At 37.5% G+C, this 72,089-nt stretch overlaps 1 protein-coding gene across 2 annotated transcripts; it reads left to right on the top strand.

The window, feature by feature from the left end:
* The first annotated feature begins 51,976 nt into the window (after window positions 1-51,976).
* On the top strand, window positions 51,977-71,172 carry MMADHC (metabolism of cobalamin associated D). Of its 2 annotated transcripts, XM_036858070.1 has the most exons (8): window positions 52,004-52,121; window positions 52,630-52,689; window positions 56,070-56,214; window positions 61,435-61,652; window positions 64,227-64,332; window positions 64,936-65,066; window positions 69,636-69,722; window positions 70,646-71,170. In XM_036858070.1, the coding sequence occupies exons 2-8, from the start codon at window positions 52,681-52,683 to the stop codon at window positions 70,838-70,840; spliced, it is 891 nt and encodes a 296-aa protein (XP_036713965.1). In that variant the 5' UTR covers window positions 52,004-52,121; window positions 52,630-52,680; the 3' UTR covers window positions 70,841-71,170. The 2 variants fall into 2 exon arrangements, with proteins under 2 accessions (XP_036713964.1, XP_036713965.1); XM_036858069.1 differs by lacking the exons at window positions 52,630-52,689; window positions 56,070-56,214 and having other exon boundaries at window positions 51,977-52,121; window positions 70,646-71,172.
* The last annotated feature ends 917 nt before the right edge of the window (window positions 71,173-72,089 follow it).

Genomic DNA, 72,089 nt, shown 5'->3' with positions numbered 1-72,089 from the left:
GCTCAATATCAAAAAAACAAACACCCAATCCAAAAATGGGCAGAAGATCTAAATAGACATTTCTCCAGAGAAGATATACAGACTGCCAACAAACACATGAAAGGATGCTCAACATCACTAATCATCAGAAAAATGCAAATCAAAACTACAATGAGGTATCCCCTCACACCGGTCAGAATGGCCATCACCAAAAAATCTATAAACAATAAATGCTGGAAAGGGTGTGGAGAAAAGGGAACCCTCTTGCACTGTTGGTGGGAATGTAAATTGATACAGCCACTATGGAGAACATTATAGAGATTCCTTAAAAAACGAAAAATAGAACTACCATACGACACAGCAATCCCACTACTGGGCATGTATCCTGAGAAAACCATAATTCAAAATAGTCATGTACCACAATGTTCATTGCAGCACTATTTACAATAGCCAGGACATGGAAGCAAACTAAGTGTCCATCGACAGATGAACGGATAAAGAAGATATGGCACATATATACAACGGAATATTACTCAGCCATAAAAAGAAATGAAACTGAGTTATTTGTAGTGAGGTGGATGGACCTAGAGTCTGTCATACAGAGTGAAGTAAGTCAGAAAGAGAAAATCATATACCGTATGCTAACACATATATATGGAATCTAAAAAAAAAAAAAAAACACAATGGATATACATAGGAAGTAGAAAACAAATGCATTGAATTTCACTTCTAAAATATCCTGATACTACTATGCAAATTGTTTATTTACGTTTTCCAAATACTATGTTTTCTACCATTTCATTTATATAAAAAGGGGGAAATCTGCTATCCAGACTTGAAGATTTACTTTCACAATTTCATGGCCCAATTTTGGAATAATTAAGATAATTTACTACTTTGTGTGGCTACTATTTGCTCAAAGATTCTAACTCCTTTTAGTGGCATTTTAAAAGTTGTGTTTAATGCAATGGGACCCTGTTCTCTTGTATTTTTGCTACCATCTCTACTATCATGTCAACTGGTCATCTAATGATACTCGAACTGGGTTTTGCTTGAACCAATCACACTTGAGGGATGGAGCATAGGAAAGACTATTGCTCACTACCTAATGCTTATTCTTAGTAACGTTCACTAATATTCATACCTTCTCTCTAAACCTTGCTCCATTTTTCAACCAATAATTTATTTTGATAAAATATAGAAAACTGTCCCAGTGATTCATGTTACTCATTACTTTAATAAATTATTCAACACAGAAATAACAAAATCTCTATGAAGTATAATCCAAATTGTGCTAAACACATCAAAATTAATAAATAGTTCACCCTTGATTTTTATTGTTTTAATTCAATTGCTGCTTAATTAGAGAAATGCCATTATTCAGACTATAGATCCCTATCACTATAAAAATCCAAGAGACTTTACATAAAACTATTATTAACTTTAGACCCAGTGACTGCTTTCTTCAATCTAACAATAATGAAAACTAAATCAGTATCTCAATAAAATTGAAAGTCGGGTTGCCCAAGATACAAACTTCAATGGGGCTACCAATAAATATGCAAATGGTTTCCAAATTTTTCAGCATTTATTTAAATCCATTTAGAACCACTCTAATTTTACTTTGGTAGTTATTTGAGGGCAGATGATAGAAATTCAATTTAGTGAGATTATACATTCCAAAGAGAAGAAAATATATTAGCTTTGAGTTCCTTTTCTGCCTGAGACCATAAAGAGAAACAAATGATGCATGATCAAATCATTCAGTCATCATTATTTTGCACAGACCACCTTAAAATTGTTTGGACCATAGAACCCATGAGAACTTCAAGGAATTAGAGCCACAGAGAAGAAGAGGATCAAATACAGTAAGTTCACTTTCATACAGCTTGATTTATTAGCTCAGTCATATCAGAATGACTTTTGCCATTAAACTCAAAAAATTAATTTTGTTCAGTTCACCCCATAACTTTGTAATGTGAACAAAATTATAAAGTGTATCTTAATCACAAGTGATCCCAACAATAGTAGGTCACAATCACCATATTCATATATTTATTCATATGATTATAATCTAATCCTAACCAAATAATTAAGTTCTTTCTTTCTTGAAGTTCAGCAAATATTATGCAGAAGAACAAGAACCTGGGAAACTGGTGTGGAATATACTAAGTGAAGAGTAAATCATATACGGAAAAGTCAAATGTAGTCAGATACCTGTTTGGGGGCTATCTTATGATGAATACAGCAGGACCAGTCCCTGTAACACACTCAGAAGTGTGTTGTTCAGCTGTAACACCTTCTGCTGCACGCCAGGCAAAACCTAAACTTTTGAGCCTCCTACAATTTAACAGAAGTCAACTAGAAGCAGCTGTAACCTTCTAGGGCCTCTGGGACCAAGACAGAGGCAAAAATCAAACCAAGAAGATTTATCCAACCATGGTCTAGCTAAAATATTTACATGTTAACAACACACAAACAACCTGTAATTCTATAAGTAAGAATCTACCCAAGGAATGATCGCCCCCTCCAGAAGGCTTGGGTGTCATTGATTGAAAAAAAAAGCATAATTTCATTATTTCCCTTGTTTGGCTTTTGTTTGTTTTTCCTCTGTCATGGAGGCAGCAAAAACAAATTATTTGGGGGGGCCAGTTTGGCTTGCATAGCAGCTGCACCAGTAGGACACATCATGGTGCATGATGAGATTGCCAAATGCTCATTGTTTAAATGTGGCCCAATTTACTAGAGTCCAAGTTACAATTAGGTTTCTTTGAATTTTAAAAAGAAAAGAGTGAAGATACAAACTCTTAATACATTTAATTAAGACCAGCAGCCTTAACCTAACAGGTTTTTAGAGACACTCTTACTGTCACTCTAAATACAGGTTTCCTGCTGAGAGCATAATTACAGTTTTTGTTGCACTTCATACTGTCTACCTCCTAGAGAGCTTACACTGTTTGTTATTAAAAAAAGACGTTGTCATATCGTGTTCACCTCTGCATATAATGTCTCTTATTGTTGCTGCTTACCTTTTATCTACTCTTTTGGTGTAAAGAGGGTGGGGGGGGAAGGCTAATGAACTAGAGACTTAGTAAATTTTAACAAGTTGGAGTTAATAGGGTGTTTTGTCCCCTCTCCTTCCACCAAAAGGAGAGCTGTCTCCTCAATTCGATACACTTGCATTCTGAACCCATAGCTGCCTTTTCTTTATTAGACCTATAAACCAGGCTGGAATGAAAAGCAAACCCACAGAATCCTAACTACCTAAGCTAGGAGGGTGGGAAATTCCATTTCAAATTAAATAGCACAGTTTTAATCCATTAAACCTTTAGACTACATTTATATTCAACACTGAGGTGGTAGCCAAATCTTTTCCACTGATTGACAGCAAGTGCTTTGAACAGGTCTTGGGTAGCAAACTGCCTTTAGTTTCCAAAGAGATTCAATAAAACCGTAGTGCTTTTTTTTTAAAAAGAAGAACTTGACTTACAGGAGACATTTATTGGTGCTCTGATAACTACATATTTCCAGACATTTAAATAGAGTGGCAGCAAATGGATTTCTTCTTCCACATATTTACCATCCTCAGTATTAAAGTCACTATACAGTATTGGCAGTTTTTTAACCTGCTTTGCATGTCTCACCAGGCTGTGACACCTCATTATGTGTTGTAAACTGCTCTGACAAGTCTGCATCAAAAAAGACTGCTTTGCAAGGTGGGATTATTTTTCGCTATCATTTTTTAATCTGTTAAAGCTATAATCTATCTAAGAACTAAACACACAGTTGTTCACAAAACTCTGAGACTTAGAAAGAAAAAATCACAAATAAGAATATTGGACCAGACAGGATTTGTTAACATCACTTTCTCCAAGGTACATTCAGCTATAATAATTTATTTGGGAGAAATACAGTATTTCCAATGATGATCACATATAGTAAAATTTGAGTGTTTTTTAATATCCTGAAGCAAGAACTTGACTATGCTTTTCAACCAGCTATGTTTCCCCTCTATATGCCAGAAAGGTAAATTTCAACATTTTAGTGTATAAAATAATTTAGTGGAATGGTAATATAAATTATGAAAGACATAGAATGGAAAAATCAGGGAGTAGTTGAAAAAAGGGAATCGGTACACATTAATCTATACTGATAAAAAAAGAGTTCCAAGACACACTGATAAGTAAAAAAAGCAAACTGCAGAATAATATACTCAGTAAAATTTTAATAGCACTCAAACCCATGCTATTTACACATGTGCAGTTATATATATTGATACATATGTAAAAGAAGGTCTGGAAGGATACACATCATATTGATAACATTGGTTACCTCTGGTATAGAGAGTGAGATTAAGAGGCTACATTCATTTCCTATTGCCACTGTAACAAAGTACCACAAACATAATGGCTTTAAGAAAAAAGAAAAAGAAAAACGTGAATTTATTATCTTACAGTTCTAGAGGTCAGAAGTCCAAAATCAGTCTCACTGGACTAAAGTCAAGGTGTTGGAAGGGCTGGCTCCTTCCGGGGGCTCTGAGGGGAGAAACTATTTCCTTGCCTTTTTCAGCTTCTAGAGGCCACCTGCATTCCTGGGCTTGTGGCTCCGTCCTTGAATCAATCCAACCTCTTGCTTCTATCATCACATCTATTACTGACTTTGATCCTCCTGCCTCCCTCCCATAAGGACTCTTGTCATTACCTTGGGCGCATCTGGATAATCCAAGATTATCTCCCCATCCCAAAATCTTCAACCAAGTTCCTTTTACCATGAAAGGTGACTATCCATGGGCCCCAGGATCAGAACATGGACATCTCTGGGGAGGCTGTTACTCAGCCTACCACAGAGACCAAAAAGGACTTCGCTTTTTTGCATAGGGTTTAAATTGTACAATTAGAAAGCATTTATATATTAATTATATAATTTACATAATTTAAAATAAAAACAAGAAAGGTAATTTCATTTCTCACTTTTAAAAATGTTTGAGGTAGCTAGAAAAAGGTCACACCTCCTCCAGATACTTAGTTCTTCTCTTTTTATTTTTTCTTGCCCCTCCAAATTCCTATTCTTTCCCCTTCTACACTCTTATTTCCTGGTTCTGTACCTATATTACAAGATTCCATACCCATATTACAAGGTTCATAAACCTTGAAGGTTTCATATTCTCCCCTGAAAATCTTACCCAATCTGAATTGTGGCACATTTAGGCTAAGTATAACTACACATAGGATAAAGAATATGTCTTAATGCATTAAAACATGTTAATTGAGCCCCTACTGAAAGGAAATATGCAGAAAACTAGAGATACAGATATTAAAAGCCCCATCTCTTGGAGAGTTCACTATCTAGTGAAAAAGATAGATATGCAAACAAATACTCACAATATCATGAGGTAGCGTTACAGTAGTATGCACAATGGGCTATGGAAACCTGACAGAAATTAGTTCTCCTTGAAGTGCCAGGTGATGATGGGGGAGGAGGAGGTGGTTGGGGAAGAACTAGTAGAGGAGGGCCTATCTGATCTGGACCCTTCTGAATGTCTCCACATTTTCCACCATAAACTGGGTCATCAGCCCTCAGCTCTGCTGAAGGGTCACTCATCCTTATAACCCTGGTCAACGTGGCATGTCTGCTGATATTCAACTCACTTGCATTCCATATCGTTTCCACTCAGGGTCTCAGAAACTCAGCGTCTTAGAAACGCTTAACTCCAGCAGTCACTCTGTTTGTCCATGCTGCCCCACTGAGTGTAGTGGGTGATAGAGGAGCCTTCCAAGGAACTGAAAGCCAGATTCCAAATCAAGAGGGGGCAAAAGACCCCTTATATCCTTAGGCTTCCTCTTATTTACCTGGATGGTTCCAATGGTAGAGGAAAAAAATAAGAATTTGGACATCTGCCTTCCTCTACCTCTCTCTGTCTCACTCCTTCTCTCTCCTCGTCTTTCCAATGTAACCGCCTTCCCTATTGGGCAGCAAGGATTTTGGCCACGCTTTAATAGACTTTAATCTTCTCCAGACTTTCAGAGAAACTGTATCATATGTCTTCTTGTCTTGGTTCTTTATATGCTCAAATTTTAGAGAACTTCTAAGGCTGGCTTTCAGCCTAGTGCTTTGCTAAACACATCAAGTACCAGCTCCTTCCTGACCTGTCTGTGGTGTTGTTTCCTGTATCCTTCTGAGGCAGAAGGCTGTAAGGCAACATGATTTACTGGATGATGGATGACTCACGCAACCCATTCCAACTGCCTTCTAACAACATTAGGTGTTCAAAACCTAAAATCTACATTTCCCACACTCCCTTGTAGCTAGGGTTCTGGGTGAGATCTAGGTTCTGCCCATCGAATGCACTGGCACACACTTTGTTTCACACTGAGCTCTATGGGGAAGGAGGTTGAGTGCAAGGCTGGCAGGAACCGTGGCAAAGAAAGCATGTTCTGGAGCTGGCGGTTGTTGAAGTGGCTCTCTGATTTGGCCATTTGTTGATGCTAAATTACCAGAAGTGGTAAAGTTCTGAAGCAGACAGCCAGGCTGGTGAGAACTTCCTAACCAAGAAGGGACGCAGTTCGCTCAGCAGCCTGGGGCTTTAGAAATTATTCTTGGAAGCTGATTCACCCTTCCCAACAATTCTTTAAGCTATCTTCACACTTAAATGATTTGTCCTTACACTAGGTAGATTAGATTCTATTTTATGCAACTAAGAATCCTAACTAGTATGTGTGTGTGAATGGGGGAAGAGGGTTGAAATGTTTCCATTTAATATTGAAAAATATTGCCCCCCCATCATGTCTAATTTGAGCCTAATGGGAGCCCAACATGTATTGGGTGACTGATATTCCACTTCTGGATAAGGTTACAAATAAAAGATCATTCTTCAAGCATAGCATAATTTCAATTTTTCTGGCTTTTTCTTCTACCTGCCTCTATTCAACTTTTACAGAATTTGTACTTACAGTCTCCATGCAGGGCCTCCTCCCTTATCACCCTTAGCCTGTTTTTTGGGGAGGTAAGGGGAGGAAGGGGTTGGGGTTCTGAAGACCTTTATTAGGAGAGAGAGGTAGAAGGCCCTTCAGTCCTGTCCAATCTAGCCTTTATAGGAGACTTCTGTCCATTTGGCTCCTTGTGACTCTTCTGAATGACTTAGAACTTTATGGGATGAAGGGCTAAAGTGACTGGTATCCACAAACTTCCACCACTCAAAGCTGGAACTCACCTTAGAGATTATTCATTTCAAGCCCCTGTTTTGTTGGTAAAGATACTGATGTCCAAGGTTATAGAACCAATAAGTGGAGAACCCAGAAGAAAACTCATATTTGTAGGCTCTAAGCCCATTGTTATTTTTATCACACCAGCTAAAGACCTGGGTGAATGAATTTAAGAAACTAGTTCTAGCCAGTGGATTGAACTCTCTAGATCTCCATCCAGCCCACTTTACTCTTTTATAGATCCCACCTGATCCCTGTAAGCACTTCATTTTGTGAGCCTTGACTGAAAAGATTCCTACATAAAATATTTCAGTGAACAAAACTCCTTTGGTAAATCAAATCACTCATTCTCTATATTTAAATTTTGTAGTTTGATACTCCTAAAAGTAGAATCCACCTACGAAAGGGGCTTAAAACAATGTAGAAAGTGTGTAAAAATATTTTTAACATAATCTTTTACCATTATCTATTCCAGCTGATAGTTTAAAATGTACTGAGTTTGCTCTTACGGATAGATCATACATAACAAGGGCTCTCCAGAACTGAGAAGCTTTTCCTACTGAACCAGGAAGGTAATGCCCCCCACTGGTAAAGCCTGCCTTGTCTTCCACCTGGAATAGCATCACCAGTTTTGTCATCCCCAACGGCACTATTGTGACACATCTCATTAATTTTTACAGGGTCTTGACCCATAAGAATAAATGGTCTATGCTTCAATGTCTAAGTATGCACATAAAGAGAATAGGGATTAACTTAAGTGCTATATATGTAATCTTGGGTCCAAGAAAAAATATATATGCTGAAAAGATATAAATTTCTTGAGGTGGTTATTTATTAAGCTTCCAAGCAAATATAGTGTAGCATAAGACACTCCAAATCTTTTCAGAAGAAAAGTATAAAATACTACCAAGTATTACTGATTGTTTCTTAAACATAATGTCATTATTCTAGCCCCTTCATGCTAGTGTATTCCTAGTTTATTTTAACTGCACCTATCTGTGGATGCGAAGCTCAAAAAGAAAGCAGTTAAATAGTTCATAATCTTCTCCCCAGTGAGAAAATCAAATCCTAAAATATTCCAAAAGTTAGAATGCAATAAAGTTGGTTCTGTGGCCATAATTAAATAACTGTTCATGAGGGAAAAGTATAGCCAAACCACAATGACTCATATTAAAAACAGATACCAAAATTGAAAAAGAAAATACATATATATCCACAAATCAGATCCTAGCTCCAAAATATTAAGCATTTTTTCCAAATAACCTCTTTTAATGAACTCTAACAATTAAGCAAATCAATCTGCACTGCAGCACCTATACTCTTCTAGAATTTTATTTCTGGAAGTGAGTCAAGAGAAAAGTGAAACAATAAAAGTTAAAATTTATTGAGTTTTTGCTAAATGCTAAGTGCTTTATCTGAGATATCTAATTTCATCCTCATAAGAACTATTATCATAACCATTGCTGATGATGGAAAAAAGGCTTGGGATATTTAAGTGAACTCTCCAAGTCCATTCAGATAGTAAACTATGGACCCAGTCTTTCTTCTCCAGAGCCCAGGCTCAGAATCACTATCCTTGACTGCCACCTTTGGGAGCAGTTTCATTCTATAGGATTCTTCCAGGACAACAGCTATTTTAAGAAACATTCTGGCTTGGGGATTATAAGATTTATCAGAAAAGACCTAACAAAGTTTGAGTATTTTTGTATAGATAAACTTCCACTGGGTATGCAAAACTCTTACTGTTTGCCTTCACTGAAAAAGGCTGCAAGGGAGACTGTAGTTAGATCAGAATCCTTTCCTGAAATTCTCCTGTTTATTCCTAATACAGAGGTTCCCACCATAAAAAGTGATAAAAGTAGAACTTGGAATGGGAACATACGGTTGTGAGGCAGAATAGTTGGAGAGGATTCACGATGGATGCATATGCTGACTAGGCCCAGAAGGCTAAGGAAGATCAAGGATGTGAGAACTTAATACTCCACTCTCGTTTTTAAACAAACTTTAAGAGGCAATGGTGACTGCATCTTCAAAACAAAAGACTCAATAAATAAAGGAATAATGTTTGACACAGTGGAATTCTACACATGATGTTCTAAACTTTTGCTATTCAAAGTATGGTTCATAGACCAATTAACTGCATGGCATTTCAGAGTTTGCTAGATATGCAGAATCTGGGATCCCACCCCAGACCTACTAAACCAAAATCTATATTTTAACAAGATCCTGGGGTGATTTGTATGTACGTTAAAGTTTAAGAAACACAGCTGTAAACCACAAGTAGATCACCAAAACAATGAGGCTTATATGTTTTATATTTAGAAAAACACCAGTGTTTTAAGCTACTTTCGAGAAGATAAATATCATTCTGAAATGTCCTCGTTTATAAGATGGAGATGGTAATATTTGCTCCTCAGGACTGTTATGAGGGTTAAAATAAACATATATAAAACCTATACTTTCTAATCCCACAAGGGAAAAACTGTGTTTTTTTCATCTCTATATCCTTTGCCCTTAGCATAATTGTTCTATACATTTTCCATATTCAATAAAAATGTGTTAAATAAATTAATTAACACTTGGGTCAAGAGGCTTTCAGATACTATCAAGTACACTTTGAAATGGATGACTATGTGACCATGGGTTAGGTCTGTAGACAAAATATGCTGAAACAGGGGAGCACTTTTCAGATTAAAATGTGCATACTCATTTAGTTACAAGATCTTTTCACTGTTAAAGAATTAAGAATGGTAATACAATGGTGAAACTTAAGTTACAAAATGTATTTGTCATAGGAACTTAGATTTATCACTCATAATGACCTCACTAACCTTGTGTTAATTTAAATCAGTACCAAATGTACTGTGGAGATTCTGTTATTAGTTACAACACTAGTTTTCTATTGACAGACTCAAATTATGTAATGAGTTAATGAGTTCATCTAAAGATTGAAGTCCAAACATAGTTCAAAGCCTCATTCTTCCATACCCTCAAGAAGCATAGAGTCTAGTGAGGTTAGAGACGTACGTAATTAGCAGTTAGAATGAAGAAAATGTCTTAAGGCAGGATGTTCTAAAGAATGATGGCGGAAGCAACAAAGGAGCTGCCCCAGGCTGCTGAAAGGCTTCAGAGAGAAGAGGCCGAGCTAAGACCTGAAGGATGAGCAGTGTGACAGGGGGACTAATGGGGATACTGCACCACATGGAAGAGGAGAGAATGCAGCCTGTTCAGGGAGCCACCAACTAGCTCAGTATTTCCGGAGTGTAAAGAAGGACAGTAGCAGGAAGAAAACAGGGACAATATCATGATTGCCTTTCATGCCACACATGAATTTTACTTTTGAGTCATTAAAAGAATTTGAGCAGGGAAATTAATATGATCACACTTTCATTTGGGACTGGCCAATTTGGCAGAAGTGAGTCTGATGGATTCGGGGAGAGAAGAGGAATGGGCACACAGAATGAGACTAGAGATTGGCAGACAGGTACAGAAATTAACGCATTAGCTGATATGGTGGCTTGAACTGAGTCAGTGATAGTCAGAATGGAGAAAAGAGGATGAAACAAATTTAAGAGATATAATTAACTGATTTTGGACACTGACTGAATCTGATGGTTTTCTAACCGTCAAGAGAAGTGAATTCATTTTCAGTTTTAGCATGTATACTCAATGTCCTGTTACAAACAAATTTTGGAATATAAGGATGAGACTGATAGGTTTAGACTTAGGCATAAGGTTGGATATTGGTGCCATCCTCTAAGATAAGGAATATAGGATGAGGAGTGCCACTTATACAGTTGAGGGCATGTTGATCTTGAACTGCCGGTGGCTCATCTAATAGTGTCTGATTTCCTTTCAAACTGAGAGTCAGTTGTAATTGTGAGTCAAGTCCTAATCAAAGCAAACTAGGACTCTGCTGTCCAACATGAGCTCACCAAGAATAAACTGTTGTGGAAATCACAAGATCACGTATAATAATCATGGATAATAATGGTATAATCTCCCTCTGCCAGGTTTGTGCAAGACCAGGAAACAAAGCCTGGTCCAACCTGGGATTTCAAGGGATTGTGTGGGGCTGGCCCAGATCTATAGGTGTGTCATAGCACAGAATATATTTGTGTCTGAGTCCAGACATGGAAACCAGGGAAGAGATTAAAAATCAACACCAAAAGAAGCATAGATCAAGTAAGAGAAAAGCCCAAAAAATGAAACGGAATATTCTGAGTTTGGAGGCCAATTCTTTCATCTCTTGCCATTTGTGCTTTTTCAGTCTCTAACATTGGGGCCCTGATGCAATGATTCTCCAAATTGGCTACCCACTGGATAAACCTTGAGAGCTTTTCAAAAACACTGATCCTCAGCTCGGTGATCTGTGACCATCTAGAGGGGTGGGATAGGGAGGGTGGGAGGGAGATGCAAGAGGGAAGAGATATGGGGATATATGTATAGCTGATTCACTTTGTTATAAAGCAGAAACTAACACACCATTGTAAAGCAATTATACTCCAATAAAGATGTTAAAAAAAAAAATACTGATCCTGTCTTCACATTGAAAACTTACATTTAATTGGTCGCAAGTGGGAAAATACCACCCTAGTACAATACGACCCTAGTAGATTCTCAATCCTGGCTGCACGTTAGAACTTCTGGAGCTTCTGAAAAAGACCATGCCTAGGTCCCATTTCTCAGAGATTCTGATTAATTTCTGAGGTGAGGCCCTGACATGAGGTGTTTTTAAAAGCTCTCAGGTGATTCTAATATGAATCCAGAGTTCAAAACCACTGCCAGGGCTTCCCTGGTGGCGCAGTGGTTGAGAATCTGCCTGCTAATGCAGGGGACACGGGTTCGAGCCCTGGTCTGGGAAGATCCCACATGCCGCAGAGCAGCTAGGCCCGTGAGCCACAATTACTGAGCCTGCGCTTCTGGAGCCTGCGCTTCTGGAGCCTGTGCTGCACGGCAAGAGAGGCCGTGACAGTGAGAGGCCAGCGCACCGCGATGAAGAGTGGCCCCCGCTTGCCACAACTAGAGAAAGCCCTCGCACAGAAACGAAGACCCAACACAGCCATAAATAAAATAAATAAATAAATAAATAAATAAATAAAATTTAAAAAAAAAAAAAAAAAAAAAAAAACCACTGCCAATTCTCCAAAGCAAAGAGATTTTACATTTTCCCCACTTTTTTCAAAACAACTTTCCCCAAACCCACCCTTAACTATAACCACATCTTTTACCTAACTTAGACTATGAAAGTCTAATATAGTCTCCATCATCTTTTCTCTTCTTCTTCTCTTCCATCCCTTGGATTTTGATCAAGAAATGTCTATCATCTTAATCTCACCACCACCCTCATTTGGTTACTGAAGATAAAGATAATAGAACTATCTCCCCTTCTCCAGATCACAACCATGTGAAGTCTCTCTCACTTCAAAAATGAAAAATAAAACAACCTTCCCAAAACTTTGTTGACTCTTGAGACAACTCTCCATTGTTTTCCTTCCCTTCAAAGCCAAACTCTGATGATAAGGTCTCCGTAGGACCAGGATTGATGTAGTGATTCCTGATCATTTCTAACAACTAGAGAAGTGGGAGAATCTGAAGAGAAATATTCTGCTCCAGAAACTCTACTCAGGTCCCAGAATAAGAGCCCTCTAATTTGTACTAAGCAGAATCAGAGGTGGAAATCCAGCATTTTTTGTACAAAAGGAAGGACTTTCATGTATTACATAAGGACAAAGAATTAGTCTGAAAAGTATATAAATTTTTATAATATAAAACTATAAAAGATAGGAAAGCAAGTTTCAGGCATTTTCACACTACTAATACTGTATTATTTAGTAAAACTTTTGTTATAACTCTGATGCAAAATATGTGGTCCTAACAACACTGTAGGTCAACTATACTTCAATAAAAAAGACTTCCATGGTGGTCCAGTGGTTAAGACTTCCACTGCAGGGGGTGCGGGTTCGATACCTGCTCGGAGAACTAAGATCCCACATGACACAAGGCGTGGCCAAAATATATATATATATATATATATATATATATATATGTAGTCCATGCTTGTAAATTTGGTTCAACAGTAGCTAGACACAATTGAAAGAGTAAATAAGAATTATTATTGAATTATTGGTCATTGTATAATATGACTTTAGAATGAATTTACTGGTAATGAAAGTAATTACATGACACATTTCAGTAGTTTCTGGGGACAATAAAAATGACACTCTTACAAACAGCCAAATGGGTAAAAATGCCAATCATATTGGTTCAAAGTAAATAGGAGTAACTCCAAGGACTGGAGTAAGGATCTCACAAAAAAGTCTACTCATCTCTCCTGAAAGAGGTAGCAATATCTCTGCTTCACTAGACTTGAATACTAAATCAATTAACTTAAAAGAAGAAAGATACAAGACTGGGAATGTTTTAGTTACATACTCTGCCCCATCGCACGCTGGCACCCACGGAGATTTCAAGATCTTACCCCCTTTTCCACCACCATTGTCACCATCAACCTCAACACATGTATAGACAATTTCACATCCAGCAAGTAGAGCTCAAACATGTATCCAAGAGTACTGAGGAGCAAGTAAAAATCTCTGGGTGGAGAATGAAGAGAGTAAAAGTAACTCTTTATCTTTTATGTCCTCCTTGGAAACCTGAGTGGGAAAGCTAACAGAAACCCATAAGAAGAATAAAGAGAGTGGCTTAGTTGGCTCTACTTTAGTCTGAGGTAAGAATTCCTTGAGGATCCTGCATGGTCCAATCCAGTTTACCAGGATAAAGAAGCAGATAGACTTGGCTAAAACAGCAAGATTTGGGCATTTGCCTGGAGCAGATCTGAACATACTACCTTGAAATCAAATGATTCCAATGGTTATTTTCAAGATTTAGATATGTGAAGCCTTGTACATCTAAGTTCTCAAGTAACACCGTGACCTCTTGAAGGCCAACATACTTATTTGCTTATTAATCACTCAATAATCATTTGCTGAAATGAAACTTTTGGCCTTAGTTTGCTTGGTATGCCATAGTTAGTAAAACCTGATTTAAAAATTTGTGGAAGAATAAAAAAAAATGGCCTTTGAAAAAATCAACTATTGCATAAATGTAAGATATTCCTACTATTAACTGGAATATGAAACCATAACAGCCCTACTGTACATCCCACCAGGCCGTCTGCTTGTCAATTCACCAAGCTTCATTATGAAACTAACAGATGGGCAATGTAAAAAAACTGACATTGGAAGATCTTGGTCTTTCCCCTTTGGCATCCTGCCCTCAGGCCCACAGTGCGGCCCTTAAATCCATCTCCCCAAGAGACTACCAGAAATGCTTGTGTGGTCAAACTGATTCTGCCACTGGTATCATTCCATCCAAAGCTCATTAGCTTTACTTTTCCCTTTAGATTTGTGGGTTAGAGTTTTATTTGTTGCATAATAGAACACACTAGCAGCTTGTATTTTTCTTTATCCCTTGGCAATGAATCAGCAATGTATCCATTACAGTTTCTTTATAAAGATTAAGGGATGGTTCACTGTATGTCCTTAGACTTGGTTGTCATTCTAAACATTTATTAATTACTCTAATTATAATAACATACTAGCTAAGATAAAATAAAAATAAACTAATGCTTTAGCTTCAGCTCTAAAAATCTAGACCTGCACTATCCAATATGGTAGCCTCTAGACACATATGGCTATTGAGCACTTGAAATATGACTAGTCTGAACTTGAGATGTGCTGTAAGTGTAAAATGCACACCAGATTTCAGAGATTTAGTACAAAAGGAGAATTTTGAATCTCAATAATTTTTTTAATTGATTATGTGTTGAAATGGTAATATTTTTATTATATTGAGTAAAATAAAATATATTCTTAAAATTAATGCCAACTGTTTCCTTTTATTTTTTACTGTGGTGACTGGAAAATTTTAAATTATATATGTGGTTTACTTCTATTAGACAGCTTTGATCTAGATGCTCAAAGAGTCTTTCTAGAGATTTTCATTCTCAATGACCCTGAACTGTCTTGTTAATTTAATTAATTTGAATTCACTGTTTCTTACAGGCTTGTTTAAAATTGTTTATTACCTTACTCTAGAGTTGACAAGAATATAAAAGATATATAAAACTAATTAATGACCATTAATCCTGTTTAAATGGCACTGACCTTGACCTTCCAAGAGCTTGGGAAGTCCTTTATACACCTGCATTAATAGCTTTGTGTCATGCCAAGTGATACCAAGTGCTGAACCAGAAATATTCTAATGCCGTTCTTGCCTAGAGGTGACTTCCTCAACCTGGAGCTCCATTGAGCATAATAAACAGGAAGGACACATAATAGCCCATGCACTGATATATGTGTTGTGCAAATGTCACAGCGCTTTTTTTCCTAAACATCTTGAAATATAAGAAATTAGAAAAGTAGATTTGTTCCTAGTACTTGTGATTTATTCTCACTCAGCTTTCAATATGTATGTAATGTAATGTATGCATGATGTTTGACCACCTATTCAGACATCAGAGGTATTTTAAAAATGGGTGACCACTGTATTTGTGGCCTATAAAAATTTCTTTTTCTTTAGGAAACTAAGAGATATAATAAGAGATGAAAAGGTGTAGCATAAAAAAAAGTTCACCAATCACCACTTGGTGCCACTAGTTTCACCATTGAATAGAAAAGCAAGAATCATAAGAAAACAGCTCAACATAAGAAAATAGCAATGTCCTTCTGATCTAGAATGTATAGCAAGGGCTTTATTAAATATCACTGAGTCCAAAGGAAGTACAGGCCTAAGACGAGCCATTTGTGTGGAGGAAATAGGAGTCTGCAGAATACCAGAGAGCACGCAAGAGAGAGAGAGAGCTGATAAAGACACAAAAAAATAAGCTGTATTAAGAAAATTGTTCTGGATAATTTGCCTAACCTTCACTAAGGAAGTGTATTCTATAGCTGTGACAGGATGTTCAAAACGGGAGAAAATTTTTTCTCTCCAACACAACAGCTTCTAACAACAAGAAATTTAATAACAAGAAATCATTCAATGGATTTAATAATGCAAAGATAGTGAACGTAGAATTATGTAATCTTTAAAGATACCCATGTTAAAAAAATCTCACAAAGAAGGAAATGAAGAGATAACTAAAGACTGCTCATCATTTAGGTACAGAAACATTTAGTATTATTCTTAGTTCACTTTTAAGTTTCCCATTTTCCAGATAGACAAACCAAAGCACTGAATTTAGTCTACTTGCCAGAATTAAAAATAGCCTGTGAAAGTAAATTAATTTCCAATTGATTTTTTTAAACTAATTTCTCAGGCAATTCTTTCTCCCCACATCCTGACTGTAAAACTGCTCTTCTTAGTACAATATGAATGGCTTTTAAGAGACCTAACATGAAGGAAACAATCGAGAGTTCACTATGTAGATGGTCCTTGAAACATGTTCAACTTTTAAAACATTGTTCCACAAAATCACGCTAAACTCTTCCCCCAAACTGTGACTATTAAATAATAATGATACATCCTTTAAAACATTCTATAAAATGTATACAACCATATAGTTTTTAAAAAATCAAAAGGGATATATCATAGACATTTCCTTCTCAGTACTTTATTTTTTAATCTACATAGTTTGCTACTCTATGAATGTGCCATAGTTTCCTCAACCACCACCATATCAGTGGCTATTTATTTAGGTTATATATAATTTTTCATTATTACAAACAATAGTACAGTACTATCCCTTGGCTTATACTCTGCAACTTATATAAGGATTTCAGATGAAAAAATTCCTAGAGGTGGGATTTCTGAGCTGAACATTATTACATTTTGGGGGCTTTTTGCAGATATCGCAAAAATTACTTTCTAAACTACTTGGGCCAATTAACATTCCCACCAGAAATAAATGAGAGGGCCTGTTTCCCCATACCCTCACCAACACTGAGTATTAATAATTGTTTTAATCACACCTGACAGGAGAGGAAGAACACATCTCAATTTTGATTCCATTTGGATTTTTTTAACAAATCAAAGTTGAGAGCTTTTTTTTCTTTTTAAGTTTATCTTGTATTCTCCACCCTCCTGTTTAATTGGTCTTTCCTGCCATCTTTTCTTTTCCTTGCCATCTGTTAAAAAAGAGAATAATAATAGTAAAGTTCTCTGTCTTGAGACTTACAGGGTATATTTGAAAACATTCATCTGAGTCTAGGAATTGACAAATATAATTCAGTGCTGAATATACTATGAATTCCTGCATTTTTCTAACATCTTTGGTTTAGCCTTTCATCAAAGCAGAAATCAGTCTTATTCTATATAATGTTCCCTAGGAATAAGAAACATTTTAATTTGGTCTGTATTCAGCAAAAATTCAAAACTTTCAATATTATCCAATTTAAAATTTCAGCTCACTATTTATGTGATTTTCTCTTCAAACAGTTTCTGTCTTTCATGAACATAGACTCAAACCCAAAGAGAGATTAGTTTCATAAATTTATACTTCAAAGGGAAACAAACAAAAAACAAGAGAAGTGCTTCAAGATTGCCATGGAAATTGACATTCCTACCATGCATCTTAAGGACAACATGTGAGAGCTTTAGTAAAGCCTTTGAAGTTTTAAAATGCATCAAATTAAAAACCACATCCATTTAAAAAAAAACGCTTCTGACATTAATTCTGTCAACATCTCCCGGGGGGAAGAAGATGGTTTTTTTTAAGATATAAACACAGTTGGGGATAAAGATATTTTCTTTATAGAGACTATCTAAAAATCTCATTGTTGGATATTAATGTTAAGATAAAAGTAAAAGCAGATTTGTGCCAGCAGACATAACAGGAGAGTGAGCTACAAAGAGAAAATTTTCAGATTGCAAGAAACTGTAGTGCTTACAGAGTATCAAGTCTTGAGGATTTGAAGGCAACTTTAAAAGATAGCTAGTTCAACCACTTATCCATCTAATGCTTAAATCTCCACGGGAGATTGGTCAAATGTTCATTCACTCAATGTTTAAATACATGCAATGATAGAGAATGCATTACCTGCTAGCCCAGCCCATCTAACCTCTGGGCAGATTAGTAAGTCCTTCTTGGTATGTCCTGCTGAAATTTGTTTTCTTATACTTAATGTTTAATGATCCCACTTACACAATGGCAGTACACGGGAACTCTTGGTTGGCTAATTCTACATCCGTTCCCAACGCCCTCTTCCTTTCACCTTCTACCATACAGGTGAAAAAACTAAATACTCACTTTTTCTGGTCTCCATTGCAGCTAAAGGTTGCCACCGGAACTCAGTTATAGCTAATGAGACATAAGAAAAGTTTACATGGGAGTTCTGGAAATGCTTTTTTCATCCATTCCCTCTTCTTTCTGCCCTGAGCATAAACTTGGTAAGCCACAATTGCTAGTTGCAACCAGGAATCACAGACACTGGCCCTCACATTCCTGTACCACTGAACACTAGCAGCCACCGACCTTCAATCCTGACGGATTTTAACTCAGGGTTTCTGATGCCTGCACCTGAAGATAACCCTATTTAGCACACATACCATATGATCACACTGAAAGGTCAAATACTTACTCCACTTGATAACACCCTGTATATTAACAGAGAGAAAATATTTTAATTAATTGGTTCAGCCAAACAGATTGGATATACTCTCACTCAATTGTCAACAATCTAGAATGTAGTATAATATTACAATAATTTAAAACTATTAGTTAGAGTACAGCCAAAAGTAAGAGAACTTGGTAAATGGAAGTTAGGGACCTTTGAATTCTGACGGAAGACCACTGTAAGCAACTGATTCATTGTTCTTGGTCAATTCCTTCTCTTTTCTATCTTCTCTTTCTATTCCTACCTTATCTCACCTCCAAGTTCACATTAAATTAAGATTTCTAAACCCTGGAAAAGCCTGATAGAATAATCCAATTTGTTTTTTCTTTTTTTTTTTTTCAAGTCTATCAGGAATGTCAGTTTTCTGCAAATTACTTGCAGCCATAGCTTAATCTCAAAAAGGAGCACTGAATTTCAGCTTTCCCAGGATCACCAAATTTGAGCCTCAAGTTGCAATGTGATTTAGAGATACTGATCTGCTATAATCTTTTTAAACTAACAGCAAAACGTCCCAGAAGAAATATGTCTAAAACTTTGACCCATTTTTCTAGCTTTACTTAATGTATATTACCAGTAATGTTATAAAATAATTAATGTAAGTAGTCTCTTACAGGAATTAAAAAATCTTAACTTCTCCCATAATTCACATCCAACCCAATCCTTTTTAAGAAAGACTATAATTGTATTATTATAAAATGTTGATTTTTATCAATTCCATTTCTGGATCAGTCACAGGACTGATCATATATCTCCCATCAACTTCAAAGAAAACTTCTAAGGATGATAGTACAGCAGTTACGAGAATAAGCTTCAGTAAAAGTAAGACCTTACTTTTGAATTTGGATTTTGCCCCTTATGAACTGATTGATGTGGGGCAAATTACTTAACCCCACTTATACTCATCGTCAGTAAAAAGAGAATAATTAAACCTACCTCATTGGTTTACTATGGAGATAACTTTAAGATATGTGTGTGTGTGTGTGTCTGTGGGTATGTACGCCACATGTATATGTGGTTTAGCATCATCACCAGCACATTAAGTGTTCAATAAATGCTTTGCTATTATCATTCCTAAAATAATTATTGGTACCCTTTGGTATCCCTTTGGTATCCCTTAGGGTTTGATTTTCCTAAATTCTTTCTTTTGATTTTCTGGAATGATTCAAAATCATGGAATATCTAGCATGGGTATAAATTATTTTCTTATTTATATAACTTCATATAGTTTTTAAATATATATATTTAAAAACGATACAGTTTTTAAATCTCTGAACCACTGCCCATCCTTCTGTAGAAATAGAACTTATGTGGTTTGGAGAGAGATTTTAAAAAGACAGAAATGGTAAAGAGGTAGAGATAGAGCCCCCTAACATTAGAGGGATGCCTAAGTTTGTGTTTTCCCAGGAAAATACCCTGAAACAAGGATTTGAGTGCAAATAGCTTTTTTGGGAAATACTGGGAATAATGTTATGAAAGTAAGGAAAAGAAACAAAGAAGGATGCCTTATCAACCCAATTAAGTGAGCTAATCTCACTCAGGAGACTCTGGGAGGCAGTGCAAAACATGCACCTTCAAATTATGGCAACCAAGGGGCAAAGGAGCTAAGGTATTTACACCCCAACTCCTGAGGCCATTAGCTGAGGACTGCGCCAGGGATTGTTCATTCCCTGGCGCTTTTGGCCTACTGATCATGGATCACAGGTGTGGCAGTTTTCTGTAGTGCTGGGGAAAAAGAAATCAGACACTGAGATGCAAATACTGGGAGATGGAAGCCAGAAGGAGCCCAGTGAATGATCAGAAGGACAGGAGGAAGGGGGCACTGACGGTGTGTGCTTCAGGGCACCAAGCACCAAATCAAACCAGAGGAACGAGAGCTAACACCAAGTCACGTCTTACAACAGGATAAATACCAGGAGTAAAAATATTACACCAAAGGAATCTGAGGAGAAGCAGCAAAAGGCTGACATTTTTGTGGGATGGAAATGCTGGCAACCCAAAAGAAAGCTGGAATTTTGGCTTTGTGGGCGTGGTACACATCTCAGTCCAAACAATTTCATTTTGGTGCATTCCTAGTAAGAAACTCATGGTGCTATACGTCCTTTTCGTGGCTCTATGGGCACACCTGGGCCTCTGGGTACATGTTTTTTTTATCTGTCTGGCTATTGTATAGAGCATATGGTACTTCCCAAGGCACTTCCAGCCATACTTTTCAGAGCCTCTGAAAGGGGAATCCATTTTGGAACTCCCCCTGAGACCTGATCTTTCCTCTCTGAGGGAAATTCAGATATCTGTAGCCTCCAGAAGTCCTCTGGTGAAACTTGGCTCACTGGCATAGCATTTCCTGCATTTTCCTGGTCTGCTGCACAGAATCTGTTGAGTGCTGTCCTGCTCTGCAGTGGAGATACTGAGAGAAGCCTGGGGCCATGGGGGCTGAGGCCCAGAGTCTAGGTGGAAGCAGACCTAAAATTGTGGGAAAGCCTGCAACACCTTCCCTCTCCTTTCCTGACTTCTTCAGCAAACATGTATTAAGCACCTACTTTCCTCTCACATCCCTGGCAGAGTTACAGTGACAAGCAAGCCAAGAGCTGAAACCCCTCTTATAAGTTCTGTCAATTAGCCCATCTGTGCTAAGGAGGTTCAAGTCATAGATTAGATTCTCACAGTTAGATTGTCACTTATTTTCCAGTGTCTGAATGCCATAATCTATCTCTACCCCATCCCTGCTCCATTCCTGACCAGCTTATCATGGGAGTTGGGGGGTGAAGGGGGAAGCTCAGTCAAATCCATCTCTGACACAAGAGATGATGTGTACTACTGGCAGCAAACATCAGTGGGGTCCTTCTCAGACACAAGGAATGTTATCATCAGAGGGGCTTGTGAAACACTTGCAAAGAGCTATTCAGTAGTTTCTGTTGGGCTTCTTGGAGATATGATTACACTTAGGGAATTTTAAGAACTTTTTAGACTTTTTCATGTAAGAATTATGATTTGCTTTATACAGAGAAACTTTTCCGTAGTAGTCATGATAATTATTCTACTGATCTTCTATTTTTAATAAAGCCCTGTGGATTTGACATATCGGAATAAAGATATCTCTGAAGGGGGCAATTCTCACTTTAGAAAAAATGACTTGCTGATCAATGTGGAGTTATCCTTACAGATTAGTGTAAAAAAGAAACATGTTTAAAAGCCTATGTGAAGTTAACCTGGAGACATTCTGAAAAGAAGGTCAATTAAATAATACGTTTCTAGATTCTTCCCTAAAATATATAAACTTTCTGTTTGGTATAGTAGGATTCTTTTCATCAGAAAACTAGATATATGAATGAACATCTTTTGGAAATATAACTGAATCTTTATCTCTTTGGGGTATCATTACCCTTGAAATACGATGATAAAGCTGAGAATGGTTTTACTAACAAAAACTCAATCCTACACTATCCACACTAATGAAGGAAAATACTGATTGAATAATTTTTTAAGCACGCAAACAAAAAATAATAATTTCCAGATATTTCCAAGTGAGGACATGGAAACAAGGTAAGAAGGAAGAGGGAAATAAGTTAGGATGGTCAACTTTGCCTTCATTATGTCGAGAAAACTAGTGCTATTTAAAGAAGGCAAATGATAGTCCCTTCTCAGGGCCTTACTGACTCACACTGCTTTCTAGGTTTACTCTGTTGGTTCCTTATGGGAAATTCCAAGTAGGTAGAATCCAGCAAGATTTTTTTTTTTTTTAATACATTTAGGCCACTTTACTTTCCACTGTACCATAGATTCCAACATCTCCTATTATTCATAACCCCATCCTGATTTAAACCTTCATGTATTCAGCCTGGTCTCTGTAGGCATGTGATTTGGAACTCCCATCCAACATTTCCCGCACCCAACCAAACTATTCTATTCGCTGTCCCAGGAAACTATTCACTCTGTAATTCCACTCTCAAAGAGCCTCCCTCATTTTCTCTCTATCGAAATCCCATGTCTCCATAAAATCCATTTGTCTGACAACCCCTTCATGAAGAAGTTTTCACATTTATTATTTATAAGCAGGAGTGCACTGGTAAATGTTTAATAACTGGCTCTCCCTGGAAAAGAGCAGGATGCTTCATTTGTAGTGTTTGCCCATTTCTATGGGGTAAATTCTTCTACCATGACCAATTTCAAAACTTGGAGTTGGAAAGGTGCCCACAATCAGCTCTTGAGAAGTGATGAGAACTGGCTGCAGCACATAATTTTTTTTTTAATCAGACTAACTGTCCAGATACTTTGTAATGGTATATCAAGGTGTTGTATTTTTTAAGAGATGTGAGAATCTGTAGTAGAAGCAGCACTGAGTAGAAGTAGCAAGAACTGGGTACTGGCTCTACCTCTGCCATTATTTAACTAGATGACTCTAAAGCCACTTAACCACTCTGGGTCTCAGTTTTCTTACCTATAAAATAATAAGCACACACTAAATAACCTTATAACACTAACAGATCCATAATTCTATGTAATCTTTCATATGATCATGTCTTTTATCACTTACCTCAACTGAAACATCCTTGAAAATAAGATACATCATAACATATAACTTCAACCCCCCAAGCACAGTGCCTTGCCTTTAACAGGTGCTTTGTAAATAGTTTTAGAATAACTGATTCTCCTGGATAACATTGGAGGTAGCCTGAGTATATGATAGGTTAATGGAAAAGAATGGGTTATGAGATGTATTGGCACAAGGAGACAAGAATCGGGTGATTAATTTGAGGAATAATTTTCTCTATGAATATAGATATTTTCCAGGTTGGCAGTAGATGGATGGGAAGTGCCATATTTAGTTGCCCACTATGTCTGCTCCTTCCTTCCCCTTCAGGGGCCACCCTAAACAAGCACCAAGCTGTCCTCCTTTGACAGTGCCTCTTACTAGAAACTTCCCCTCCCCACCATCATTGTTCTACTCTCAAGATCATACTAGTCTATGTTTTTAGCATTTTTTTGCCATTTGCATTTCCCCATCATATACCTCTGCCAGATTTACCTCAGAGAAAAGAGTATCTTTTTTACCAATTTCTTTCTTTCCATTTATCTTATAATATTACTTGTGAGCATAAAGAACTTGAACTGTGGCTGATGAGAGCACTATTATTAATACCTATATAGCAAAGTACAAGAAAACTCTATGTATTAAAGTAAAATTAGACATTCAACAGAATGATAAATGGGATTCTTTCTACACAAGCTTTGGCCAAGACTCCAAAGTTATTATATAATAATGAGGTAAGAAGAGCCTTGTGCAGAATTGCTAAGACTGCAAAACCACTTCTGCCAGCATCTCCAACCAATAAAAAATTTTGAATTGGAAGAATTGGAGAAGAATCCTTTGGAGGGTTATATGTCTTTCTCCCAAGGGAGAAAGACAACTTCTTTGCTTTAAGTCAAGTGAGAGCAAATTCAAGTGGATACTTGGAGAGTTTGATAAGTATCTCTCAGAGTTAAAGGGAGTTTAAGTGCTGGCGTAAGAGGCTGTGGCCAGACTGGAATGAAGGAGTAATGCAAAGAGAAGACCCAAGTTTTCTGTAGACCAGATGTCACACAGGAGGAGGCAAACCTATAGCCATCTTGAAAAACCTGCCTGGAAGAACAAGGTGACTCAAGAGATGGGCAGCCACCAGAAGTCCAGGAACAGAGAACACAGGGTCAAAATCACATGAGTGAAGAAGTATCCCTTAACTCACAGGAATTAGAACTGTAGTTGAGAGTTCCAGAGGGGGATCACTCTAAAACACTCCATGAATGAGTCAGCTCTGAACATCTATGAAGTCAAATCTGAATAACAACAGTAAGACCTCTCCTCATTCATCCTGCTCCAGTTCTGGAGGGGGCCAGGAACCACACACACACACACACACACACACACACACACACACACACACACACACACACACACCTCCCCTGCCCCCTTCCTCCCTCCCTCCCTCTTTCCAGGCTTCCAGACTTTGGTCAGCTCCTTGCTTGGGACGGGAGAAAATTTAAAGAAGACAGGAGGCTCATATTATTATAACAAACTGTATTCTTTGAAGCTTTAGACTTACCGGAAGACTATTAATTATCCGAGAGTAACTTAAAAGCTATGAGTTCTGCTCAAAATTTCATCTAAGAACCGGGGAAAAGCTATTCAACAGAATTTGTTAAAGAGACAGCGAGAAAAAAATAACGTTGCTTTAGGTGTTTTTTTCTAATAAGTCCACTTTTTTACTATAAAGGTGGCAGACTTAACAGAAAAAAAAGGAAAAAAAAACTGGCCTCCAACTCTTAAACCCTTGCATGTTTCCAAAGCCACTCTAGGACACCTGGAGGCATCGGCTCACCTGCTCCTAACCAAGCCGTAAGCACCTGCTTTCTGAGAAGCAGAAGCTATTTCTTCTTCAATTGTGATGTTCCTCTATTCTGCCTAACTGCTAGTATTAAAACTGTGTTTTTCCTATTGCTTTTAATTAAAAGTACACAATGTATTTCTACTCCCCTGTAGATTTTTAAGTGGGCTAGTCCTAGGATCTCAAACACTACTTATAACATTCTTTATAAAGGAAAATACGTGCATCATTCCAAAATCAATGGTTAGGACCCAACCCACTTGGAGATTGTTTTCCTGCAATATATGCATACTCCAGGGGGGACTGTCCATGTAAGGGTAAAATTTAAATCTTTATTCAAAACAATAACCTCTACATAGAACTTGTATACGGCTCTCAAATATCTCAAAGGATGTAGATGTTTTCTCTGAAGGTCCGGCACAGGGATAAGAGAAACTCATTATTCTATTTGTATTAATTTGTCATGGTGTATACAGTCACACACCCCACACAGAAATAGCACCAGTGGAGACCTCCAGGCTGACAGTCTCTTAGGGCCCCATGACATCATAAGTTGACAGAATAAACAAAAATATACTCTAAGAATTATGAACCTGCCCATTATTTTCCTGGGAATAGCAGCCAAAACCAATAGCAGAAAAAGGACCCAATGCTGCCAGGATGGCAAGTAGGCATTAATTCCCAACCCCTGACCTATATTTTACGCATCTGGGTTTCTGACCAAAAGAAACACTTTCTATCATAAAAATGCTATGACAGCCTGCCACATGATGAGGAATCCCAGCGGGCTCTCAGCCAACAAGTTTGGCTTGAGTCTGCAAAACTTTTATAGGGTAGAAAGGTGAGGTAGGGGAAAAAGAGGATAACGGTCCTCCCTTCTTTGAGAGGTCTTATTTATCACGGTATCTACCACATTCAGAGTGGGAGAATGAAATGATGGAAATAATAATCCAGTATCTACTTGTTTCCATGGTATCTCAGGGGCTAGCAGACCATGACCTTGGCTGCTTCCCCTCCTTCAAGCACATACTAATCCTCAGTAAAACCTCCAAAACAGATCTCCTGCCTGAGACATGGGATCTTGGGACATCCCATCCAAAAACATGGGATTGGAATAGGGAAAACTCCAGACAAAAACCTTGTGACAGTGCAGCTTTTGCGAATGGGCTGTCTTGCCAAAGGCACATACCACAGCTGAGCAGGGATTTGAGTGTGATAGTACATGTCCACTAACCGGTTCCCTGTGGGGCCTAAAAAGTAATATCCAAAAGTGCCCAGCATCTTCCCAGAGGTAGCTTTTTCAGGGGAAGAATCTAACTCTGAGAAGACTCACAGTGTGTGAAACTGAAAACAATGTAGTAAAGATACACTCCCAGCCCTCTAAAGCAGACCCCAAATGCAGAGAATCAGATCACATATCATTCTCAGATTACAGCCAAGTTCTAGATGGATATCAAGACCCAGGAAGATTCATTTTCCAGGGTAACGAAGTCAAGAAATAGGGTTTTAAATGAAATTACTTTTGCCTCACAACCATATGAAATGCTTCAGTAGTAGGTCATTGTCAAACTCCATTGTTTCAAATTACAAACTGTTGCTAGGCATAATGAGAGAAACATGGGAGAGGGGACAGGAGGCACATTGTATTCTTATTCAAAGTAGACCTTCAGCATCTTTCTGTACTTCATCCATTCAATTATTCATTCATTCACAAATATGTACTGAATAACTATTTCATTCCAGGTACTATGCAAGCTGTTAGGGCTGAAATTGTGAACAAGTTAGACCAGACTCCTGTCTTCATGAAGAGGCAGAAGAGAGAGGACAGTTGTACTTTGGGCAACTATGAACCAAATTCCAGGGCCTACCCCCTGACATACTTGGTCGAGTCAGCCAAACTTTGCGCAAAGCAAGACTTCTCATCTTGACTCTGCCACTAACCTAATGTGTAATCTAAAACAAGTCATGAATACTTTCTGGCCTTCAATTTGCCATCTGTAAAATGCAAACAGTGGCACCTGTTTTAACACTTACTGTATACGGAGCTAAGACTTAAAGTTTTATAAAGCACTACGTAAATAAAGCATTTAATTACAAATACTAGAAAACACTTGTAGCAAAAAATACTTAAGAGTTAGCACTCTACTTGTTAACCAAATTCAAGTCTAAGAAAAAATACCTGCTGTCAGAGATGAAAGCCAAAACAGAGAAGTGGTGATTGTAAAACATTTACACACTGCATCCTGAAGACCATATGACACTGAATTCTGCACAAGGTTACAAGCTAGAACATAATGCTTTGCACAGTTTTATTTGAATTAATCACAAACTATGTAAGAAAAAGAATATAGGGCTTCCCTGGTGGCACAGTGGTTGAGAATCTGCCTGCCAATGCAGGGGACACGGGTTCGAGCCCTGGTCTGGGAAGATCCCACATGCCACGGAGCAACTGGGCCCGTGAGCCACAACTACTGAGCCTGTGCGTCTGGAGCCTGTGCTCCCCAACAAGAGAGGCCGCGATAGTGAGAGGCCCGCACACCGCGATGAAGAGTGGCCCCCGCTCACCGCAACTAGAGAAAGCCCTCGCAAAGAAACGAAGACCCAACACAGCCAAAAATAAAATAAATAAATTTAAAAAAAAAAAAAAAAAAAGAAAAAGAATATACATATTTTCCATCTAATATGTTTTGTAATTAAAGAAAAATAAGAGAAATAGGACAAACAGGATTTTTATAGATGAATATGGTTTTCTTTAATGAACAAATAAATTTATTTCAGTGACTCCAGGGAAAGAAGTTAGAGGGATAGCCCATGATGTTTGTTTTTGGTGTCTTTTTTTCCCTCTCTCCCCCACCTCTCCACCCAAGGAAAGGAGCCAAGAAGAATTGTGAGCAGGAGGTTTCTTTTGCATTCTCCCATAATTCAATTTTATTTTTTCCAACTGAAAAGGGGGCAGGTACATCTTCAGCTCTGATCCAGAATGATCACTTTCAGCTTCAGAGAGGATGATTAAAAGCAACTAAATATACAGTGGACAAACAATGGTAGTCACACAGAGAAATTTGTTTCCACATCCAAAACATAAATGAGTCTGAATATTTGGAGTAGCTTTACCTCTAGGTAGAATATATATATATATATATATATACACACACACACACACACACACACATACATGTATATAAAAATCTATGTAGGTTTTTATTTATTTATTTATTTATTTATTTATTTATTTATTTATTTATTTATTTATTTATGGCTGTGTTGGGTCTTCGTTTCTGTGCGAGGGCTTTCTCTAGTTGCGGCAAGCGGGGGCCACTCTTCATCGCAGTGCGCAGGCCTCTCACTATCGTGGCCTCTCTTGTTGCGGAGCACAGGCTCCAGACGCGCAGGCTCAGTAGTTGTGGCTCACGGGCCCAGCTGCTCCACGGCATGTGGGATCTTCCCAGACCAGGGCTCGAACCCGTGTCCCCTGCATTAGCAGGCAAATTCTCAACCACTGCGCCACCAGGGAAGCCCGAAAATATATTTTTAATAGAGGGTATATGCAAAAAATAACTCACAGATGGGTCAGCTGGGTTCCTTATGGCAACAAGGGCCTAGAGATTCTTATTTTTAGACAATGAGGGCAGTGGGTTTAATTCATTGTCAAAGCAAACACACAAACGTGCCTCTGTAGGAGGAGTCAGCCAAAAAGACTGTCACTGGATGTTCAAGCACAAGAGGCATGGGGAGTGCACTGCAGCTCATCGAGGCCAGCTTCTGTCTCCAAGTGCTGGCACATATACATGGGAATGCCGCGACCCTTTTGCAAACAGACAACGTGACTCCCCACCTTTGATGTGGTGGGACCAACCTCATCGAAATGGCACACTTCCCATTGAGCAGAATATTAACTTGGCATGGGGGGATTTATCACCCAGTTACTGTAGGCATGGCAGGGTAGCTTCAATGAGTAAACATTCTAATGCACCCTCTTTCCAGGAAAGCATAGACAAGGTAGAGAGGGCAAGTCCATTATAAGCTTAAGTACTTAATAACTTAGTAGGGTAAAGATGTAATACCAGCTCCTTGCTGGCAGAAGTAAGAGAAGGGCAGAAAGAGCCCCTGAGAAGCAATGGGAAAACCACACACCAAAAAAAAAATCAGAATTTTGCCCATTATAGAATGCAATTCTACACATTGACAGAAAAGCTGCAGAGGAACAACTTTTCAGTAAAGACTGTTAAAAATCAACGGTATCACTATGAAGTTACCATAAAAACACAAGAAAGAGGAAGACACATGACATTTGGGGAATCACCAACTTATAGAAAATGTCTTACAGAAACATCAGCATAAAGAGAAAATATATCTTAACCAAAACCATCTGATGGCTGAACTCTAGATGCCTTGTAAACAGGATCTTTGCCTTTATTTTTCTCCCAGCAGCTGACTGCAATTTTGGTAATTTAAATGAAAGCTGGAATTTTTTTCTACAGATGAAACCTATATATTTGATGTTTGCATTTCTGAAATCTTTCTTTAGCCACATAAGGTTCTGGTAGATACAGATATAAATAATACTACACACACAAGCACACACACTAAACATTGATATATACTCCCCATATCCAGATCTTTGGAGCAGGAACATACTTTCTGATAATACAAAGTATAATCCTTCTTCAGGATAATTTTTTGGGGCGTTTATAAATATGGCATAGTCTGGCCAAAATGTCTTATATTTTTCAGTTGGTATTTCAGCTAGACAACAAGGGAAGTTAAGCATGATTTACCTTCCCTAGATTTTAAATCTACTGAATTCACCAGTTTACTCTGAGCCCAGCAGAGTGTACGATACATAGTAGGCACTGGGTACATTTTCGTTAAATGAATAGTTACCAGCAAACCCATTATTTAATTGAAGTTTTACCTTAATCATTTATATAAACTAAAAGAATTCCTGTTGTAATATTGCTAGTTGTGAGCTAATAAAGAAAGAGCACTTAGGCTTCATAAGTGTAAGGATTTCAACACCCTTTTCTTCCCAGCAGCAGCCAAGCTTCAGTCAATAATTGCACAGTGATATTTCAAGTCCTCATGTCTTAAGCTAACAAATAAAACAAGCAGGATAAGAAGAAAATTTATTAAATATTATTTGAAGAATACTTAAAGGATTGCCTAAAAGTATTTTTCCTTCACCATTTTACTATCAGTATGATCTAAAATTGCCACTATCAATCTACTTATTGGACTCAAAGCATTCAAAGGCTCTGGTAGAAGGCAAGCATGTTACAGACATAACCTGAATTTTTCTCACACCTTAACATGGCTTAAAAATGAAGTTCTATTTTTTAATAGAACCGCTTCGTTGCAGTGCGCGGGCTTCTCATTGTCCTGGCTTCTCTTGTTGCGGAGCACAGGCTCTAGGCACGCAGGCTTCAGTAGTTGTGGCTTGCGGGCTCTAGAGTGTTAGGCTCAGTAGTTGTGGTGCACAGGCTTAGTTGCTCCGCAGCATGTGGGATCTAACCCGTGTCCCCTGCATTGGCAGGCGGATTCTTAACCACTGCGCCACCAGGGAAGTCCCATGAAGTTCTATTTAAAAGAATAATTTAAATGTTCCAGGCTTGTATATCCACTGTGACAGACAGGCCCTTAGGCCTTCAGCAACCCCATCCCCACTGCTCCAACCCACCACCTGAAAACTCCTTTCCAATGTTTCTGGTCTGCATAGGTCATCCCAGACCTGTTCTTTAAATAGTCCTGTTGCCCCTGGCTCCTGCAGTGACCTTGGTTGGGTTCAGCCCCCATTCCTGCAAGTACCTCAATCCCTAGCAGAGCCGTCCAGAAACCAAATCTATGCCAGGAACTGTCACAGCAAAGAACAACTCACGTCCATTTTGATCCCAGGGGACTTAGATAATTTTTTTCTCTCTCTTTCTCTCTGTCTCTCTGTTTCCTCCCTCTCTAACTTCCTGAAAGCCTTAGAGTCTCTGTGCTTTCCACAGGGCTCACATATGCTTCCAGCAGGCCTGGGGGACAGTTCTAGGTGACTAAACTCATAGTGCACGCTGACCAGCCCACCCCTGACAGCCAAGGCTCTTTACCAAGAGCCCATCCAGCCTGTCTCCTTCTTGTCCCAAGATGTTCCTCAGTGTTCATGTAACGTGGTCCTGGCAAACACAAGATAAAACTTGCCAGATATGCCTGAATTTCAGTCTCACTTTAGACCACATCCACATATGGAAGAATGAAGTAATAAATATTAACACAATAACATCTACAAACATCTTCATGAAAAATTAGATTCCTTTTTTCCCAGCTTTACTGAGATGTAATTGACAAATAAAAATTGTATACATTTTAAGGTACACAATATGATGATTTGATACACATAAACATTATGAAATGATTACCACAATCAAGCTAATTAACACATCCACAACCTCACATACTTACTATTTGTGTGTGTGTGTGTGTGTGTGTGTGTGTAGTGAGAACACTTAAGACCTACTCTCAGCAAATTTCAATTATGCAATACAGTATCATTAACTATAGTCACCATGCTGTACATTAGATCCCCAGAACTTATTCATCTTATAACAGAAAGTTTGTTATAAAATGTTCATCTGACCAACATCTTCCCATTTTCCCCACTCCCCAGCCTCTGTCAACCATCATTCTGTTCTCTGCTTCTATGAGTTGGATTTTTTTTTATTCCATATATAAGTGAGATTATACAGTATTTATCATTCTGTGTCTGGCTTATTTTCACTAAGCATAATGTCCTCCAGATTCTGAGACCAGCTGACACTTCAACAGAGAGCAGATCTCTGAAACACAGGACAAATGAGATTTGATCAGAAGGGTAAAAGGGGAGAGGGACAAAAAGGCTAAAAAATTTGAGAAGCTGGAGGTCCTGCCAAGAGAGATACATCCCAGAAGTGGGTGCCTTAGGGGTGAATGACCATGGGCAGCCTGAGGATATTGGGTACACAGTGGGAGACACCTGGGTGCAAGGAGCTAAAATGGAAATGGAGGGACACCAGAGATAAACAGTATCAGGTTTCAGTGTTTCTGAGAGTCAGTCTTAGAAACAAATAATTATCTTTTCCAATGAAATTCCACACAAACATTTATTTGTTATCACTTTTCCCTGTAACTTGGCTCTGTTCCACCTCTGTATCCAGTCATAACATCAGTCTACATGACACCAACATCCAGCCAATTCAGCCATAATCAAAACTCCAGTTAACCAGCCAGCTGTTTTCTGTACCTGACGCCAAGCAATCAACTGGACTAACTTCTTGCCTGGAATGATGGACAAGACCAGATGTTTTGGCATCACGTAAATGTTAAGTGCCCATTGAGAACAGGCGTGTTAGCTGTCACTTTACATACAATCTTAAAATGATCCACCTTGCACTGTTCTCATGACTGGGACACAAACCTAACAAAGATATAAGATACTCATACACAAACACATGTACACACACAGGCTGAAAATGCTAGATACTGAGCGTGTGTGTTACAGAACATGTCAGAGGGATGGAGAGAATAAATTATTTCACACAACCTCAATTTTCAAAACCTTATTATATGTGCCCATTTCCTCCCAGTTTGTGCTCTTCCCTGCCCTGCCCTGCCCTGCCCTGCTCTCAATCTCAGGGAACCACTCTTCCAGCGATGGTTTTTGTTCTGTTTTGTTTTGTTTTGTTTTTGCTATTGAGTTGTAGGAGTTCCTTACATATTTTGGAAATTAACCCCCTACCTGATATATGGTCTGCAAATACTTTCTCCCATCCCATAGATTGCCTATTCACTCTATTGATTGTATCCTTTGCCGTGCAAAAACTTTTTAGATTTTTGTAGTTCCACTTGTCTATTTTTGCTTTTGTTGTCTGTGTTTTTGGTGTCATGTACAAAAAAATCATTGCCAAAGCCAATGTCATGAAGCTTTTCCCTTATATTTTCTTCTAGCTTCACAGTTTCAGGTCTTACTTTTAAGTCTTTAATCCATTTTGAGTTTATTTTTATGTACGGTGTAAGACAAGGGTCCAATTTCATTCTTTTGCATATGAATATCCAGCTTTGCCAGTATCAGTTGTTGAAGAGACTGTCCTTTCCTCAGTGTGTATACTTGGTACCGTCGTCGAAAATTAGTTGAACATATATGCATGGATTAATTTCTGGGCTCTCTACTCTGTTCCACTGATCTTTATGGGAGTACCATACTGTTTTTAATTACTGGAACTTCATATTATATTTTGAAATCAGGAAGTGTGATGCCTCCAGCTTTGTTCTTCTTCCTCAAGATTGATTTGGCTATTCAGGGTTCTAAGTGATTCCATATGGATTTTAAAATTGTTTTTTATATATATGCAAAAATGCCATTAGGATCCTGATAAGGATCACATTAAATCTGTAGATAGCTTTGGGTAGCATGAAATTTTAGCAATACTAAGTCCTCCAAATCATAATCATGAGCTTTCCATTTGTTTGTGTCCTTTTAAATTTCTTTCATCAATGTTTTATAGCAGTCAGTGTACAAGTCTTTCACCTCCCTAGTTAGGTTTATCCCTAAGTATTTTATTCTTTTTTGTTGCTATTGCAAAGGGATTGTTTTCCTAATTTCCTTTTCAGATAGTTTGTTAGTGTATAGAAATGCAACTATCTTTATATGTTGATTTTGTTTCCTGACTCTTTACTGAATGTGTTTATCAGTTCTAACAGTTTTCTAATGGAGTCTTCAGAGTTTTCTATATATGTAAGATCATGTCACTTGCAAACAGAGACAATTTAACTTGTTCCTTTCTAATTTAGATGCCGTTTATTTTTCTTACCTGATTGCTCTTGCTATGACTTCCATACTTTGTTGAATAGAAGTGGTGAGAGTGGGCACCCTTGCTTTGTTCCTAGTCTTAGAGGAAAAACTTTCAGCTTTTCGCTATTGAATATGATGTTAGCTGTGGGCTTTTCATATATGGCCTCTATTATGTTGAGTTAATTTCCTTCTATTCCTTGTTCATTGAGAGTTTTTATCATGAAGAGGTGTTGAACTTGGTCAAACACATTTTCTGCATCTACTGAGATGATCATGTGACTTTTACCCTTTATTCTGTTACCACAGTGTATCACAGTAATTGATTTTAGTACGTTGAAATATCCTTCCATCCCAGGGATAAATTCCACTTGATCATGAGGTTCAAACTTTTAATTTGCTTGAATTCTTTTTGATAGTATTTTGTTGAGGATTTTTACATCTATTGAATATATTCATTAGGAGTATAGGTCTCTAGTTTTCTAATGACATCTTTATCAGACTTTGGTAGCAGAGTAATGCTGGTCTCATAAAATAAGTTTGGAGTGTTCCCTTCTCCTCAATTTCTGAAACAGTTTGAGAAGGACTGGTATAAATTCTTCTTTAAATGTTTGGTAGAATTCACCAGTGAAGCCACCAGGTCCTAAGCTTTTCTCTGTTGGGAGGTTTTTGACTATTGTTTCAGTCTCCATACTCGTTATTGATCTGTTCAGACTTTCTATTTCTTCATGATTCAGTCTTGGTAAGATGTATGTTTCCAGGAATTTATCCATTTCTTCTAGCTTGTCCAATTTTTTGGTGTTCACAAAAGTCTCCTAAGATTTTTTTATTTCTGTGGCATCAGTTGTAATGTCTGCTCTTTCATTTCTGATTTTACTTGAGTCTTCTCTCTTTTTTTCTTAGTCTAAACTTTGTCAATTTTCTCTTTTAAAAAAACTCTTATTTTCATTAATTTTTCTATCATATTTCTATTCTCTCTTCTATTTATTTCTGCTTGAATCTTTATTATTTCCTTCTTTCTGCTAACTTTGGGATTAGTTTGTTCTTTTTTTTCTAGTTCCTTGAGATGTAAAGTTAAGTTGTTTATTTGAGATCTTTCTTTCTTTAATGTAGGCATTCATTGCTAATAATTTCCCTTAGTATTGATTTTGCTGCATCCCATAGGCTTTGGTGTGCTGTATTTTCATTTGTCTCAAGATATTTTCTAATTTCCCTTTTAATTTTTTTTTCTTTGACCCTTTGGCGGTGGTTCAGGAATATGTTGTTTAATTTCCATGTATTTGTGAATTTTCCAGTTTTCTATCTGCTGTTGATTTCTAGTTTTATTCCACTGTGGTCAGAAAAGTACTTATTATGATTTCAACCTTATTAAATTTGTTAAGACTTGTTTTGTAAGCTAACATGAAATATCCTGGAGAATGTTCCATGTACGCTTAAGGAGAATGTATATTCTGCTGCTGTTGGATGAAATGTTCTACAAATGTCTGTTAGCTCCATTTGGTCTATAATGTTGTTCAAATCTGCTGTTTCATTGTTTTCCTGATTTTATTTGTCTATCTGTGTTCTCTTACATATCATTAAGCTTCTTTAAGATGATTATTTTTAATTCTTTGTCAGACAATTTATAGATTTCCATTTCTTTGGGATTGGTTACTGGAGTTTTATTAGTTTCCTTTGGTGGTATCATGTTTGCCTGATTCTTCATGATCCATGTAGCCTAGTGTTAGTGTCTATGCATTGGAAGGTGCAAACCCTCTTCCAGTCTTTACAAACTTGTTTTAGCAAGTAAAGACCTTCTTCTGTTGGGTCTCTGGGCTGATGGCACTGCCTCTAGAATTGCAGTTCAGTGGGGTTCGAGCCAGATCACATTACTGCTGCTAGGTCCACAGTGGGGTCCATGGTTGTCAGACCTGTTACCAGGGACACAGGTGGACACAGGTCCTGTTTGGTCCCTGAGTGGACAAGACTGTTTACAGGACCATGGTCATTAGAGCTAGTACCAGGACAAGGGTCCACTTCAGGGTCTGCAGCTGGATCCACAGATGGCAGGCTTCTTACCAGGTGCACAGACAGGTGTGGCTCCCATTGAGTCCCTGAAAGGACTCCCAGAATTGGCCCTGGACTACAGCTAAGAGAGGCTAAAATCAAGATGCAGGACTGCTTCAGGATCCAGAGCTGGAACTCAGGACTGCAGGCTTACCTCCAGGGGCATCAATGAGCATGCTTGCTGCTGGGTTCCTGTGTGGGCAAGACTATCCAGGACCATAGGAGAGCAGGGCTGGAGCAAGGCTGCTTCAGTACCTGCAGTCTGACAGAGGTCAACGGGCCTGCCCTCAGGGACGTGAGGGGTGTGTCTTTCACCTAGTCCCTGGTGGACAGGACTGCTCCTGGACTGCTGCTGAGAGGGGACTGAGCTGAGTCACAGGACCACTTCAGGCTCCACAGTGGCCAAGGTCAGTGGATCTGACAGGCATGTCTCCTGCCAGGTCTCTGGGTGGGAAGAACTCCCTGAACATAGTTGGGTGGGGATAGAGCTGAGTCACAGGGTCACTCAGGATTCACAGACCAATGTCAGCAGGTCTCCTTACAGGGGCATGGATGGGCAAGTCTCCTTCTGTGTCCCTGAGAGGGAGGACCACTCCCAGATCATAGCTTGTAGTGGTTGAAGCCAGGCAAAAGGGCTCCTCCAAGATCTGTAGTCTGAGTAAAGTTGGTGGGCCTGTCTTGGGGGAATTGACAAGCATGTCTTCAGATGGGTACTTGGACGCACAGGACAGCTCCCGGACAGCTCCCGGCCTACAGCTGAGTGGGGCTGGAGCCAAGTTACAGGGCTGTTTCAGGATCTGCAGTCAGACCGAGGTGGACGGTCCAGCCTTGGGTTATGGAAAGGCATGTATTCCACCTGGTCTGTGGATAGGCAGAACTGCTCCTAGCCTGAGGCTGACAGGGCCTAAAGCCAAGTTACAGAGCTGTCTTAGGATCTGCTAACAGACTGAGATTGGTGGGTCTGCCTCCAGGGCTCCAACGGGTATGACTAGTGAGTCTCTGGGAGGGCAGGGCTGCTCCTGGCCTGTGCATGGATCCCAAAGTTCCCACAAAGGTACTTTTGTCTATGGATGGCTGTCAAATTATTGTTGCTGAGGGGGGATACAGTGCGGTTCTCTTCCACTGTCTTGCTGATGTCACGCTGAGAGAGTCTACAATGAGGATAAAGTCTCTGCAGAGAGAGACTTAAAAAACAAAACAAAACAAAACTAACACTGATATCCTAAGAAAAATCAGAGAAAAACAAGAACAGGATATTACTATATAGGAACATTCAGAAACTAAAACAAAGCTCTTGGAAATTAAAAGTGATAGCATAATTAAAACTTCATAGATCAAGACAATTCAATGAAGAAAAGAGTAGCCTTTTCAACAAATAGTGCTGGAACAACTGCATATCCTGATGCACAAGAATGAACCCTATACACACCATATACAAAAATTAACTCAAAATGGATCAGGAACCTAAATGTAAGAGCTACAACTAAACAACTCTTAGAAGAGAACGTAACAGGTAATCTTCATGACCTTGGATCAGAAAATGGTTTCTCAGATTTGACATCAAAAGCACAAGTGACAAAAATAAATAAATAAATAAAAAACTGCAGATCATCAGAATTAAAACTTTTGTATATACATACAAAATAAACAACAAGGACCTATACTATATAACACAGGGAACTATATTCAATATCTTGTAATAACTTATAATGGAAAAGAACCTGAAAAAGAATATATAAATATATATATGCGTGTATAACTGAATCACTTTGCTGTACACCCAAAACACTGTAAATCAACTATACTTCAATTTAAAAAAAACTTTTATACATCAAAGGACACCATCAAGAAAGTGAAAAGACAATTCCAGAAGTGCAAAAAAAATTGCACATCATACATCTCTTAAGAGATTTATATCCAGAACACATGAAGAACTCTTACAACTCAACAATAAAAAGACAAATAAAGCAATGGGCAAAGGATGTGAATAAACATTTTTCCAAAGAAGATATGCAAATGGCCAATAAGTACATAAAAAGATGCTTGATATGATTATTCATTAGGGAAATGTATATCAAAACCACAATAAGATACCTCTTCACAGTTAGTAGGATGGCTATAACAAAAAAGACAGATAATAACAAGTATTGGTAAAGATATGGATAAATTTGAACCCTCACACATTGCTGATGGGCACATAAAATGGTGCAGCTACTTTAGAAAATAGTTTGGCAGTTCCTCAAAAAGTTAAACATAGAGTAACCACATGACCCAGCAATTCCACTGATAGGTATACACCCAATAGAAACAAAAATATACAAAAACTTTCACATAAATACTTACAGCAGCACTATTCATAATAGCTAAAATGTGCAAACAACACAAATGTCTATCAACTGATAAATGGATACACAAAATGTATATCCATAAAATGGAATATTATTTGACTATAAAAAGAAACAAATACTAATACATGCTACAACACGAATGAACCCTGAAAATATTAAGCTAAGTGAAAGAAAGCAGACACAAAGAGACTATATTATGTGATTAATTTACTTGAAGTGTCCAAAATAGGCAAACTAATGGAGAGAAAAAGTACATTAGTAGCTTCCAGGGGTTGCAGTAGAAGGAATAATGGGGAGTGACTGCTAATGGTAGGTGGTTTGTTTTGGGGGTGATGAAAATGTTCTAAAATTAGATAGTGATGGTTGCACAACTTTGCGTACACACAATAAACACTGAATTTTACAGTTTAGGAGGGTGAACTTCATGGTATGTGGATTATAGCTCAATAAAGCTGCTATTAAATTTAAAAATCCCCCAAGGAGTTAGTAAGAAAAGAGAAGGAGGTCCAGGATTAAATTGCTGGGGCACTGTATTTTCTAGAAACTTAATAGAGAAGGAAAAGACAGCAAAAGATACTGAGCAGGATCGACCAGTGAAGTAAAAGAAAGAACAACATGAGGTCATTGAGGTTGAGAGAAGAAAGTGTTTCAAGAATTAGGGAATGGTCAATCATGTCAAATGCTGCTGGGCAATGGAGTAAGAAGAAAATAAAGTGACCACTGGATTTCACAAGCAATGTCAATAAAACAATATACTTGACTTATCTTTATGATCTTCATTAATTTAGTCTATTATTTCAAACTACAAACATACATTATTGGAAAATGGCAAAAAAATTGCATTTATAGAATTTGGCAGTTTTTTAAAATTTGCAATTTTCTTAACTTATATAAATATTCATTCATAATGAAACTTAATAAAGGGTTGGAAGAAAGATTGAGGATATATTCCAAAACTCAGACAAAAGAAAAATACAGAAAATAGGAAAGAAAAATAATAAAATTAGAAGAACAATACAAGGGGTCAAACATTTGATTAATAGGCACTCATAAAAAGATAGAAAAGAAAAATGGAGAGGAGAAAATCATCATATAAAAAGTGAAGAAAATTTTCCAGAGTTGAAGGGCATGAGTTTCCAGATTAAAAGGGCCCAGTGAGTGCTAACCATAATGAATGAAATCAGGTCACGCACCAAACACCATCACTGTGAAATTTCAGAACATGGGAGGAAAAAAACAGACAATCAAATACGGGACCAAAAAGGGAGGAGAAAGGAATTTCATACAAAGTTTCAAGAATCACAATTAAAGAGATATTTTCAATTTCCAACACTGAAATCACAGGATGGTGGAAATTTCTCTTCAAAATTTTGAGGGGAAATTATTTGCAACCTAGAATTCTATATGTAGTAAAAAACTAACAATCATATGTGAAGTAGAATAAGGGCATTTTTAGAGGTACAAAAATATCTTCATTTTCAGATTCTTTTCCATTATAGGTTATTACAAGATATTGAATATAGTTCTCTGTGCTATACAGTAGGTCCTTGTTGTTTATCTATTTCATATATAGTAGTCTATAAATTTTAATCCCAAACTCCCAATTTATCCCTCCCCATCTTTCCCCTTTGGTAACCATAAGTTTGTTTTCTATGTCTGTGAGTCTATTTATGTTTGGTAAATAAGTTCATTTGTATCATTTTTTAGATTCTACATATAAGTGATAGCATATGATATTTGTCTTTGTCTGGCTTATTTCACTTAGTATGATAATCTCTAAGTCCATCCATGTTGCTGCAAATGGCATTATTTCATTCTTGTTTATGACTAATATTCCATTGTGTATATATATGCCATATCTTCTTTATCCATTCATCTGTCAATGGACATTTAGTTTGCTTCCATGTCCTGGCTATTGTAAATAATGCTGCTATGAACACTGGGGTGCATGTATCTTTTTGAATTAGAGTTTTCTCTGGATATATGCCCAAGAGTGGGATTGCTGAATCATATGGTAGTTCTTTTCTTAGTTTTTTAAGGAACCTCCATACTGTTTTCCACAGAGGCTGCACCAATTTACATTCCCACCAACAGTGTAAGAGAGTTCCTTTTTCCTCTCCAGCATTTATTATTTGTAGACTTTTTTTTTTTCCCCCTTCCCTCGGTCTCCAGCCTCCTGGCCTATCCTGCAGATTTTGGACTTGGCAGCCCCTACAATTGCATGAGCCAATTCCTTAAAATAAATCTCTCTGTTTTTCTCTTCCTCTTTGTCTCTATACACACATCCTATTGGTTTTGTTTCTCTGGAGAACCCTGAGTAATACATTGAGGGAGGATAGACATTAGTATATGTTTGTGTGTATGTGTGTGATGGAGGGGGGTGATAATAGGACCTGGGGTTTTATTCTTGTCTCTGGATAGTCTGGGTATACCAATTTTCAGACTATACTGATCATCCCAACATGAAAATAGGGTAAAACGTGATTTTCTGAGCCTCACAACCAAAGATTCTGCTTTAATAGGTATGAGGTGGGGCCTCAGGAAACCTGCCTTTTCTACCAAACACCCTGAGATTGTTCCAGTACACAGTGTTCACACAATTTAGTTAGAAACAATGGCCATGGGAATGTCACTTCTCAAGACAGGTGTTATGTTTTGAATGTTTGTGTCCCCTCAAAATTCATATGTTGGAATCCTAATCCCCAGTGTGATGTATTAGGAGGTGGGGCTTTGGGGAGGTGATTAGGTTATGAGTATGGACCCTCATGAATGGGGTTAGTTGTAGACTTTTTAATGATGGCCATTCTGACCAGTGTGAGGTGATACCTCATTGTAGTTTTTTTTTTTTTAATATTTATCTATTTAATTTATTTATTTGGCTGCACTGGGTCTTAGTTGCAGAACAAGGGATCTTTGTTGCTGTGTGGGGATCTTCATTGCAGCGTGTGGGATCTTTTAGTTGCAGCATGCAGGATCTTTAGTTGCAGCATGTGGGATCTTTTAGTTGTGGCATGCGGAACCTTTAGTTGCGGCATGCAGAATCTTCAGTTGCAGCATGTGGGATCTTTAGTTGCAGCATGTGAAATCTTGGTTGCAGCATGTGGGATCTAGTTCCCTGACCAGGGATCAAACCTGGGCCCTCCACATTGGGAGCATGGAGTCTTAGCCACTGGACCACCAAGGAAGTCCCCCTCATGGTAGTTTTGATTTGCATTTCTCTAATAACTGGTGATATTGAGCATCTTTTCATGTGCTTTTTGGCCATCTGTATGTCTTCTTTGAAGAAATGCCTATTTAGGTCTTCTGCTCACTTTTTGATTAGGTTGTTTGTTTTTATATTAAGCTGTATGAGCTGTTTGTATATTTTGGAAAGTAATCCTTTGTTGGTTGCATCATTTGCAAATATGTTCTACCATTCTGTAGGTTGTCATTTTATTCTGTTTATGATTTCCTTTGCTATGCAAAAGCTTTTAAGTTTAATTAAGTCCCATTTGTTTATCAAAAATATCAAATTTTATTTGGCATTTAAGCCTTCTCAAGAAGATACTGGAAGATGTGTTCCTCCAATAAAAGAGAGTGAACTAAAAAAGAGAAAGATAGAAAACAAGGGATATAATATAGGAGAGACAAGGCCCATGAAGGAAAATCCCAGGATCACAGCTGTGCTACAGAGCTAGAGAGCAACTGGTCTAAGACTGGAGCAGGTGAACGGTATCAGGAGAGATTTATTCAAGAAGATGAATCTGATAGAACCCCAACAGGCCTGATAGTTTTGAGATGATATTTCCACAACTGGGGGAGAGTTTGGTCTAAGATAGGGATAAAATCATAGAAAACTAAAAGAATAAAAACAATAAAACCAGATTTCAGGGAGAACAAAATGTTGTTCAGGAAAAGGAAAGTGATCGTGGTACACTACTTAGCTCATCCATGAGCAATAATAAGCAACAGTCATGTTGGGAGGTGGGGAGGACCAGAAGTGGACTAAGTATGGTCAAGGCAAGTAGCTGAAAAGCATTAAATCTTCATCCTCCAGAGTGTTAAGTCAAAACATAATGTTAAAAATATTTTCCACTTAAATGTCTCTTTCCCTTGACTTTGTAAGTGCTCATACTTTCTCTGTGTTCCAATAGTTGCAGCACAATGTTGAGTATATAACAGATGCTAAGGAAAACATTTTATGGTAAATCATTAGCTAATTGTTTATTTGAAGAGGAATTATATACTGACAGTCAGGCAAAATGAAAATGTTTGACCTTAACTTTATGTAAAAGTTTCCTCAGAAGTAGTTATGGAGTGAAGAAAATATTTTGAAAGTACATGTTAAAATTTAGAAATACCTTTTGCAATTCCTCTTACGGTATTCTCTTCACAGAAGAATTATAATATAATACATAAGAAAACATAAGCTTTAAATATAACTAAAAGATCATCTGACCATGTTTTCTGGTGGGTGGTCAAGTAAAATAAAGAGAAATAAGTCAGTATGAAAGCTATTGAAAATCTCACGTTCTTTCTATTTATGAGCATTTGTTTTTATCAAACACATTTGCATCTTGGGCACTTGCCCAACATAGATATGATGAAGGTAGATAAAATAATTTAGTACTTTAGAATCAGGAGGAGAAATCAGGATTGTGCTGGACTTGGAAATTTCTCATGGAGGAGATAAGGCTTGAACTAGCTCTTGTAAGGTCTACACTGATGATTACTAAGTTTTTCACAATAGATGTCACAATTTAATATTATCAGAGATCTAGTACTGCAGTAGAGTAGTTTAAATCAATTTTTCAGCTCTTTCAACAAACATTTATTGAACACCTACTATGTTTCAGGCTTTGGGATCACAGAGACGGATAAAAGATGGATATCTATTGAGTATGTATATTCAATACACACCATACTGCTAGATGGCACTGGGGTGCAGTCCTCACCTTCAAAAAGCTTGTAATCTAGTTAGCTGTGTGTGTGTGTGTGTGTGCGCGTGTGTGCACATGTGCATGTGTAAACCAATCAGAAAGCAACTGAGCCTAGGTTATAATCATGAGCTAACCTTAGTAATATTATATGAGTTCAGGAAAGCAGATTAGTATGAATTACCCAGAAATAACTTCTTAAAGGAGACGGCTTGGAGCTGAATACTGAAAAGGAGGGAGAAGGGGCATACCAGCAGGTATTAACAGGATGACAAAGACTCAGGTAAGAATAAGTATAGTTTGCTTAGCTAACCATAGGTAATGCTAGAAGATAGCTGAAGACAAAACTGACCATGTAAAGGGGGCAAGAGGGATACAAATTGGGGCATGAAAATTAACTTAAATCCCAAATTTTCGTTGAGAATATAGGCTTTGTAAATTTCATCCCCAAATTCTAACTAAACCCTTCTGTTTTACTTAGGCAGGAGAAAGAGCATAAATACAAGAGGGAATTCCCAAAACAATGGATAAAAAGGTTTCAATGATCATTTGATATGCATGTAATTTCCTTGGAACTCAGAAATATCAATACAAATTAAAATAGAGAAAAGCTTACCTGATCCAAGCTTTTATAGATTCTTTTAAAGACAAAAGCTTCTTTAAGCAATGAACAAACATGCATCACTGATGCCAGCAACATCATCAAACCATAAAGAAAACGGGAACCTTATGCCAAAGCGTAGGCTAATCATTGATACTCTCGTGGGCTGGTGAAGAGCCTACTCTACTCAAATGACAGGGCACTGGGTTTTCAGCATGTCCAGGAGATATTCCCATTGCAATTTGTCAGCAGATTAGCAAATGTTCTTAGTGACAGGAACACACAGCCCAGGAACCCTCATTGGTGGCTCAAATCACCTCAGTGCAATGTCGCTCTCCTCTCCTGGCTCCCTCTAATGGCCCCAAATACCAGTTAAACAGCTTTGCCATCTCTGTATCTAAATTTAGACATAGGTATCAAGTTTGGATGCCCGATGAGACTAAGTACTTTGCAGAAGTGTGAAGTAACCAGTCTTAAAATGGAAGAAAATAAAAGGAAGGAAAACACTAGAGGTGGATCCGACCCGATCCCTACCCCTATTGAAGTTTCATAAGATCACAGCTGAAGGAACATTCTACCGTAAATTGAAGGGCTCTGTATTAACAGCAGGAAACCAAAGCTCATCTCACAGCTCTTCGCCCGCTAATTCAGCATCTCCACCACAAATTCGAAAATCCTCACGTTGCCATGTATCGCCACCTAGTGTCCATAGGCTAACGCTAACATTAGCTGAGCCAAAAGGTGCCATTTTTCTGCAGTCACCCTCCAAGGGCTTCCTGTTAGACTTGGCAGTTCAGTACATCAGGATTCCTAGGGTTATTCCTCATTCTACTTCAGGGCATACCCATGAAAGTGTAATTTTGGATTTATTTTATTTTGTTAACCCCCATTTTGTGTATTATCCTCAAGTACTTTGAAATTGCAAATTGTTCCCCAGGATAACTCTTTCTCAACACTTAGCATATACCTCACTCCCACCTTTCCTTCTCCTTACTCTTGTCCATTATTGGGATGTGGACTCTCTATGTATAGTCTATACACTTTAATAGCATCATTTGCTGCATGAAATATAATTGGGAAGAGAGGGCTGTGCCAGAAATGCATCAGAATTTTTTATAACACCAACATTTGAGTGGCTTTCATTTTGGAGATTCACGCTTTCCCTCCTAGTCCCACAACCACACAGTGGGAGAGAGAAAGACATGTTAATGAATAAACAAAAATGAAAGGAATAACAGACTATAACAGAAATGAAAAATAATTCCAAGGATTAATTAAGTGGCCCTATTTCCCTCCAAGCAATCTTTAGTGTATAAGCCCAAGCAAGCCATTTCTAGACAGGAGGTATAAACATTTTTGAAGATGTGAGCTTTCAGTTAGCAATAACTCTCTGAAAGCATTTTTAGACCTACATTTTTTGAGGCAGACTTTTTCCATACAAGGCAGAATAGAAGATTTAATCAATTAGATGACCTTCGGGTACAGAAATATAAACATGGAACAGCTTCCTTAGCTTGCCTTTGAGTTAGATTTGCCAGATTGCCATGCAATTTCTAAGCCATACTTACACTAAAAAATTATGCATTGTTTATCTGAAACTCAAATGTAACTGAGTAGCCTACATTTTATCAGTCAACCTTACATGCGGAACAAAAGATGTAGTTGGGGAAAATAACCAGGCTCTTAGCAGAACCAGAGTCATTTTTATGGAAAGGGTGCTTTGGTGAGGTTTCAAAGACCAATATCAAAGCAAAGGTCCAAGACTATAAGCATTCAAATAATACTTTGCATTTATTTAACACTTCAAAATTTATAAAGTATTTCACATTTATTATCTGGGCCATCCTCATGATACCCCTTATGTGGGCATTTTTTATGCCTGTTTCAAGGCTCACAGACGTTACGGAATCGTCGTGGTGATCTACATGGAGCTTTACAGAAAAGCCAGAACTTGAATCCAAGTCCCCCAGCATGTTGCAGTGTCTACAAATAAAGACAATGTTCACGTGGACAGCACACAAGGCTTCAACCCCTGAGCTGCAGATGAAAATTAAATATCTGGCAAACCCAGTATAAAACTAACATTGTGATATAAGGCCAGGAAAAGGAAAAGATATTCTAAGAGTCATTGAGTGCCTTATATACTTTGACTGTGGAATCCAGTTTGGTTTTTTAAACCACAAAACATTCACTTTATTTCCCCAAGTACACTGAGACATTATTCCTTAGAATAGGTTTACTTACATGTACCCAAAATTTCTAAATCTCCAACCACTCTTTGTAAGCTGTTCATATGTCCTAGAGATCTTTAATAAAATCACAGGAAAATCCAACTCTGTTTAAATTAGAGTTCATTTTCCCTAGATCTTTACATTGCAAATTTAGAAAATGTTCTTGTAATAATTCTTTTGGCTGCTAACGGTGTCATTTTTAAATTGTACAGTAGTGACATCTACTGTTCATAGTGTATATTGCACTTCTCCCAGGACAGCTTTTATCTTTTACTGGTGGTCCTCAAACTCTAGTGTTCATAAAAATTCCCTGAAGGGTTTCTTAAAATGCAGCTTCCTTAGCCCCTTACAGATTCTGATTCTATATATATGGGGCGATTTACATTATGCAAGGCCCAATGCTACCATCTCTCTTCCGCTTCCTAGTCAATCTCATTCAAGAGAATTTAATTGTACATATGAATCACTATGGATTTTGTTAAAATACAGATTCTGGGGCAGTAGTTTTGGATTGGAGCCAGAGATTTTGCATTTTTAACAAGCTCCCAGGTAGCTTTATACCCTCCTTTCAAGTCTAAGTATTTCCACTTCTTTATGGAGCCAGATCACCACAGCCTGAATCCTAAGTTTACCAAATGTGACTTATAGATGCTTCTCACTCGGTGGTTAATCAGTTTTTGCTTAAATCTTCTCCTCGTCCTTGTTCTCTGCTCTGTCTACATGCTTTGAGTTCTAAAATACAGGCATAATCACCTCAAGGTAAAGTGGCTCAAAACAAAGCAGGCCAACATCCTGAGGGGAGTCCCACCTAAACCCATGCCTGTTCCTTTCTAGACCAAACAATGTCCCAGTACCAAAGAGATAGGAAGGTCGAGGCAGTATTATCACCTCTGATAAGCCTTGTGCATATATATAAGGGAACCAAAGCTCCTTACCACATTATCACTTCCCTATGAGAATGGAGTTCAGAGGAGTTCAGTGATGATGACAATAATGTAGCTGATGAGGAGGAAGAGGAGGAAGGCGATATCAGCTAACATTTATTGCACACTTGCTGAGTGCCACGCACTACGCTAAATTCTTTACATGGATTATCTTCATATATCTATGAAGTAGGTAATATCATTGTCTTCATCGTTAACGACGAGGAGAAAGACAGAAAGAAGAGCAGGTAGGCAACTGCTATATCTAATATCACAGTTAGAGTCCAGTGACAGACTGTATGAATCACATTCAAACTAAAAACCAAAATATTAAATCGTGGGCTCCTCCTCCTCCATTATGTCCTAGAGACAAATAACATTCACTCTGTAACATTTCTCTATATCATCCACATATTGCTACCTAGCAATGGATGGCTAGAACATATAAGGGGTTTCCAGGAAAATCTTGAGTTTTTAGAAATGGCCGAAACATATACCTGCCTTAATGTATCAAACACTAAAGAGCTATCACAGCACTGATGCAGGCAACTTAAAAAGATGTGTTCCCAATGGCTGAGTTCTATGACCAAGTCAAAGAATAAAAACCAAGTGTTCACACATCTTTTCTTTTATCCATACCCTTTTTTATTCATATCATTATCCCTTTTTACATGTTATTTTCTTACAACCAGGTAATAGTTCCATGCAACCTTTTTTTAAAAAAAAATAACACAGAATATTGTCTCCAAACTTCTAATATGCTTTAGATATGCTTGGTTAAGCAGAAAATATTCCCTCTTGTCTCTTTTGGTTTTATAATCCTACTCTCTTTACAGAAAGAGCTAGCTGCAATACAACAGTCTTTCCAAGTTGAGCATTCAGTGATGACTACATATTCCTCAGTTTGCTTAAATATGCATCCTTTGTTATTGAGAATCGATGTTTTCCAGAATAAAAAGGAAGCCATGTGTTTATCAGAAATTATTAATGCAGGCAGCTGTGAGAGTGAGATGAGAATGAAAACCCCAAGGATTACATATTGGCCTCTGAATAATTTCATAATCTGGTACTTTGATCAATCTTTATAGTTCTGTGAAGGCACTGCTTTGTCTATGAAGAATAAGAACAATCCAAGAGAGAGTGAAAGGAAGAAGGCGAATAGATAAGGGAAAATTGTAATAACATTTGAGAGACACATACTCACCTCTCGCTCTTCTTCTCCTTTATTTTATTGTCATGGAAGGAAGAGAGATTTTGGAGCCGGACAAATCCAAGTCTGAATCTCACATTCATCACTGTATGTAGTTGTATGGCATCAAGCAGTTTACTCAGCCTCTCTGAGTCACAGTTTCTTCGTTTATGCCAATGGAGACACTACTGCTCCCCCAGCCTGGTTGTTGGGTAGATAAGTGCTATTGAAGGATGGAGCCTGGAAACAGAAGAAAAAGCAGCTGTTACTAATGGTACCTGGTTATTAATGGTCACCACTTCTTCATCTGTTCAACTTTAAACAAATACTATTGATCACCTCGCTGTGGCGGGAATACAGTGAAGTCCCAGGAATACAGTGAACAAACAGGTGAAGTCTCTTCCCTTAAGAGGCTGTGTTTCATCCTTCGAATCCATAGTTATCAAAATTCCATCCTCCCACCCCCACTCCACCGAAACTCCTCTGACAAAGTCACCGTTGCCCTAGTTATCAAATACAATGGATTGGTTTTGGTCCTCAATAACACCTTTTTGTAGCATCCAGTAAAACTGAGCAGTTATCTTCTTCATGCCTAGAATACTCTCTCCTGATTTCCTTTTACCCTCTGACTGAAATTTCTCAGTCTCCATTGCTAGTTTTTTCTTCTTCTGTTACCCCTTTAATTAATATTTCCTACTCTTCTCACTTTTGCTCTTTTTCTTTTATACTCTACACTAGTAGTTCTTGATCTTTTCAGAGTCATGAACTCCTTTAAGAATCTGAAGAAGCTATGTACCCTCTCCCTAGGGGGGGGAAAAATGGATCTGCTTACAAATATACAAAAATTTGCATACATTTTCAGGAGTCTCACAGACCTTCCTCCCTAAAAGCCCATTGTTGAGTTCCAGGTTAAGGGGTTCCTATGGCTTTAACTGTTACTCATATGTCAATGACCTCAAATCTCTGTCTCCAGCATAAATCACTTTCCTGAGCAACAGGCCTGCTTTCAAATGCCCCTCAGGCATCTTAAAATTCAAACATCCCAAATCAAGTTCATTATCTTTCCCCTAAAACCTGTTTTCCTCCTAGGAGACAACACCTATGGGAAAGAAAACACTATTCTTAAACCTAACAGACACAGATTTAAATCCAGTCCTGGAAGCTTCATAAATATATGTAAGCTATGTGCTTTAATTTCTTCATATTAACATGAGGATAATAATATGTCCAGTTTCTGGATTGTTATGAGAATTAAAATAAATAATAGGAAAATCCCTATACAGGTGCCATCACATAGCATACATTCCACAAATTAATATTACTGGATTCCCAATCTCAGAAAAAGCAACTCCATTCACCAAGTATTCTAAGTCGAAAATTTAGGAGTTATCTTCAACTCGTCCTTTTCCTCATCTGCAACCAATGGATAGCTATGCAGTATTGATTCCTCAACTGCCCCCCCTGCCCTTAATTCAGGCTCGCATGTTCTTTCTCATGGACACAGCAATAGTCCCCTAACCACTTGATCCAGCGGTTCCAATTCCACATCCTTCCAACCTATCCTGTATACTGAAGCCCTAGGATCTTCCCAAGACACAAATCTGATAATGCCATGACTGCTTAAATCTGCCGAATTGCTTCTCGTTGCTTCCAGGGTTACATCCACCTTAGTACTGCACTGCAGGCTGACTATGATTTGGCCCCTGTCTACTTCCAACTTAATCCCTTGATTATTTGGGGATCTCCCCAACTCCCCAACTGTTTTGGATTCTGTATCTCTGTCCCAACTGCTTCCTTTGACTGAAATGTCCTCACCCCTGTAATGTCTTTTCTTGGCATTCAGGCAAACAACTACTCATCTTTCAAAACACTGATCAAGCATCACCTCCGCGATGAAGTTATTCCTGACAGCCTCCTGCCATTCCGCCTATCACTGACTCCTCTTATCTCCCACCTCTACCTGACAGATGATTTTCTATCCTGGCAAAGATGTATAACATATGGCTCCCAGGCTCAAAAAGCTTAGGATCATCATTCAACCAGTAATCTTATGATATAACCTAGACAAGTAAGCCGCTTTGAAGGAGAAATTATGAGTCATGAAGAAATAACAAATTGTAAGTAACTTCAACACTCAGAAGCCTCTGTGACTCCCAAGCCATGCGCTGTGCGTGTGCACGTGCTGTGCTATATGTGTTAGCTACATGTCAACTGATTTAACCTTCACAAACTATGAGTTGGCCACTATTATTATTCCCATTTTATTATTTTTTTAACATCTTTATTGGAGCATAATTGCTTTACAGTGTTGTGTTAGTTTCTGCTTTATAACAAAGTGAATCAGCTATACATATACATATATCCCCATATCTCCTCCCTGTTGCATCTCCCTCCCACCCTCCCTATCCCACCCCTCTAGGTGGTCACAAAGCACCGAGCTGATCTCCCTGTGCTATGCGGCTGCTTCCCACTAGCTATCTATTTCACATTTGGTAGTGTATATATGTCCATGACACTCTCTCACGTCGTCCCAGCTTACCCTTCCCCCTCCCCATATCCTCAAGTCCATTCTCTAGTAGGTCTGTGTCTTTATTCCTGTGCTGCCCCTAGGTTCATCAGTACCTTTTTTTTAGATTCCATATATATATGCGTTAGCATACGGTATTTGTTTTTCTCTTTCTGACTTACTTCACTCTGTATGACAGACTCTAGGTCCATCCACCTCACTACAAACAACTCAATTTCATTTCCTTTTATGGCTGAGTAAAATTCCATTGTATACATGTGCCACATCTTCTTTATCCATTTATTCCCATTTTAGAAGTGAGGAAACTAAAATAAAGAGACTAACTTGCCCAACATGACCCAACTAAATATATCAGTATGAATAAAGTATGGACTTCAGTTAATTTTTTAAAAATGTAACTGACAAATGAAAATTATATACTCTTTATAAATAGGGGGATATATATTTATTGCGCCTATTAAAGGCCTGGTGCATAGAGAAAAACGTTAAGTGCCCTATTCTCAAAAACAGTGATTTCTTGAAAAATAAAAAAAAACTACATACAAAGAACAGAAAACTGTACCTCTTGGAGGCAATAAGAAAGTCTTAGGGGGCTTCCCTGGTGGCACAGTGGTTGAGAATCTGCCTGCCAATGCAGGGGACACGGGTTCGAGCCCTGGTCTGGGAAGATCCCACATGCCGCGGAGCAACTGGGCCCGTGCGCCACAACTACTGAGCCTGCGCGTCTGGAGCCTGTGCTCCGCAACAAGAGAGGCCGCGATAGTGAGAGGCCCGCGCACCGCGATGAAGGGTGTTCCCCACTTGCCACAACTAGAGAAAGCCCTCGCACAGAAACGAAGACCCAACACAGCCATAAAAATAAATAAATAAATAAATAAATAAATAAATAAATAAATAAATAAATAAATAATAAATAAAATAAAAACAGCTTAAGGCAAAAACCCCATGGGTCACTCACATCTTGATATGGATTTGAAACTAAACATATTGTTATAGTTCTTTAAAAAAAAAAGAAAAAAGAAAGTCTTAGGGAGAGAGGAGGTTTTCAAATACCTCAGTTCAGTGAGTTAATGCACGACATTAAACGGCTGCCTAAATCCAGCTCCAAAGCTCAAGCCTCCAAGCTCCCAGGACACCCGCGCGTCACTTTATCTCCGCCCACGTCGCGGCGGGGGACTATCCAATGGAAGGGCGGCTCTACGTGGGCCTCCTGTGCGCGTGCGCATCATCGGCTCGACGATCCTTCCCATCGATGCGCTCAGAAGCAACTCCTTCAGTCTGGGCACTGCCAGCTTGTGCGCTACCGGCCCTGCCGTCGCGCCGCCATTTTGAAGACGGGAAGAGTCTGGGTCTCCAACACCTGGGGGCGGCGGCGGTGACTGGTACGTATGGATTCCGCCCGCGTTAGCCTCTCCAAATTCGCCCATCTTCGGGCTGCAGCTCTCGGTGTTGCCCCTATTCCCACAGTGTCCCTATCGCTGTCCCCAGTCGTCCTGTCACTCTGTCTTTAGGATCCTTTTCGCTTCCTCATCCTTCATCTCTGCTGGCACCTTTGCTTCGAACTGTCGTCGAGCAGCCCTGACCGGTGTTAAAATACCTACTTGCGAGCCTCTGGACTCCATCCCGGTGGAGCTCCTCATTGGCCACCCCGATCTAGTCGGAGTTGTGTTCCGCGGACTCGAACCGGGCGGGTTGAGAGCCTCACGCCCTCCTCTGGGCAGCGAGCTGTGCCCTGTGGGAGCGGGGGGCGAATTTGGGGGTTCGGGGAGAGCTTGGACTTTGGTCCTGTCTCGGTGGAGGGACACACAGTAGGCGGTGGTGGACGTTACCCCAGTGATCTGTTGTTAGAGCTTAATCCGTCACCGGCCTGTTTGTTTTGTCCTTTCCCAGGAATAACTTTACAAAAGGGACGAAATTTTTCGCCTGCCCTTCCCGCCAGAAATGGCCAATGTGAGTAAATTAGCCTCTAAAGAAGCAGTATAGTAATAAAATAGTTTGGGAACTCGTTAGGAAGGACGGGTTTAATGATAATGGCATTGATGGCATAATGTTTCTCGTAATTAGTGTATCAGAAATGGCAAGGGAAGCAAGGGGTGTGAATTAGGTTGATATGCTTTGCGGGTAGTTTGAACACACCATATTTCTCAATACACGTCTATTTATTTCTACAAATTCGTTCTTAGAAATAAATTCAGTGCCAGCACCCTTTCAGTAGTTTTAAAAGACATTATTTCAGTAAATATTTAGAATTATTTTTAAGCCGTTTTCTGTTTCTTTGGTTAGGTAAACTGAAGGTTTTGTAGTAGTTTCAGTATAGGAAGTCACCTTCCAAATACTACAAAATGGGCGCAAGAGATATTATTCTCACAACCAGAGAGATTTACTCACTGTAACTGTCCAGCGATTACTCAAACACATCCTGCCGTAGGGAACCCAAGACATATTTTAAAACAATTACAATAAGAGTAGAAACTAATTTTAAAAGCTACACAAAGGTACAGTGCAGATTCAGAGCTTTGTGGAGAGGGAAAAGTAGGGGTTTGTGTTCACTTAATCAGAGAAGCATTTGAGGTTTGAAAGATGGGTGGGATTTAGATAATCTGAGGTTTGGTTGGGCAGAGCAGGAGGTATATTCAAAGACACCCCCCCCCCTTTCAAAAATCAGGAAGTCAGTTCTGTCTTCCTGAATGTAAGATGTGTGAAAGAGATTAGTGAGAAATAAGGTTGGATTGTGGATTTGGGATCAAGTAATAGAGAGTCTTGAATGCCAAACCCAGTAATTTGGACTTTATTCTTTAAATTTTGGTGATTTAATTAGAGCTGTGTGTTAGGAAGACTAATATGGCAACAGTTAGCCAGGATAGTATTCCTGTAGTCAAATATGATATACTAATAGTCTAATGGTAAGACTATAGGGCCAAGTCGTAAAAGTAGACCACTAGTGTATCCCGTGTGTTAAGGTGAATTCATACCTAGCCATAATCATAGGAAGGGAATGTTGTAAAAGAAGCATGTGCTACTCTCAAAGGAAAGATCCGAGTCAGAGTAGTATGCTAATATTTGACCTGGCTTTATTTTGATTTGAATGAATAAATTAATCCAGTAGGTATTTTGAAGGATGCTTTTATAAATCCTTTTATTGTTAGAAAGAAGTTTACATAAAACAATATTCAAATATATGTTTAAAAATTTGTGTTCGTTTATGTGCATTTTAAGTGCTGAATGGATGTTACTAATGAAACATGCAGATAGATATGTATGTCTTCAGCAATTTAGTTCGCATACATAGCATGGGTCAGGTATGTGTATGCTTCAGAGGCTAAACAGGTCAGTTAAGAAGCCTTGGTGGGGACTTGTACAAACTGAAATACTCATTTCTGATATAAAGGGAGCAGCCTTTCCTCAGCTACAGTGATGTGTTGCCAACTAATGTCATTTGGGAATGTGAATCCAGCGCTGCCAGATCTTTGGACTTTGTAAGAACAGCTGAAAGTCTGGATCTTTTGTGTGAAATATCACAATTGCTCAATGTTGACATATAATTCAAATTTCTTATACCACTGAGAATTACCATTTTTGTCTCTGAGCAGGTTGGGTACAGACCCAAGGGAGGATGCTTAAATTTTCAGGTGGACAGAATGCTCTGGAGACAGGCCTTGCATTTTGGAGACATATAAAGGAGGTTCTGTCTATCCAGATCTTGTAGAAAGAGTTGGAATTTGTCAGGCCTAGGAGGAGAGGGAAAAGGGCGTTTTAGCAGAAGAAATCTTATGGCAGTATAAAAGAAGGCAGAGAAATATGGGAAAAGTTGGGTAGATATTTTTATGTGACTAAAGAGTGGAGTAAGAGAAGGGGGGATAAAATGAGTAAGAAATTATGTCAGAGAAGTAGAACGACCAGTTAGGATGTATCCTTGTACTTAGGATGAGAAAGTCAGAAAGAACACAGGGCTGGATTTCAGAATACTATGTGAAAGGGAAAAAGAATGATTCTACAGTATCTAGACTATTTCAACATCCTGGTAACTATTTTTCATACCACCTCTCTAATCCCACTCCATTCTCTACACTGCCCTTAGTGGTACATTCCTTAAAACATCCTTTATTTTTAACAGTTTACTCTATTCCTCCCTGCCTACAGGTTAAAATTCTGACTTATTATCTTGATGTAACAGGCCCTTTCCTGTCTGTGTCAAGTATAAAGCCTTTTATAGTTGCCCACAAGTTAACTTCCAAGCCTGTTTTTTACTGCACTACCTTATATCCACCTTCAGTGAACTTGTCACTCTTCTGAGTACATCCTTTATGACTCCTTCCCTTTGTTCCTGAAAGTCACTCATTGAAATGCCCTTTCCCCAGCAAATTTCTATTTCTTCACAACTAAGTATATCCTCCATGAAACTTTTTGCCTATGTCCTCAAGGGTTTCTTAATTGTTCAAATCTTTTAATAGCATTTCACAGATGATATGGTATTTGTTCTTACATGTTTTCCACTGATCTAAGAGTCAGCGATTTTTTTTTTTTAATATAAAGAGCCAGATAGCAAATATTTTAGGCTTTGTAGGCCGTAGAGTCTCTGTGAAGCTACTTAACTCTGCCATTATGACATGAAAGCAGCCACAGACTATACATAAATGGGTATGGCAATAAAACTTTATTCACCAAAACAGACAGAAGGCTACATTCAGCTATAGTTTGCCAACCCCTGCATTAAATTATTCTGACTTAAGTATTTTGATTAAAGTTTATACGTGAGAGATGTTTACACATTCATCCACTGTAACTGACCTCAGAGTCTAGGGAATGAACATAAGAGCAGAAAATGTATCACAAAGGTGTGTGCTAAAATGGAGGAAAGTGGACATTGCCATAAAACCAAGAGGAAAGATGGTATGGGAGATAATTAGTACAATTTACAGCAGTCAAAGAAGAGAAGAGTTAGAAAGTAAATAGGTTTTGTTTCTAGGAGAGGTTTTGAAAGTTCTTTATTTTGAGAATAGAATCTTATTAGTTGTGCTACCTTTTTAGTGTCATCACTAAATAGGGCAACTTTTGGAGGTTCCCATTCTTTCTGTATGGCACTCTTAATTCTGGCCTTGGGAAAGCCATATATTTTTACTCAAAGTAACTTATTACTTGTTTTTTAAATATTTGTATTTATTTCTAAAATTATAAGTATACATGATGCGTATCCTGTGGTAGCTGCTCAATAATAGTAGAATAAACATTGGTTTTAAAAGATATATTGCAATGTGAGGATTTGCCAGAGATTGTCTGTGTTAGTATAGCATTTATATCCAGAATAATTTTGATTTTTCTGTCATTCTTAGGTGCTCTGTAACAGAGCCAGACTGGTTTCCTATCTCCCAGGATTTTGCTCTTTAGTTAAAAGGGTTGTCAATCCCAGAGCCTTTTCAACTGCAGGATCTTCAGGTTCTGATGAGTCTCATGTGGCCACTGCACCTCCAGATATCTGTATGTAAAAGTTATTATTGCTTTACTTATAATTGTTTCATAACATTCTGAGTTGTTTCCTGTAATACAGTAAGTCCCCTACATACGAACCTTCAAGTTGTGAACTTTCAAAGATGCGAACACGAGTTCGCATGACCAGTCATGCAAGTTAGTTCACGTGTCTGGTGTACGTTGTCACGTGCGTGCATTCTCTACAAGTGGTTGTGCTTTTGTGTACTTTATTGTACTGTATAGAGTACAGTAGTACACTATCTTTATTTCAAGCCCAGGATGTCCGGAAGCAAGCGTAGAAGCAGCGTATAGCTGGTATTGCTAAGAAGCGCCAAGCAATAAAAATGGAAACAAAAGTGAAAATAATTGAGAGAGTGGAATGAGGCAAAAAGAAGGTAGACGTTGCTCGTTCTTATAACATGAATTGTTCAACCATCAGCATGATTCTAAAGAACAAGGACAAGATCATGGAACACGTGAAGTCTGCTGTGCCGATGATGTTGACAGTAATAGCGAAGAAGCGTGGAAAAGTGATGAAGGAGTTGGAGAAACCTCTCAGTATGTGGGTGCAGGATCAGCATCAGCGTCAAGTCCCGCTCAGCTTAATGCTGATTCAAGAGAAAGCTAAAAGCCTTTATGAAGACTTGAAACATGGCAAAGAATCAGAGGGCACATCTTTTAATGCCAGCCATGGCTGGCTTCATCAGTTCAAGGCTAGAGCCAACCTTCACAGTGTAAAAGTAAGTGGCAGGGCAGCAAGTGCAGATATGGTAGCTGACCAGGAATTTCCCGAAATGCTTCGAGAAATTATTGATGAAGGTACGTATTCACCCAAGTTTTTGATGTGGATGAGACAGGACTGTACTGGAAGAGGATGCCAGAGGAAAAATTATATCAGTAAGGGGGAAAAGTTGATGCCAGGCTATAAAGCAACAAAGGATAGGCTAACTCTGTTGTTTGGTGGCAATGCTTCTTTCCAGCGATATGAAGCTGAAGCCTCTCTTAGTTTATCACTCAGAGAACCCAGGAGCCCTTAAAAACATAGCCAAGGGCTCTCTTCCTGTTGTGTGGAAGAGTAACCCCAAAACCTGGGTCACACAGGCCATTTTCCAGGACTCGTTTTCCCACCACTTTACCCCAGAGGTAGAGAAATATTGCTTGGAGAAGGACATCCCATTCAACATTCTTTTGCTGCTCAGCAATGCTCTGGGCCACCCCCCATTCATGAACTACTTTCATCCCAACATCAAAGTAGTGCATCTGCCACCAAATACCATGTCTCTCATCCAACCTATGAACCAGGGAGTTATAGCAACTTTCAAGAAATATTATTTACGTCACAGTTTTCATCAGGCAGTAAAGGCAAGTGACGAATCAGGAACAACCTTGTGACAATTTGGAAGGACTGTAACATCCACGAGGCCATAAAAAACATTGACTTTGCTTGGCATGAGGTTACAGCCGTCCCCATGAATGGGGTTTGGAAGAACCTTTGCCTGCAGTTTGTTCACAATTTTCGTGGATTTGAAAGGTGGATGAGGAGTCCAAAGAGGTCTTCAGCAACTTAGTGACCCTCAGCAAGAAGCTAGAGTTAGATTTGCAAGAGGACGACTTCATTGAAATCCTTGCTGTGCACCATGAGGAGCTTACTAATGAAGACCTGATGGAATTGGAGGGCAAGAGAAAGGACGAAAAGAGCCAAGAGGAAGAAGAAGTAACTGAAGAACCAAAGAGATTCATGATGCAGGAAATGGCAAGGGGGTTTTCTTTATTTGAGAAGGCACTGTTAGTTTTTGAGGCACAAGACCCGAACGTAGAACAGTACACAAAGGTTGCAGCAGCCATTCAGAATGCAATCCGGTGCTGCCATGTCATCGATGATGAGAAAAAAAGACCTACTACCCAGACATCACTGGATTGTGATAGGGTAGATAGAATTGAGTCCAGCAAGGAAGCGGAGCCTGTGCCATCCACGTCGGGCATCAGTGAAATTGCAACTTGCCCTCCATCTCCTTGCTGATGATCCTTCAGCTCTGTCATCTCCCACCTCCTCTTGCTCCTCCAGTCAATAACTCTTCTTGCCTGTTCACTTGATGCCAGCCCCGTATGCCAGCTGTTGTACGGTACTACTGTACTTTTCAAGGTACTTTACTGTAAGATTAAAGGTCTTTATTTTTTGTGTTTGTTTTTTATGTATTACTTGTGTGAAAAGTATTATAAACCTATTACAGTACAGTGCTATATGCTAGCCGATTATGTTAGTTGGGTACCTAGGCTAACTTTATTGGACTTACGAACATGCTCTTGTAATGGAACTCATTCGTGTGTAGGGGACTTACTGTATTTCTTCTTGAGGTTTTACTGATTTTCTAAAGTTGAGTTTATCCCATTGAAAATAAAATCAGAGCTCTTGCCTAAATATTTGTACCAGAAAGTTACAATATTTTTAAAAAAAAAGAATGAATATTGGTTTCTAAAACTTACTTTCTTGAACTTTAGTTTTTTCCTAATTATCTTTGAACACACAGTCCTCCCTGAAACAAATCTTCTTTTGATCTTACTAAACTATGTTACTACTTCTTGCCATTCTTTGCTGAATTTCTTAAATGTAGCTGTCACTTTGAGTGTTTATTAAACCAAAGTCTGCTTTTTCTTATCCATCTTGTGCACCAGTGTCATATTAATCATTCTAAAATACTTTAAATCATGTCACTTCCTTCATAAGCCTCGATTATCTCCCACTGCTTTCAGTAGCAGTTCCTAAACTATTCCCAAGCTATGAATTGTGCAAGGATGAAAAAAAATTTTTTTTTAAGTTCTGTGATTAGTTAACTTGGAGAAATGCTTTATACCATAGTAATATCTTAGAGGTTTATAATACACACTAAAATATTCAGGGAGAGGTCTTAGAAACTTTACCTAATGTATTCTAAAGGGATTGCCCATGGAATCCTTTTTCATGCAACACATTACTTACAGTGTAATATAAGTTCACTTGGGCATGCAAAGCCTCCCCTGGTTTTCTTGCTCCAGTTTTCTAACTCCATCTCTGATTACTCCTCAGTTTTCATGATCTGAAGGCTAAATATACATCTGTCATAAATGAAAGATTTGTCACTCAGAATATGTAAAGGGTTTGTATTGTGAATATACAGCCAACCCTCCCTATCCATGGGTTCTGCATCCTCACATTCATCCAACCAAGGATTAAAAATATTTGGGGAAAAAAATTCCAGAAAGTTCCAAAAAGCAAAACTTGAATTTGCCACACACCAGCAACTATTTACATATCATTTACATTGTGTTCGATATTGTAGGTAATCTAGAGATGACTTAAAGTATACAGGAGGATGTGATGTACAAAGGTTACAGTATATGCGCATACAGTTGACTCCTGAACAACATGGTTTTGAGCTGCTCAGGTCCACTTTATACGTAGATTTTTTTCAAAAATAAATAAGTACGGTACAATTCTCGGTTCATTGAATCTGAGGATGTGGAACCGACTATACAGAGAACTGACTATAAATTATACTCAGATTTTTGACTGCATGCAGGGTTTGAACAGCTAACCCCTCAGTTGTTCAAAGGTCGATAGAGCTATGCCCTTTTATATAAGGGACTTGAGCATATGCAGATTTTGGTATCTGTGGGGGTCCAGGGAGCAATCTCCTGTGAATAACTAGGGACAACTATATAAAGAATTTTCGTAGATCAATAGGAAGAAGAAAACCCAGTAGAAAACCAAACAAAAAATTTCAAAAATGGATTTGAACAGGCTATTTCTGTAGGAGAAAACCTAAATGACTGGTAAACATTTGAAAATATGCTCGAATTCACGGTTAATATGGGATATTTATGTAAAGAAACAGATCTGAATAATCTGTAGAACCCATGTTCTTCAAAATAGCTGGTAAGTTTAAGTTTGTGAACTGACTCCAGTCAATCATTAGTGGCTGTCTAGAGCCTTGTTACTCAGTGTGATCTGCAGACCAGCATAGCATAGCATGGCATAGCATCAGCATCATCTGGGACTGTTCAGAAACGAAGAATTTTTAGCCCCACTGCAGACCTAGTAAATCAGAATCTGCATTTTGAGAAGATCTTAGGTGATTCTTAAATAATTAAAAGTTTGAGACATACTGGGCTAGAGTGTTTAGGTTGAGAATCATGTGACAATGTCTGTGTTCAGCAGGGAAAAGTTCCTCGATTGATGGGTGATGTCTGTCTTAGGTATGGAAGAGAGATATGGTGTCACATGGGGGCAGCCATATTGACATGGCCGTTTTTAGTCACTCAGTTCTGGCAGAGTATTTATAAATATTTTTATTGCCAACTAAAGTCTGCAGCAGTTGTCGCTTCCTTTCTCTAAACAAAATTCCTACTCTGAGTATTTCTTCATTTGATTTTCTAATTTATTCTTTTCTGGATCTTTTTGAATTTTTCACATGTTAGGATTTTTTAAAGTTTTACAGGAATAAAGTAATGTGGTCTATTCTTCTGTAAGTATTAAATCCATATTAACTCATGTAGCTGGTAAACAGGGCATTATGTCACATTGGTTCATACAAGATTTTTTTCCAGTCCATTAATGTTTTGTGCCACCAGGTAACAGCAGTTGAATGCCCCTCCCCAAGGGTAGCCACCATTAAGTCTGATGTCTTTCCTTACAGATGTTTTTTTTTTTACTGTATTTAAAAACACAAATATAAGGATGAAAAATAAATGTCATATATGCTGTTCTTTGACTTAGCTTTTTCTTTTAATGTAATATGTCCTGGACTTCGTTCACTATCAGTAAAGATTTACCATATTCTTTTTAATGACTGTCAAGAATTACATAGTATGGGAGTTCCCTGGTAGCCTAGTGGTTAGGATTCCAGGCTTTCACTGCCATGGCCCGGGTTCAATCCCTTGTCAGAAAACTGAGATCCCACAAGCCGCACAGCATGGCCAAAAAAAAAAAAAGAATTACATAGTATGGATTACAGTACTTTATTGAATTCTTTCCCTATTAATGGAATTACCTATGAGCTGACAGCTGGTTGCTTTGATTAGTCTTTTGGAATAACATGAAACAAACTAATTTATATTTACACAGGAAAGCAAACTTCAGAGAACTATTGGTTAGGTAAAAAAAATGCCTAATTGGAAGAAGAACATTCTTTCAGTCTACCAACGTACTTAACTAGTAAGGAGAAAATAATTCATTTTGTCGTTCCTCTTTAGGCTCTCGAACAGTTTGGCCTGATGAAACTATGGGACCATTTGGACCTCAGGATCAGAGATTCCAGCTTCCTGGGAACATAGGTTTTGATTGTCACCTCAATGGGACTGCATCACAGAAGAAAAGCCAGATTCATAAAACTTTACCTGATGTTCTAGCAGAACCTTTATCGAGCGAAAGACATGAGTTTGTTATGGCACAATATGTGAATGAATTTCAGGTAAGTTGTTAAGGTCATTCTGTTTTTCTAATTATTAATGCTATATTAATTTCTGATAACTGTACATATTACTTTCATTGAAAAAGTAAAAAAAAAAAAATCTATTTAAGTCCAGTATAAACAGAAACAACATATATAGCTTTTAAAAGCTTAGCATTGTCCTGTACATAATGTTTGCTATATAATTTTTTTCACTTAACTACATTGTAGTCTCTTTTAGGTAATTAAATAATTCTTCAAAAATATCTTTTTTTAATAAATGTTTATTTCAAATATAAATAACTTAATTCTATAACTGGAAATTTATATTCCCTGTTTTTCACTTTTATTAATGATAATTGTAATTTATGTATGGACCAAATTCCAACTAGTATATTCCTCTAGCCATTTAAAAACTTAAGAAAATTTTGAGATCTCTGAAACTCTGGATACAGTAGACTGAAGAGGAGGATTTTTAAATAGCTTTTGTAAAAACAATCCCTGAGGGGTTTTTTTAATGAGTTTTTTAAACTGGTATTGCATATGAATTTTTTAAATGCGTTTTAAAACTAGTATTGCGTCATTGCTCACTCAAATGGAAAGTTACATGCATTTCAGAGTTTCAAACTCCAATCCTTATCATTTTTCATATTTCTATATAGCTTCAGGTTGAGATTTTGATCAAAGCCATATTATTAAAAGCAGCAACCCCTCACAATTATGGGTGATATCAGATAACCTAACACTGGGACACAGTTGACCTCCCCTGACTTTTTATCTCAGATATTCCTTCTCAGTCTTTTTGGCTCCTCCTCTGTCTACCAGTTACATGATATTTCCCAAATGTCTCTGATCTTCATTTTCTCATTTGACTTGCTCCCTGGTCACTTAAGTCCTTGGCTTTCTCCACAGGCTGTGTTTTCATATTTCCTAGCTTCTTATTTCTGTTTCTGACATTTTTGGTTTTATATTACTGTCTGCCTGCCAAACATCTTTATCTGGATGTCTCAGAAGTCCCAAGATTTTACACGTCTAGTACTGAATTTGTCCTTTTTTCTCTCAAAACTTGTCCTTATTCCCATGTTGTCAGTAGTATAAGTGACTTAGTCATCCTCCCACTGTCCCAAAAATAAAAATTATAGTGCCAACCTTGACTCCTCTTTTCATCATACCCCCTAAATAGTGACAGAATTACATTGCTTCTGTCTCTGAAAGTAGCTCTTAAATTATTTGTGTACCTTCAGTTCTCACTAATACTGCCAAAGTTCAGCGCCTCCTTATCTTACCTCAATTTTTAGAGGCATTATAGTATGATGGACTGTGGAGATAGGATAAATCTGTATTCAGAGATTAACTCAGCCATTTACTTAATTTTGTGACCTTGAGAAAGTTACTTCACCTTTCTGAGCCTCTGTTCCTTTATATGTAAAATGAGTATAATAATACCTGGCCTACAAATTTGCTATGAGGATTAAATGTGAAAATGTATGTAAAATACTTACTACACTAAGTGATCAGTAATTGTTGGCTGTTACTGGTCTGTCACCTGCTCTTCCTCATTACCATACATCCTCTACAGTAATACTGTCATTAGCTTTTTATATCACATCTTGATATTCCTCATTGCTTTTAAACTAAAATCAAAATTTCGTAATGTGGCATAAATGGCTTTCCACAATTTTGATCCCTTATCTTTCTCACCTTACTTCCCACTACTTCCTACTCCTTCTGTTCTCCAGTCACAGCATATTTTCATTTTTTTTTAATTACACCATTCTCTTTGACTATTGCATGCCTTTGCACTGTTATTATCTCTTGCTGGACTGTTTTTTTCCTCCTGAATTCTTAACCTATATTCTGTCTATTCTTTATCTGTCAGACACACATGTTAATTAACATGTAACTCAAACGTGATTTCAACCTTTTCCTGATTTCTGCCAGCAAAGCAAGTTTCTTTCCCATCTATACCTCCAGAAGACTTCCATTATAACTCTATAGCACTTCTGATATGGACTGCATTTATTTGTTCATGCATTTTTCTTCTACTAACTCTTATATACCTAAGAGTGAAGACTGGATTTTTTACCATTGTAGTGCCTGTTCCTGTTTATAATGTCTAGTGTATAATAGGCACCCAGTAAATTTCAGTTGAATAAGAGCCTCTAAGCGCTTCCTGTTGGAGAAGCTATATATTTAATCATGTTGCTTTGTAAGTTAGTGTTCTTATCCCCATTTTACAGATTATAGAACAAAAGGAAGGATAATTAGATATAACAGAATATCAGAAGAGGTAACATTGTAAGACATAATCATGGCGTGTTTTAGTTAGTTTTTTAGCCAACTTCTATTCATATTAAGTCTTAGAATATCAGGGTATTTATCTGTTTCTTTTTTTAATTCACCATTTTTTTAAAATTTTCAAATATTACATTCATCATAGAGAAAAGTTTGAGTATGTAAGAAAACACTATTACCCCATCACCAGCTAGATTAGGATTACTGAAAAAACTTTCTAGGGAAAACAGGTTTATAACAGGCAAGGTATTTTATTTGAACTCCAGATTTTGTTTACTTATATTTCTTATTCCACCTTAGGGTAATGATGTACCTGTTGAGCAAGAAATTAACAGTGCGGAAACTTACTTTGAAAGTGCCAAAGTAGAGTGTGCAATCCAAACATGTCCAGAATTGCTGCGAAGAGGTATGTTGTGCTTTATTCATTTTTACACTAGTGTGTGTTAGATAATGTCACTAATTTTTTAATGTGTTGAATAATGTACTCCATAGGAATCGTAATGCTTTATAACTTAGTATTTTAATGTGTCTAGCTGGAAATGATGATTGCCTGGCCAAGATAAGGCTTTCAAGTGTCCCCTAACATCTGACCTCATGCTGCCATTAGATAGGAATAGTAGAATTTTTAATAACTTTTTTCCTAAATCTTTCCCTAAAGTCATCCCACTCCTGGGTGATTATTACAGCCCTAATTTCCATGAGCTAATACGTTAGTACTACTGAGAAAAATCTTAATAATAAACTTTTTTTTTAATTACAAGACCAACAATATGTAACCCAACTTACTCTTCAGAATTGTTGGCAATATATTTTCGTTCATCCAAAAAGAGCAGAAGTAAACCAAAACTAAATTCATTTCATCCTTTTCAAAACTAATATGCATTTATAAACCTAACTTGGTACCATAATAATTTAACTTAATCATCATTTTTCTAAAGTATTTTATGAACTGTTTCTTTTTTTAAAAAATTTATATTTTTCTGGAGTTTTATTCTTATTTCACTTACAGATTTTGAATCACTGTTTCCAGAAGTAGCCACCAACAAACTAATGATTCTGACTGTAACACAGAAAACTAAGAATGATATGACTGTTTGGAGTGAGGAGGTAGAAAATGAAAGAGAAATGCTCTTAGAAAAGGTAATTCTTTCAGCTGCTGACAATTTAATTTTATGATCTTATTTAAATACCAATGAACCAGTGTTTTAAAATGATGACTATTTTTTCTAGCCTTTATTAATTCTCTGCTAATGTATTCCAGTACTAAAAAGCTTACATGTTTTCTGAGAATAAAAATACCACAATTTTTTTTTTTAGTGTCTTTGAAAAACTTAGATTCTGTCCAGTACTTCCTCAGTTTTTTTTAAATTTATGTCTGTTTTAGGAAAGTTGGGAATATAGTAAACATCAAAAATGTAAAATTAACTCTTCATACCCATCTCTCTCTCCTTCTCTCTGATCCTCTCTCTCCCTCCATGTCTCTTTCTCTCTCTCTCTCTCTCTCTCTCAAGCATGTCAAGTAAAAAGTGAAAATACCTCAGCCTTCTTAAAGGAGTAAACAATAACAGTGTACAGTACAATAATAATATAATAATGGTATATACCCACATTTTTTCCATCCTTTGCTTTTAACTTAGAAGATATGTTTTGACACCTTTCCATAACATTATGCATAGATTTTATTTCATTCTTTGTAAAAATCTGTGTAATATTACATTGCATGGGCAAACCGTAAATTTTTTAAATTATTTAAAAAAATTTTTAGTCATTTATAAGTTGAAAATCAAACTTTTGCTATTACAGGCAGTGAATATATTTGTACATATATTTTTTGCACATACTTATGTATTCCTAAATGGGGAATTGCTGAATCAGGGGGTATATTCATTTTAAGTTTTGAAAGATACTGCCAATTAGCCCTCCAAAAAGACTGTCCTAGTATATATGCTCTCACCTTTACCCTGGATATTAGCATTACTTTTCATTTTTACCAACCTGAGAAATGATAAGTAGTAACTTAAAGTCTTACATTTAAAAATTATATGATTATTTATCTAAGAGTTTGAGGTTCAGTTATATCAATTTTTTTGTCTACAAGATAGAAAGGAATATTCCTTTGCCTGTATGACATGTTGGGATTAGCTCACTTGGACACCTTAGCTAACTATAGTTGAAAAAATTCTCTTTATTAATTTACATACAGGATAATATTTGGAATTATTTTATATTTTCTTTAGGGTTGGATGTATGGTTCTCTTCATTAATAAAAATATTATTTACTGAATAGAGTATTTTATGGTAATGACTTCATACTTAAGTGTCCCGCATATAGCTTTACTAATAAATTCCATGTAGTAATTAATAATCATGAGCAAGTTATATATGCCATCTAACAAAGAAGTTACAGAGAAGCATAAGACATTCTCTCTGATCTTTAAAAGATGGGAATTTGGAGAAGTGAAATTTAAATACATAATAACTCAATAAACAGTTTCTATTTATATATTAAGACAATGATTAGTAAATGTATACTGCCATTTAAACACTAGAGAGTTTGCTCTCACATGTGCATTGCATTAGTAAGTCCTACTTTTTGAACCATTCAAGATTCTGAGCCTCATTTGATACTGACCCCAGTATAGATGTAAGTCAGCAACAAAGACCCAACGCAGCCAAAAAATAAATTAAAAAAAAAAAAAAAACAATTTCCAGCTTTTGAAATGGCAACACGCTTTATCATGTGTATTTTAAACTTTATAATGACTAAAGCTATTTTATTTTTTTATGAAAAAAACATTTTTTATTTTAGACATGTTAGTGGTTATTTTAGAACCACACATAGCTTACTGTCCAAGTAGATATTATATGTTTTATGGTTTAACTCTATTTCGAGTTTTTTCCAGCAGATGTCAGTGTTTGCTATTGATGAGCAGAAATCTTTTTTTTTTTAATTAATTTATTTATTTTTGGCTGCGTTGGGTCTTCGTCGCTGCACACGGGCTTTCTCTAGTTGTGGCGAGCGGGGGCTACTCTTTGTTGCGGTGCGCAGGCTTCTCATTGCGGTGGCTTCTCTTGTTGCGGAGCACGGGCTCTAGGTGTGCTGGCTTCAGTAGTTGTGGCTCGCGGGCTCCCAGCGCAGGCTCAGTAGTTGTGACACACAGGCTTAGTTGGTCCACAGCATGTTGGATCTTCCCAGACCAGGGATCGAACCCGTGTTCCCTGTATTAGCAGGCGGATTCTTAACCACTGCGCCACCAGGGAAGTCCCAAGCAGAAATCTTTAAGAAAAATATTTAAACTGGTTCTTTTTGTGATCATTTGGGATTCTTTTAGTTAACCTTTGCAAACATTTAAATGCATCGTTTTGTTCACCTTGTAGTTTTTGTGTATGGCACATCTTTTATTAAATTGGTACATAATTCTAATGACTTTCCTAAACCATATTCAGTTTTCCTATTTTTAAGAATTATGAGGATTAATGAAATACAGCAGTAAGTGTAAATATTAAGTATGAAAATAACCTATAGAGTACAGTATTATCTAAATGTTTTTCATTAGTTTACAAGAAAGTACAGGCATACCTTGGAAATATTGCAGGTTAGGTTCCAGACCACCATAATAAAGCAAATATCGCAATAAAGTGAATCACACAGATTTTTTGGTTTCCTAGTGCATATAAAAGTTATGTTTATACTGTACTGTAGTCTAAGTGTGCAATAGCATTATGTCTAAAAAAATGTACATACCGTAATTTAAATATACTTTATTGCTAAAAAAGCTAACCGTCATCTGAACCTTCAGTGAGTCATAGTAGTAAAACATCAATAAAGATCACAGACTACAGATCATCATAACAAATATAATAATAGATGCAAAAGTTTGAAATATTGAGAGAATTACCGAAATGCCACACAGGCACATGACGTGAGCAAATGCTATTGGAAAAATGTTGCCAGTAGGCTTTCTGGACACAGGGTTGCCACAAACCTTCAATTTGTAAAAAACTTATCTGCGAAGTGCAATAAAATGAAGCCCAAAAAAATGAGATACGCCTGTAGTTGGAGAAAATAGGTTAAAGTTGTATATCTCTATAGCAGGGATCAGCAGACTTTTTATGTAAAGAGCCAGATGGTAAATTTTTAGGTTTTGTAGGTGATAGGTTCTCAACTACTCAATTCTACCATGTATTGTTAAAGCAACCACAGACCATATATAAGTGAACAGGCATGGCTGCGTTCCAGCAAAACTGTATTTACACAAACAGGCAGGCAGCCAGCCAGGTTTGGCCCTCGGGCTATCACTTGCTAACCCCTTGTTTAGGATGTGGCCCATATGCCTAAGGCTTGGACTTCTGAGCATCTCAGCTGAGTGCCAGAGATGCTCCGTGAGGTCTCATCACTCTAGGTGGGCCAGAAATTCATGTTACCCTGTAGTGCATGACCCCTAATATCACCATTCAGCTCTCAGCCTCGCAGCTGGCACTCTTTGCTAGACCTTGAGGAATCTCACCTTGTATCTGTGCAGCTCAACCCTTGGCTACTGAACCAGGGCAAATTGCTCTGCGGACCACGTGGGAACCCCATTTGTGCATCTCCCTCTGCTCCAGTACCCTACGCCAGAAATTCCAGATGCTTCAACAGTTCAGAACTCTTGCTTTCTACCTCCTCAGCTCAGTGACACTATCACTTTGCTTGGGCTCCACTTCTTTGCCCTGCAACAAGAGAGTGTCCCCAGACAGAAGCCTGGAGCATATATGGGGATCACCTTATTTGTTTCCCTTCTCCGCTGCAGTTTTGTCTGCCTTTTGTTCAGTGTCTAAAAACAGTTGCCTCATATATTTTGGTCAGTTTTATATTTTTCAGCAAGTGGCAAGTTTGATAACTGTTACTTTGTTATGGCTGTGAGTGGAACTGTGCCCTTGTCTTTAAACACTTATGGTCTGTTTTTGTTTTTTTTTTTTTTTAGCATTCTAATCTGATTCTAATATTTGCTTTTAGTCTTTTTCACTGCTTAGACTTCTGATAAAGCTAATAAAGACATTGTAGGAATGAGGATGGTAAGACCAGGATTTTAATACATGCACGTGGTCTGTAATGTTTATACACAATACAAAAAATAGAGAGGTGTATAGTGAAAAGGAAGTATGCGGTCCAGCCCTGTACCCAATCTATCCATTTATCTTATTATTTTTATGTGCCTTTTCAGAAATATTTCATGACTATGTGAGTGGATAGATGTGTTTTTGAAGGACACACAAACAAGTACATGTTTTTAACCAACTTTCATTCAAATTAATGAATGGTCCATATCTTTTCATTATGAATATTTTGTTTTCCCTTTCTTACCTTATTTCTAATACCTCTGTAATGATACAAAATAGCAACTGTAGGTTATAATCCATGACAAATTTGGGAGTTAATAGCACAGAAGTGATTAGAAATAGTTCCTAAAATAGGAAATAATTTAGAAGAAAAAAATATACAGTTTAGACTTTTTAAAAGAAATGAAAATGTTATATGAACCATTAATCTTTTGGACTGGTGAAAATCTTAGGACTTTACAGTCTTAATTTATCATTAGTTTTAATTGTTTATTAATCTTATTGTGTTCTCTATCTGAAGCAAAAAATATTTATCTTAAAAATTTATTGAGAAATAAAACACTCTGTGCTGCTGCTTTGAGCATATTATTTGTGCCTTTTTCTATGCAGTTCATCAGCGGTGCTAAAGAAATTTGCTACGCCCTTCGAGCTGAAGGCTATTGGGCCGACTTTATTGACCCATCATCTGGTTTGGCAGTGAGTAATTAAATACATTTTGAAAGCCAGATTATATAATTTGAAGTAGGAATTATTTTTTTTATAAAATTGTTTATAATTATAACCTTGGTAAAAGTAGACCATTTAAGACTTTGAAAACCTCACAGTTTTATGCAAAGAGATACCAAGAGTCCGTTGAATTCACAACTTTGAGGGACCTCTGGCACTCATAGTTAAGCATCTCCATCACTTTACATTTTTTTCATTAAAAATAATTTTAAAATTTATTTTCCATCCTCATAATAGATATTACTTGAATTACATTGAATTAGTGTGTTTACTGTTCCTTAGTTAAAACTTAGTATCCAATAGTTTCATTAAGGAAGAAAAACTTATTTTTAGAATTAAGAAAATATGGATGGTAAAGAAATATTTAGAAAAGTAACTTTTTGGAAATTAACATTTGTAAAGCTATACTTTAAAGAAAATAACTGAATTACTATTGTCATATTTTAAATTCTATGTATATCAGCTACAAATAGTAATAATTTTTTCAATCTTAAAATAGGAATATATACTGTTTCTTTTCAAAGTCAAGATTTAGTGAGTACTAGAAATGAAAAACTTACTCTGATAGTTTTCTTATCTTAAAAATTACAAAGGTGAACCATAGATGATTGCCTAAGGCTTATTTCATCTCTGAAGGTCATATAATATTATGCATTTGGTTCTAGGTAACATGCAGTCTGCTAGATCATTCATTTCACATTTCCAGAATGCACAGGTATTGAGGGGAGAGGAGGTATTAGGGCAGTTAGGTGTTCCATGTGACCTTTTTATTTCTTATTTGATTTTTTTAATATTTAGAGTATTTATATAGATCTGTGTTCATATTTGCATAAAAATTATTACTTCATTATCTTTCTAGCTAATGAAAATATGACTTTTTTTATTTCCTCCAGTTTTTTGGACCATATACAAACAACACTCTTTTTGAGACAGATGAACGCTATCGACATTTAGGATTCTCTGTTGATGATCTTGGTTGCTGTAAAGTGATTCGTCACAGTCTTTGGGGTACCCATGTGGTTGTAGGAAGTATCTTCACTAATGCAACACCAGAGAGCCATATTATGAAGAAATTAAGTGGAAACTAGCAGTAATGTCAACTTATTTGCTCTGCTATTTGTAACATTTGGGATGATCTATACACTGTCGAAGGCTTCAGTTTTCAAAATTTACTTCCTTGTAGGTATTTATTTCAACATTTATGAATTTACAATATTGGCAAGTGGTTTGTGATTTTTAAATTTCAAATGTTCGTTCATAATATCATTAAATACATCTTAAGCACATCCACATTGTATAGAATGTGATAACTAACATGTAACCAGGGTACGATCTCATATTGTTATTTCTCCCCTTAATCGGAAAAACCTCAGTTTTAATTATTTTTCTCCAAAAATAAATCATACATTTGGTTATGATATGTGTTTTTTCATTGCAGTATTTTTAAAATATAATTCTTAAAGATTCCTAAGAAACTACAATATTAATCTTCTTAAAGTTTTTTTTTTGTTTTTTGGTTTTTTTTTCATGCAGTTGAGAAATCTGGATTCAGTGTAGATTTAACTTTTTTTAAATTTTCTTTTTACTATATTACTTGTTAGATGTCCTGGTACCATCTGAGTATTACTTTGAAATAATGTATGTACAGGAAAAGAAGAATAAGGATAATACTAAAACTTTACATATAAAAGAATATGAATCTCATCTTTATACATAGTGAAAAATAATTCTTAACTCCTGGGTTGAGACAGATAAATGTAGTTTATTCTCAGACAAAACTGTGTCTCAGCTGCTAAGTCATATTTCTCCAAATTTAGCAATAGATGGAAACTGCAGTAGTTTACAGAAATGTCTCATGTGGGACAGAGTTGTTTTTACAGCATTTTAAACTTAGACTCATCTTTGATTTGTCTTTTGTCATTAGGAATATAGATAAATCTCAGGAGAACAACTAACTCCTACCAAATGAATTAATTGAAATGGATTTTTCTGTATTCTTTAAATTAACTGCCTGTTTTTTAAATGATCACATGGAGATGACCAGCTTTTTAATTTAGTTTACAACTTCGTTTAATACTGTTTGTTTATTTAACATGTATCGATAGTTTGATAATAAGTGTTGCTTATGATTCAAAGAATAAGAGCTACAATGTTTTCATTCATTATGAAAAAGGTGAAGTCTTGACTTCCAAAACATTTTGAAAAAAATTTTTTGAAGTATATATGCTCAATAAATTTTCATCTATGTAAGGAGCACCCAGATCAAGACAGAACATTACTGGTACCTCAGAGGCTCATCTGACTCCCTTTCAGGCACTTCTTCCCCTTACTTGCCCC

Source organism: Balaenoptera musculus, chromosome 7, assembly GCF_009873245.2.
Source record: "Balaenoptera musculus isolate JJ_BM4_2016_0621 chromosome 7, mBalMus1.pri.v3, whole genome shotgun sequence".
NCBI classification, from domain to species: domain Eukaryota; kingdom Metazoa; phylum Chordata; class Mammalia; order Artiodactyla; family Balaenopteridae; genus Balaenoptera; species Balaenoptera musculus.
The sequence above is the reverse complement of the archived record's forward strand: the minus strand, read 5'-3'. Positions and strand labels throughout refer to the sequence as shown.

Bases quoted from the DNA above. Each gene is read 5' to 3' on its own strand.
- MMADHC (XM_036858070.1), top strand. The intron at 56,215-61,434 runs GTATGTAAAAGT...GTTCCTCTTTAG, and splicing joins CACTGCACCTCCAGATATCT to GCTCTCGAACAGTTTGGCCT. The intron at 65,067-69,635 runs GTAATTCTTTCA...TTTTCTATGCAG, and splicing joins GAGAAATGCTCTTAGAAAAG to TTCATCAGCGGTGCTAAAGA.